This window comes from Pipistrellus kuhlii, unplaced genomic scaffold (assembly GCF_014108245.1).
Source record: "Pipistrellus kuhlii isolate mPipKuh1 unplaced genomic scaffold, mPipKuh1.p scaffold_m20_p_33, whole genome shotgun sequence".
NCBI lineage: Eukaryota > Metazoa > Chordata > Mammalia > Chiroptera > Vespertilionidae > Pipistrellus > Pipistrellus kuhlii.
This window is the reverse complement of record NW_023425533.1, coordinates 3,863,424-3,935,512: the sequence shown is the minus strand read 5'-3', so window position 1 is coordinate 3,935,512 and position 72,089 is coordinate 3,863,424. Positions and strand designations below refer to the sequence as shown.

Here is a 72,089-nt window from a genome sequence, read left to right as displayed (position 1 = left end):
ATTGAAGAGACTATCTTGACTCCATTGTATTTTCATTGTCAAATATTAATTGAGCATAGTGGTTTGAGTTAATATCTGGATTCTCTATTCTATTCCATTCATCTATATGTCTGTTCTTGTGCCAGTACCATGCTGTTTTGAGAATGGTGGCTTTGTAATACAGCTTGAAATCTGGTATTGAGATCCCTTCTACTTTATTCTTCTTTCTCAGGATTGCTGTGGCTATTCAGGGTCTTTTTTTATTCCAGATAAATTTTGGGAGAGTTCTATCTATGTCTGTGAAATATGCTGTTGGTATTTTAATGGGGAGTGCATTAAATCTACAGATTGCTTTGGGTAGTATGGACATCTTAATGATGTTGATTCTATCAATCCATGAACATGGTATGTTCTTCCATCTGTTTACATCTTCCTCTATCTCTTTTTTCAGTTTCCTATAGTTTTCCGAATATAAGTCTTTTACCTCCTTGGTTAAGTTCATTCCTAGATATCTTAATTGTTTTGGTGTGATGGTAAATGGGATTGCTTTTTTAGCCTCTCTTTCTGTAAGTTCACTATTGGTGTAAAGAAATGCCATAGCCAAAACTGGTTTGGCTCAGTAGATAGATCATCGACCTGCGAACTGTAAGGTCCCAGGTTCGATTCCGGTCAAGGGCATGTACCTTGGTTGCAGACATATCCCCAGTAGGGGGTGTGTAGGAGGCAGCTGATCGATGTTTCTAGCTCTCTATCCCTCTACCTTCCTCTCTGTAAAAAAAAAAAAATCAATAATATATATTTTTTTAAATAAAGAAAGAAATGCCATAGATTTCTTGCTGTTAATTTTGTATCCTGCTACATTGCCGAATTCATTTATTAAATCTATTAGGTTTTTTTTTGTTTTGTTTTGTTTTGATGGAGTCTTTTGGGGTTTTTATGTACAATATCATGTCATCTGCAAATAAGGACAGCTTTAATTCTTCTTTCCTAATTTGTATGACTTTTATTTCTTCTTCTTGTCTGATTGCAATGGCTAATACTTCCAGTACTATGTCAACTAGGAGTGGTGAGAGTGGGCATCCTGTTTTGTTCCTGTTCTTAGGGGAAATGGTTTTAGTTTTTGCCCATTGAGTATGATGTTAGCTATGGGTTTATCATATATAACTTTAATTATGTTGAGGTATGATCTTTCTATTCCCACCTTCTTGAGAGTTTTTATCAAGAAAGGGTGTTGGATTTTGTCCAATGTTTTTTCTGCATCAATTGATATGACTATGTGATTTTTATCTCTCAATTTGTTTATGTGATGGCTCATGATTATTGATTTGTGTATATTATACCATGCTTGCATTCCTGGGATAAATCCTACTTGGTCATAGTGTATTATCTTTCTGATGCAGTGCTGGATTCTATTTGCTAGAATTTTTTTGAGTATTTTGGCATCTATGTTCAAGAAGGATATTGGCCTGTAATTCTCTTTCATTATGTTTTTTTTAAATATAATAATTCTTTATTGTTCAGATTATTACAATTTTTTCTCCTTTTCCCCCAGTATAGCTCCCCTCCACCCAGTTCCCACTCCACTCTCTGCCCTTACTTCCCCGCCCCCCCCCCCGCCCGTCTGTCCTCATCCATAGGTATACAATTTTTGTTCATCCTTTTCCCGTATGCCCCACATCTCTTTCCCCCTGAGAATTATCAATCCACTCCAATTCTATGCCCCTGATTCTATTATATGCACCAGATTATTCTGTTCCTCAGATATTTAATTCACTGGATTTTTAGGTTCACTTGCTGGTAAATATGTATTTGTTGTTCATAATTTTTATCTTTACTTTTTTCTTCTTTCTCTTCTTAAGGAATACATTTCAGCATTTCATATAATACTGTTCTGGTGGTGATGAGTTCCTTTAGCTTATTCTTATCTGTAAAGCTCTTTATTTGCCCTTCAATTCTGAATGACAACTTTGCTGGGTAGAGTAATCTTTGTTGTAGGTTCTTGCTATTCATCACTTTGAATATTTCTTGCCACTCCCATCTGACCTGCATAGTTTCTGTTGAGAAATCAGCTGATAATCATAAGGGTGTTTCCTTGTAGGTAATTAACTGTTTTCTCTTGTTGCCTTTAAGATTCTCTCTTTGTCTTTTGCTTTTGGCATTTTAATTATGAAGTGTCTTGTTGTGGTCCTCTTTGGATTCCTCTTGTTTGGGGTTCTCTGTGATTCCTGGACTTGTAAGTCTATTTCTTTCACCAGGTGAGGGAAGTTTTCTGTCATTATTTCTTCAAATAGGTTTTCAGTATCTTGCTCTCTCTCTTCTTCTGGCACCTCCATAATTCTGATGTTGGTATGCTTGAAATTGTCCTAGAGGCTTCCTACACCATCTTCAACTTTTTGGATTCTTTTTGTTTTTTGCTTTTCCTGTTGATCTTTGCTTCTTTGTATTTCAAATCTTTGACTTGATTCTTGCATTCCTCTAGTCTGCTGTTGGGTCTCTGTATAATAATTTTTATTTCAGTCAGTGTATGTTTAATTTCTAGTTGGTCCTTTTTTCATATCCTCGAGGGTCTCATTAAATGTATCTGCCTTTTCTACGAAATTCTTGAAAAACCTTATAATCATGGTTTTGAACTCTATATTCAGTCTTTCGTTTCCCTCCATTTCTTTTGTTTGTGATCTGTTTCTTTGTCTCCTCATTTTTGCTGCTTCCCTGAGTTGGTAAGGTGGCTTTGTGTGCTAGTTGTCCTATATGGTTCAATGGATCAGCCTCCCAGTTACCTCAGGTGGATACTCTTAGTGCACCCCTTTGTGGACTGTGTGTACAGCCTTGTAGTTAAGTCTTGATTGTTATTGGTGTCACTGGGAGGAATTGACCTCCAGGCCAATTGGCTCTAAGGACGCCCTGTGTCTATAACAGAAGAATTGTTGAACTGCAGACACACTTATTATGCAGGACTTATTCCAGTGAGGCTTTTGTGCTTACTGAGTCTGCCTCTTGAATGTTTCCCTTATGAGAGTAGTTGAAATCTGATCTCGTCTCACACAGATCACTAGATACACTAGCTTCTGTATCTCCAATGGGGTCCAGGTAGCTACTGTCTGAAGCCACCCAGCAGGAGATACAGCAAGAACTACAGTTTTCTCCTTTTTGCTTGGGGTTTGAAGGTTTTGGAGCTGTCTGACTGGAGCTGTAGTTTACTTGCTTAAGCTGCAATAGGGAAGGCCATTTATATGCAAAAGCCGCTGCTCAGAGCTTGGGTGTGTTCATAGATTGTGCAGGGCGGGGTCTCAGGCCATCACTAGGCTAAGGTGTGGAAAACAGCGATGGCTGCAAGTCAGCCTTCTCCACCTTTCTGCGTTTCCAAGTCCCCATGTCCCCATGTCCCACATATTAAACAGTGATTGCTGGGCGCAGCTCTGCAAAGAAGTCACCCTTACTTTCTGACCTGATGGCTGACAGTCCAGCTTCTCCCCATAGGAGTTTGGGTCCTCCGCCTCTCCCCAGAAATTGGATTTCAGAGTATTTGGGAGCTTATCTCCCATTGGGTTGAAAAAAAGCAGTGTGCCCAGTCACCTGTCACCAGCTCGATTCACATAACTCTGTACCTCAGCTTTCCAGTGCTTGTGCTCTTCTCTCTTTCCTTCTAGTTGTAGAACTTCCACTCAGACAGCTTTCCAGTGGTTCTGACTGATAGACATTTTGTCTTTTAGTTGTAGTTTTGAAATTGTTGTGCAAGGCAGAAGTTTAGGTGTTTAACTTTGCCGCCATCTTGGTTTCTCATTGTGTTGTATTTATCTGGTTTTGGTTTTAGGGTTATGTTGGCTTCATAGAAGGAGTTTGGAAGTGTTCCTTTCTCTTGAATTATTTTGAATAGTCTGAGGAAGATAGGTTTTAGTTTTTCTTTGAATGTTTGGTAAAACTCCCCTGTGAATCCTTCTGGCCCTGGGCTTTCGTTTGCCAAAAACTCTTTGATGCCTGTTTCAAGTTCTTCCATATTTATCGGCCTATTGAGCTGATTATATTCTTCCTGACTGAGTTTTGGAAGAATATTTTTCTAGGAATATGTCCATTTCCTCCAGGTTGTCCAGTTTGTTGGAATAACATTATTCATAGTATTTTTTGTAAACAATCCTTTGTATTTCTGTGAGGTCTGTTGTTATTTCATCTATTTCATTTCTGATTTTGTTTATTTGGGTCCTCTCTTTGTTTCTTGGTGAGCCTGGCTAGAGGTTCATCAATGTTGTTCATCCTTTCAAAGAACCAGCTCTTGGTTTTGTTGATCTTTTGTATTTTTTCTTTAGTCTCTATGTCGTTTATCTCCACTCTGATCTTTATTATTTCCTTCCTTCAGCTTACACTGGGCTTTTCTTGTTGCTCTCTTTCTAATTCTTTGATTTGTAGGTTTAGGTAATTTATTACCATTGTTTCTTGTTTTTTTTTTTTTTTGGTTTTTTTTTTGCAGTATGCTTGTAGATCTATGAACTTACCTCTCAATACTGCTTTTGCTGTGTCCCATAGATTTTGGATTGTTGTGTTTTCATTGTCATTTATTGCCATGATTTTTTTAAATTTCTTTCTTGATCTCTCTGGTAACCCAGTCATTGTTTAATAGCATGCTATTTAATCTCCATGTTTTAATTTTTTTTGGATTGTTTTTATTGTAGTTGATTTTCAGTTTTAATCGACAGTGTTCTGAAAAGATACTTGGTATGATTTCTATCTTCTTGAATTTGAATAGACTTTGCCTATTTCCCAGCATATGGTCTATCTTTGAAAATGACCCTTGTGCACTTGAGAAGAATGTATATTCTGTGGCTTTGGGATGAATTGTTCTGAAGATGTCAATTAATTCCATCTGGTCTAATGAGTCATTTAGGATTGATGTTTCCTTGCTGATGTTTTGTTTAGAGGATTTGTACAATGGTGATAGTGGGGTATTAAAGTCTCCTACTATGAGTTTATTGCTATCAATATTTCCCTTGATATTCTCCAGGAGTTTTTTTTAATGTATTTTGGTGCTCCTTTATTGGGTGTGTATATGTTTACCAGAATTATTTCTTCTTGAAGGATTGCTCCCTTTAGCATTTTGAAATGGCCTTCCTTATCTCTTGTTATCTCTTCCTTATCTTTTGTTTTTCACTTTGAGATCTAATTTGTCAGATATAAGTATTGCTACCCCAGCTTTTTTTTTCATGTCCTTTCTCCTGGAAAAACTTTTTCCATACCTTCACTTTCTGAGGTGGGTTCATTGTAGACTGCAGATATCTGGGTCTTGTTTCCTTATATAATACATTACCCTGTGTCTTTTGATTGGGGCATTTAATAGATTTACATTTAAAGTTATTATTGATAGGTATTTATTTGTCACCATTCTTATTCTTTACCCCTGTGTTCCTTCTTCACTTCCTTTTTTTTTTTTTTTTTTTTTTTTTTTCCCCCAGCAGACCCTTTAGCATTTCTTGCATTGCTGGTTTGGTGGTGATAAATTCCCTTAGACCTTTTTTTGTCTGTGAAGCTCCTGATTTCACCTTCAATTTTGATTGATAGCCTTGCCGGGTACAGTATTCTTGGATTCAGACCCTTCCTTTGCATGACTTTGTATATTTCATTCCATTCCGTTTTGGCCTGTTGAGTTTCTATTGAGAAATCAGTTGCTAGTCTGATGGGGTTCCTTTGTAGAGATTCTTACTTTGGCATTGGTGTTTGCCTTTTAATTTTAATGTGTCTTGTTATAGATCTTTTGGGGTTCCTTTTGCTTGGGACTCTGCGGGCTTCTTGGAATTGTGTGGGTTTTTTCTTCCCTAAAGCAGGGAAGTTTTCTGTCATTATTTCTTCAAACAGGTTTTCTATTCCTTGCTCAGTTTTCTTTCCTTCTGGTAACCTCTATTATGTGTATGTTGTTTTGTTTTGTGTTGTCCCCAAGTTCCCTAAGTTCTCCTCCTGTTTTTTAATTTTTTTTTCTAGAAGCTGCTCTACTTGGGTATTTCCCCCCACATTGTCTTCTATCTCACTGATGTGATCCTCTGCTTCTTCTAGTCTACTCTTGATGCTTTCTATTGAGTTCTTTAAAGAAGTGATGTCATTTTTTATTTCTTCTTGGTTCTTCTTCATTTCCTGTTGGTTCTTACTCCTATTGTCAAATTTGTCTTCCATTCTTTTCAGTCACCTTATGACCATTTCCCTGAATTCTTTCTCTGACATGTTGATAGCCTCTATTTTATTTACTTCCTTTTCTGGTGATGCCTGTTTTTCTTTCATATGCAGGCTTTTTCTTTGTCTCCTCATGGTCTCTCTCCTCCAGATGTCTGGTTATGTAGTTATCTCAGTCCTTATCTGAGGCAAAACCTGACCTTTATGTGATGGAATGTAGACCTCCACTGAAACTGCATGTTTTTGCCAATTGGGGACTGTTGTTCTGGAGTTTTCAGCTGTTCAGTGGTTGCTGCAGTTGTAGCTTTTCAAGGTTCCGATAAGATCCACTTTCCCTGTCAAGATAGCGTGGTCTCCACATCAGAGTAGGTCACTCTGAGCCAATTATTTCACTTTGATATAACTTTGTGGGCAGCCTTGAACTTCCATTTTTTTAGTTGGCTCAGCTGAGAGTATTAGGTACCTGACCTTTCTAATCAGATAGCAGGAAGCTCTATTTCTTTATTTTTAAATTTAATTTTCCATCAAGCCTTATTTATTTTATAGTTTTTTATTTTAAATTTTGAAGCAAGAGGCAAATGTTTTCTAAGACTTTACTTCAGACTTTCTCTTAATTTTATTATTACATAATTCATATACCATATAATTTACCAATTTGAAGTATATTTAGTATACACTTTTTTTTAACATATTCACAGAATTATGCATCCATTACCCCAGATATTTTCTTCTTTTTTAAAAATATATTTTTATTGATTTTTTTTACAGAGAGGAAGGGAGGGGGATAGAGAGTTAGAAACATCTATCAGCCGCCTCCTGCACATCCCCTACTAGGGATATGCCTGCAACCAAGGTACATGCCCTTGACCAGAATCAAACGTGGGACCATTCAATCCAAAAGCCGACAATCTATCCATTAAGCAAAACTGGTCAGGGATACCTCAGATATTTTCATCACATAAACCCCCCCACACAAAAAGAAACTGTACCCATTAGCAGTTACTGCCTCCCCTGCCCACCCATCACTGGCAACCACTATTCTGCTTTCTGGTTCTATGTAGTTCCCTGTTCTTCACATTTTATTTAAATGTAACCATACAATGTGTGGTCTTTCATGATTACTAGCTTCTTTTACTTAGCATGATGTTTTCACGGCTCAATCCACATTTTAGCATGCATCAGTACTTTTCCTTTTTATGACCAAATAAAATTCCATTGTGTCGATGTACCACAATTTATTCATCCATTCATCAGTTGATGTTTAGTTGAATTATTTTTACTTTTTATATATAATGAAAATGCTTATGTGATCAGTCATGTACATGTTCTTGTGTGGGTGTGTTTTCATTTCTCTTGTGTAGATACCTAGGATGCAATTACTGAGTCATACATTAACCAAATGTTTAACACATTGAGTAAGTGTCAGAAAGCTTTCCAAAGAGGGTATACCACTTTACATTTCCATCAACATTGTTTGAGGCTTCCAGTTTCTCCACATCCTTACCAATACTTGATGTCTGTCTTTTTCATAGCCTTCCTAGTTGCTATGAAGTGGTATATCATTGTGTTGTTTTTTTCAATTAAATTTATTGGGGTAACATTGGTTAATATAATTATATAGATTTTAAGTATACAATTCTATAATACATAATATGTATATTGCATTGTGTGCCCATCACCCAAAGGCAAATCTACCTTCACCATTATATTTGTACTACATATCCCCCTTCCCTCTGGTAAACACCACATTGTTGTCTGTGTCTGTTTTTTTTGTTGTTGTTGTTCATTTGTTGCTTTCAGTTTTATATCCCACATATGAGTGAAATAATATGGTTCTTTGCAATTTCCTAATGACTAATGACATTGTGTTTTCACTTGTTAAATGGCCATTTGAATTCTGATCATTATTTTGCAGTCACTTCTCCCTCTGACCACAGCCTGGAAAGAATCTTTACTTTTAAGGATTCATGTCATTAGATTTCCTTTACCTGAATAATACAAAATAATCTCCCTATCTCAAAGTACTTAACCTTGGCTTTTGTCTCATGCTGGTGTTGGAGGAACCTCCCTGCTTCAGATTTACCAACAACATGAATCAAGAAAAGTTAGCCAAACTTTGTACTTGTATCTGGATGAGGGGCAAGGGTACCTCTCACAGAAATAAGAAGGTGGTACATAGAACAGCTATAGCTGATGGCAAAAAAAACTTCAAAGCTATTTTTTTAAAATCCTTTCTGTGCATAATAATGTAGCTGATATTGAAGAGTTAAACATAATTAAAGGTGGTGGAATCCACACTTACCTTTTTGCTAATATCTTTGCAATTACCGGTCAAGCAGAAGCCAAACAAATCACAGAAAAGCTTCCTGAAATATTGTCAGCTTGTAACCAACAACTTTACAAGTTTTAAGAAATTTACTGAACTTCAGCAGAGCATCAAAGCCAGTAGACATTGACTTCATAGAAAATTTTGATAAAGATCAAAGAATGAAGCTAACTAAAATCTTTTCTGGTTTTTGGAAGTTGGCATAGACTAGATTTAACAAATCCACTATGTGCTTCCTAAGTATTACAGACATAGAGAATATCAATATTAAATTTACTGGGGTAACATTGGTTAATAAAATTATATAGATTTTATATATTAATAACAAAGATTGCCCAGCATTTTTCAATATTTTGATTTTTCATTTTGCACTTCTTTCCAGGATCTATTTTTTTTCTGTCAAAAACTAAAATCATTTCCCCTAAGAATAGGAAAAACATAGGAATGCCTACTTTCACTACTCCTGTTCCACATAATGCTGGAAGTACTAGCCATAGTGATCAGACAAAAAGAAGAAATAAAAGGCATCCAAATTGGAAAAGAAGAAGTAAAACTGTCATTCTTCGCTGATGACATGATATTGTACATAGAAATCCTAATGACTCCATAAAAAAAACAAAACTACTGGATTTAATAAGTGAATTTGGCAATTTAGTAGAATACAAAATTAACACCCAGAAATATAAGGCATTTTTATATACCAATAATGAATTCACAGGAAGAGAAACTAAAAAAGAAAATGCCATTTATGATTGCAACAAAAAAATTAAGTTACTTAGGAATAAGCTTAACTAAGGAGGTACCTATACTCAAAAAACTACCTGATGTTGAAAAAAGAGATAGAAGAAGTCATAAATAAGTGTAAGAATATACTGTATTCATAGGCTGGTAGAACCAACATCATTAAAATGTCCATGCTAACCAAAGCAATCTGTAGATTCAATGCAATCCCCATTAAAATACCAATGTCATATTTCACAGACCTGGAACAAACTCTCCAAAAATGTATATGGGATTTTTTTAAAAAGGACCCTGAATAGCCATAGCAATCCTGAGAAAGAAGAACAAAGCCAGAGAGATCACAATACCACTTATCAAGCTATATTACAAAGCCACTGTTCTCAAAACTGCCTGGTCCTGGCATAGGAACAGACATATAGACCAATGGAAAAGAACAGAGAACCCAGAAATCAACCAAAATCATTAGGCTCAATTAATATTTGATAAAGGAGGCAAGAGCATAAAGTGAAGTTAAAACAGTCTTTAATAAATGGTGTTGGGAAAATTGGATAGACACATGCAAAAAATAAATAAATAAATAAAATTAGATCGCCAACTTATACTATACACTAAAATAAACTCAAAATGGGTAAAAAACTCAAACATAAGATGAGAAACTGTAAAAATCTTAGAAGAATCCATAGGCAGCAAAACATCAAACATATCTCATAGAAATATCTTCACTGATACTTCTCCTGTGACAATGGAGACTAAGGAGAAAATAAACAAATGGGATTACATCAAAATAAAAATAAAAAACCTCTCCAGAGCAAAATAAATCATCAACAAAACAAGAGAACCCACTGCATGGCAGAAGATATTTGCCAATGTTACATCCAATAATGGTTTGATCTCCAAAATTTATAAGGAACTTATACAACTTAACAAAATGAAGATAAACAATCCAATCCAAAAATGGGCAAAGAACCTAAATAGACACTTTTTAAAAGTGGACATACACAAGGCCAAGAGACGGATGAAAACAGTCAAAGTCACTAAGCATCTGAGAGATGCAAATCAAAACAACAATGAGGTACCCCATCTCACACTTGTGAGAATGGCTGTCATCAACAAATAAATAAGAGACAAGTGCTAGAAAGGATGTGAAGAAAAAAGAACCCTCATATACTGCTGGTGGGAATGCAGACTGGTGCATCCACTGTGGAAAACAGTATGGAGTTGCCTCAAAAAATTAAAAATGTAACTCCCATTTGACCCAATCATTCCACTTTTAGGAATATATCCCAAGAAATCAGAAACACCAATCAGAAAGAATATATGCACCCCTATGTTCATAGCAGCACAATTTGCGACAGCATGGATGGACTCAGAGAGCATTATGCTAAGTGAAATAGCATAATGGAGAAAGACAAATATCACATGATCTCACTCATTTGTGGAATATAATGAACAATATAAACTGATGAACAAAAATAGATTCATAGACAGAATAATCAAACAGACCATCAAACCTCAGAAGGAAGGTAGGGGAGGGGTGAGGGTAGGGGGGTAAAAGATCAACCAAAGGACTTGTATCCATGTCTATGACCATGGCCAGTGGACACAGAAGATAGGGGGATGGGGGCATGTGCTAGGGGGTGGGAACAGGTGGGAGATGTCAATTGGGGAGAAGGAAAGGAGTCACATGTAATACTTTCAACAATAATTAAAATATTGGAGAAAAAACTGTATAGAACAACGTTCCTCTGTCACACACCCATTACCTCTATTTTCTTCTTAACAGGAAAAAAAGCAAAATTTCAAAGGTAGACAAAAAACATGGAAGACAGTTAGTTATCCTATCTAATAAAGAGGGGATATGCTAATTGACCATTATGTCCTCACAAAGATGGTGGTGCCCACAGCCAATAAGGAGGGAATATGCTAATTGACTGTCACACCCTCAAAGATGATGGCACCCACAGCCACAAGATGGTGGTACCCAGATAATTTATTACCAGTTTTTCTTGTTTCTTTGAGGTAGGCCTTTAGTGCTATAATCTTCCCTCTCAGGACTCCTTTCATTGTGTCCCAGAGATTTTGGATTGTGTTTTCACTATCATTTGTTTCCTAAGATTTTTTTTTATTTCTTCTTTGCTCTCTTTGGTAGCTCATTCATTGTTTAATAGCATGCTATTTAACCTCCAAGTGTTTGATTTTTTAATTGTTTTTATTGTAGTTGGTTTCTTATTTTATGCCATTGTGATCTTAGAAGATGCTTGATATGATTTCTCTCTTCTTGAATATGAAGAGGCTTAGCCTGCGTCTTAATATGTGGTTTATCTTTGAAAATGTTCTGTGTGCTCTTGAGAATGTATATATTCCATAGCTTTGGGGTGAAATGTTCTGAAGATATCAATTAGTCCTATCTGATCTATTGCATCATTTAAGATTGCTGTTTCTTTTATTATTTTTTTTCTAGAAGATTTATCCAGTAATGTCAATAAGGTATTAAAGGCCCCTACTATGATTGTATTGCTGTCTATCTCTCGCTTGATATCTTCTAGAAGTGTTTTTTTTTTGTTTTGTTTTGTTGTTGTTTTTTATGTATTTGTGTGCTCCTGCATTGGATGCATATATGCTTACCACAGTTATATCCTCTTGTTGTATCAATCCCTTTAGTATTATGAAGTGGCCCTCCTTATCTCTATTACCTTCACTTTGAGGTCTATTTTGTCTGATATAAGTATTGCTACCCCAGCTTTTTTTTCATTTCCAATTGCTTGAAAAAAAAACTTTTCCACCCCTTCACTTTCCATCTTTGTGAGTTCTTTTTACTGAAGTGGGTCTCTTATAGAAAACATAATGTTTTCTTATCCATTCACCAACCCTATGTCTTTTGATTGGAGCATTTAATCTATTTACATTTAAGGTTATTATTGATAGGTATTTGTTTGTTGCCATTTTATTCTTTATGCCTGTGTTTCTTCTTTTCTTTCTATTTATTCTATTTACAACAGTCCTTTTAGTATTTCTTTCATTGCTGGCTTGGTGGTAATAAACTCCCTTAGCCTTTTTTCATCTGTGAAGCTCCTGATTTCCCCTTCAATTTTGAACGATAGTCTTGCTATATCAAGTATTCTTGTATTTAGTCCCTTGCTTTATATCACTTTGTATACTTTATTCCATTCCCTTCTGGCCTGGTGTGTTTCTGTTGAGGGTTAATTTGATAGTCTAATGGGGGAATCCCTTGTAGGTAACTTTCTGTCTCTTTCTTGCAGCTCTTACTGTTTTTTCTTTGTAATTAATGTTTGCCACTGTAATTATGATGTGTCTTGGTGTGGGTATTTTTGGTTCATCTACTTTGCGACTCTCTGTGCTTGTGTGACTTTTTTCTTCCCCATGTTAGGGAAGTTTTCTGTCATTATTTCTTCAAATAGGTTTCTATTTTTTACTCCTCTTCTTGACCTCTGGCACCCTTGTTATGCAGATGTTGCTTCATTTTATGTAGTCCAAAAGCTCCCTTAAACTTTCCTCCTGCTTTAAAATATTTTTTCCTAATTGCTTTTCAGATTAGGTGTTTTTCCTACCCTGTCTTTTAATTCACTGATTTAGTCCTCTGCTTCTTCTAGTCTACTGTTGAAATCTTCCATTATGTTTGTAATTTTACCTACTTCTGGATTTTCTCTTGATTTTCACACATGTTGGTGATTTCCTAATCCAGGGGGTTGAGCGTCTTTATAACCATTACTCTGAATTCTTTCTCTGACATATTGCTTGCCTCCATTTAATTTAGTTCCTTTTCCAGTGATTCCCCCCTTTCCTTTCCTTTGGGAGTTGTTTCTTTGTCTCCCCATTTTGCTGTCTGGGCACTCTATTTGGAGCCTGAGAGGTTGAAGACCTTATCTGTACAATGGTCCAGAAATTATTATCCCAGAGATTGGGTCTGCCTTGAGTTTCATGCCTTTGTTGTCTCAGCTCTGAGTTTTATCCCCTTCTCCCAAAGGTCTGGTCCCTCAGTTATCCACTTCAGATGCTCAGGGTGGTGGGGGCATGTGTACAGTTCCTCTGGTCTGTGACTCCCTTTGAGGATCCAGAGCCCTCTGGCATGCAATTCACTGTAAGGCTCTGGCACCTGCAGTAGGCTGGAGCCCTAGATCCTGCTGGCAGTGCGCTTGAAGCATGGACCTGTGGCCCATGATTGGGCACACTGGGTTGCTCTGGGTTGCCTCAGCTGCACTGTCCTGTAGCCTAGAGTCAGGTGCATGTCAGGTTGCTTGCATCACCCCAGCAGCACTGTCCCAGGCCAGGCCAAGTCAGCAATCCTATGGCCGAGAATGGGGTGTGCTGGGTTGCCTCAGCAGTAACTCCTCGGGCTTGGGGTGGAACAGGCGCTGAGTTGCTGTGGGTCACAAAGTCAGTGCTCCCTGTGGCCTGCACTGTATTGCTCAGGGTTTCCCTGGAAGCAAGTCCCAGGGCTTGGAATGAAGCAGGCTCCTGGTTGTTCTGGGTCACACATTAGTGTTCTCCTGTGATCCACAACCTATATTTTTAATCATGCTTTCACTGTGTCACATTCATTACATTTCAGAGTAGCCAGTTTTCCTTCTTTTGTTTTTATTTCTGCATATAAATGAACCTTGTTATAATTGTGATTTTAAGATTATGTTTTATGTATAGTCTCCAATAGTGGTCTGGTTTCATTCTTTTGCATCTGGCTGTCCAATTTTCCTAACACCATTTATTGAAGAGACTTTTCTTTCTCCATTGCATATTCATGGCTCCTTTGTTGTAAATTAGTTGCTTATTTATGAGTAGGTTTATTTCTGGGTTCTCGATTTTGTTCCATTGGTCTATGTGTCTGTTTTTTCTGTGAATACCACAACAGGGAGTGTGATACTTCTGGTTTTGTTATTTGTTGTTGTTTTTTAGGATTGCTTTGGCTCTTTGGGGTCTTTTGTGATTCCATATAAATTTGAGAATTTTTTTGTTCTATTTCTGTGAAAAAATGTCATTGGGGTTTTTATAGGGATTGCATTGAATCAATAGGTTGCTTTAGGTAATATGAACATTGTGACAATGTTAATTCTTCCAATCCATAAATACAAAATATATTTTCATTTCTTTGAGTCTTCTTCAGTTTCCTTTAACAATGTCTTATAGTTTTCAGTGACATATTTGTATGCTTTTTACTTGATTTTTAAGGTTTGACTCCAGCATCTAGTGTTGACACCACTACTAGTTCGAGCACCATTCTGTATACATAAATATAAAATTTTTCCACTTCTACTGCTACTTGGTTCTCATGCAAGTTACTTGTTGCAAAGAAAATATTATTGTTTTGCATCAAACCATGTAACTCAATTTTGTAATATAAGTATGGATCCCCTGCATCTTATAAATTATCATTGTACTTGGCCCTATCTGTAACTGCTAATATCAATAGTAGCTTTCTTAAAGAACTGAATTACTGTGAATTTCAAATTAGTTATGAATTTTATATTAACAAGATTATTACAGATTAAAGCGATCATTTTAAGCATATAATTCATTAACGTCATAATGTCTAGAAACAACTTCTTGAAGCTACTGTGAATAGGAAGAGTTGGGCGTATTGCCAAGTATGTCTAAAGGGAAGAAGCCTTATTATCCATGTGAGTAAGATAACGTAAGAAAATAAATGTTGGAGTCTTGCTACAGTGTATTCTATATAGACCAGGTTTATGATCTTTACTTTTTACCTATCAGAAGTGTAACCTGACAAAAAGACAAGCTGGGATTTAGGGATTTAATTGACACTGTGGTGTCTCATGGCCTCTCCCCTTGAAGGTAACATCTGGACTCTCTGAGTTGAAAAGTGAGACATTAGTGATCTTATAATCCCAAAATCTTTGCTACACATCTTCCCTTAATAGAATAATAGCAAATGTTGAGAATGTTGAACTCCATATATATGTTAGGCAATTCTTTTTTACAGGTCAATAAGCTGACTGTGCTTTTGAGGCATCTTCCCAGGGCCATGATGTTCATCATTAGTTTTTGTTATTGTAGTCATAGCTATAATATGTTCTCCCCAAAGTCTTATAGCAAGATTGTCCCCATTCCCAGGAATAAAACTTGCCAGAAATTGTTGATGCCTTGTCAAGCACGAGAAATAGTGGCATACCATCCCTATAATGGCCTCTTGTGAAACTGGTATAGGTAAACAGTTACCATTTGAGTTGTGTTTTCTACAAAGTAGACTTCCAATTTTGAGACATGACAGAGATTCTAGAAAGCTTTTGATATATCGGGTCTAGTAATAATTAATGTCGTTTTTAAACATTCGTTTAAAATCTTGCTTGGCGTTGACTTGTATTGACATAACCTTCGAACACGTGGTATCTACAGAACATGTGAAGTGCAATTAACAAGTTTTGCTTGAAAAAGTTTGTGTTTGGTTTGGTTTTTGTTGCAAAACTAGGGCTAAGAAGATGGCGGATGAAGAGCATATTCGGCACTGCATGCTTTACGAGTTCCAATTAGGAAGAAAAGCAAGTGAGGCTGCAAAAAACATCTGTAGTGCTCTTGGTCAAGATGCAGTTAGCGCCAGAAAATGCCAGCGTTGGTTTGAGAAATTTCGCGAGGGAAATTTTTCGTTAGATGACAAGAGTGGTCGAGGCCGTGTGTCCAATTTTGATCAAGAAGCTCTTCAAGCTCTTTTGGTGCAAAATCCTCAAATTACCCAACAAGAGCTTGCGACAACTTTAAATTGTTCACAAAAAACAATTTCCAATCAATTGCGTGCACTTGGCAAAGTCCAAAAGTTTGGAAAATGGGTTCCTCATGAGTTGACCGACAACAACCATAATCAAAGAGTCACAATTTGCAGTTCGCTCCTCTCGTCAAAACCGTTTGCCGTTTTTAGAGCAAATTGTTACTGGAGATGAACAAAGGGTGCTGTATGTTAATTTGAAAAGGCGGCCTCAATGGTTGGACAAAAATGAGGCTCCGCAGCCCACGCCAAAACCTGACTTGCATGCGAAAAAAGTGATGTTGTGTGTTTGGTGGAATTTTAAAGGAATTCTTCATTATGAACTTTTACCATCTAACCAAACCATTACAAGTGCAGTGTATAGTGCCCAATTGGAAAGGTTAGCCCAAGCTTTAAGAGAAAAAGAACCCGCGCTGATTAATGGGAAGGGCGTAATTCTTCACCACGATAACGCACGACCGCACACTGCAAGAATCACTGCTGAAAAACTGCGCCAGTTGGAATGGGAAGTTCTCCCTTAACCTGCATATTCTCCTGATATTGCCCCTTCCGATTACCATTTGTTTCGTTCTTTGCAAAACATTTTTCTTGGAAAAAAATTTAATAATGAAGAATGCCTCAAAAATGCATTGACCGAATTTTTTGCATCAAAATCACAAGAATTTTACAATAGAGGGATTAAAATGCTTCCTGAGCATTGGGCACAAGTAGTAGAAAACAACGGCAACTATATTGTTGATTAAATTTTGTTGTATTGTTTAAATAAATTCGATTTAAAAAAGTATTAGAAAACAACATTAATTATTACTAGACCTAATATGTAAGCAATATCCCTCTCGGCAATAATACATTTCTTGAACATGACCATATCTGAGGTTGGAAGTTAAAATTATTGCATGAATTCCATTTTCAATCAAAGATTTTTCCTGTTACCTTTAACAACAGGCTTTTTCTCCTTTCTGTCTTTGATGCCTTTACCTACAAAATGAAATCTCGACCACTGTACTTTTAAAACTTAATTTTAATGAAGTATAACTACATATAAAAATTAATTTAAGTGTATAATTCAGTGTTTTTAATATTTATTGATTGTGTAATTCTCACTGTAATCCAGTTTGAGAACATTTGTGTAACCCCAATAAGATTGCTAATCCTCAAACATCAACTAATTTATTTTCTCTATCCATAGATTTGCCTTTTCTGGACATTTCATGTAAATGGATTGATCACAGTTTTTTGAAGTTTAGCCAAAAGCTTGTAAAGGTCTCTTTAGATGAAAAAGACTATATAAATTTCTCACTTTTTTTAATTAAAAGTATAATAGGTAATATTATCTTCTTTGCAGTGCATGACCCAACAATTTTGGCTACAACATTTGGTGATATAATTTTGGGATTTGGATTAATATTATCTGGAACAGGTGGAGCAGCATCTAGTAAAACTTAGGAATTTTTTTTTATTAAATTATTATCTGTGTACATATTTTAAGATTGCCCCCCCCCATTCATACCCCCCTTCCCCAGAGTTTTGTGTCCATTGGTTGTACTTATATGCATGTATACAAGTCCTTTGGTTGATATCTTATCTCCCCCAGATCTCCCTACTCTCCCCGCTGTAATTTTACAGACTGCTTATTGCTTTACTGTCTTTATATCTAACTTTTGGTTTGTCAGTTTATAATGTTCTTTAATATCCATAAATGAGTGAGGCCAGGTAGTATTTCTCTTTCATTGACTGGCTTATTTCACTCAGCATGATGTTTTCTAATTCTATCCAGGTTGCTGCAAATGATGAAAATTCCTTCTTTTTATGGCAGCATAGTATTCCATTGTGTAGATGTACCACAGTTTTTTGATCCAATCATCTGATGATGGGCACCTAGGCTGTTTCCAGATTCTAGCTATTGTAGATTGTGCTGCTATGAACATAGGGGTGCATATATCCTTTCTGATTGGTGTTTCTCTAGTTTCTTGGGATATATTCCTAGGAGTGGGATTACTGGGTCAAATGGGAGTTCCATTTTCAGTTTTTTGAGGAAACCCCACACTGTTCTCCACAGTAGTTGCACCAGTCTGCATTCCCACCAGCAGTGCACCAGGGTTCCTTTTTCTCCACAACCTCGCCAACACTTGTCCTTTGTGGATTTGTTGATGTTGGCCATTCTGACAGGTGTGAGATGGTACCGCATTGTTGTTTTGATTTGCATCTCTCGGATAATTAGTGACTTTGAGCATGTTTTCATGTGCCTTTTGGCCTTCCTTCTGTCTTCTTTTGAAAATATTCTATTTAGGTCCATTTCCCATTTTTTAATTGGATCATTCATCTTCCCTTTATTTAGTTGTATAAGCTGTTTGTACATGTTGGAGGTTAAACCTTTATCAGTGGTAACATTTGCAAATATGTTCTCCCACACAGTGGGCTTTCTTGTTATTTTGTTGATGGTTTCTTTTGCTGTAAAAAAGCTTTTTATTTTGATGTAGTCCCATTTGTTTATTTTCTCTTTAGCTTCCATTGCCCTAGGGGCAGTATCAAAGAAGAAGTTCTTTTGGCATATGTCTGAGATTTTGTTGCCTGTGGATGCTTCTAGTATTTTTATGGTTTCCCGTCTGATGTTTAAGTCCTGTATCTATTTTGATTTTATTTTTGTGTATGGTGTAAGTTGGTGATCCAGTTTCATTCTTTTGCATGTATCTGTCCAATTTTCCCAACACCATTTATTGAAGAGACTGTTTTGACTCCATTGTCTATTCATGCCTCCTTTGTCAAATATTAATTGAGCATAGTGATTCGGGTTGATATCTGGGTTCTCAATTCTATTCCATTGATCTATATGTCTGTTCTTGTGCCAGTACCAGGCTGTTTTGAGAACAGTGGCTTTGTAATACAGTTTGAAGTCTGGTATTGAGATCCCTCCTACTTTACTCTTCTTTCTCAGGATTGCTGTGGCTATTCGGGGTCTTTTATTGTTCCAAATGTACTTTTGGAGAGTTCTTTCTAGGTCAGTGAAATATGCCGTTGGTATTTTAATGGGGAGTGCATTGAACCTATAGATTGCTTTAGGAAGTATGGACATTTTGATGATGTTGATTCTACCAATCCATGAACATGGTATGTTCTTCCATCTGTTAACATCTTCCTCTATCTCTTTTTTCAGTGTCGTGTAGTTTTCCGCATATAGGTCCTTTACTTCCTTAGTTGAGTTTATTCCTAGGTCTCTTAATTTTTTTGTTGCGATGGTAAATGTAATTGCTTTTTTAGACTCTGTTTCTATAAATTCGCTGTTGGTGTATGGAAATGCCATGGATTTCTTGACGTTAATTTTGTATCCTGCTACATTGCCAAATTCATTTATTAAGCCAATTAGTTTTTTAATGGAGTCTTTTGGGTTTTTTATATACAATACCATGTCGTCTTCAAATAAAGATAACTTTACTTCTTCTTTTCCAATTTGGATGCCTTTTATTTCCTCCTCTTGTCTAATTTCAATGGCTAGTACTTCCAGTACTATGTCAAAGAGGAGTGGTGAGAGTGGGCATCCCTGTCTTGTTCCTGTTCTTAGAGGGAATGGTTTTAGTTTTTGCCCATTGAGTATGATGTTGGCTGTGGGTTTATCATATATAGCTTTTATTATGTTGAGGTATGATCCTTGTACTCCCACCTTGTTGAGAGTTTTTATCAGGAAAGGGTGTTAGATTTTATCAAATGCTTTTTCTGCATCAATTGAAATGACTATATGATTTTTATCTTTCAATTTGTTTATGTGATGTATCACGTTTATTGATTTGCGGATATTGTACCAACCTTGCATTCCTGGAATAAATCCTACTTGGTCATGGTGTATGATCTTTGTGATGCTCTGCTGGAGCCGATTTGCTAGAATTTTGTTGAGGATTTTGGCATCTATATTCATGAGGGATATTGGCCTGTAATTTTGTTTCACTGAGTTGTCTTTATCTGGTTTTGGTATTAGGGTGATGCTGGCTTCATAGAAGGAGTTTGGAAGTATCCCTGCCTCTTGAATTTTTTGGAATAGTCTGAGGAGGATAGGTTTTAGTTCTTCCTTGAATGTTTGGTAAAACTCTCCTGTGAAGCCATCTGGCCCTGGGCTTTTGTTTGCTGGAAGCTTTTTGATGACTGTTTCAATTTCTTCCCAAGTCACTGCTCTATTGAGATTTTTAGATTCTTCCTGATTGAGTTTTGGAAGGTAATATTTTTCTAGGAATATGTCCATTTCCTCCAGGTTGTTCAGTTTGTTGGAATAGAGTTGTTTGTGGTATTTTCTAACAATCCTTTTTATTTTGGTGGGGTCTGTTGTTTTTTCACCTCTTTCGTTTCTGATTTTGTTTATTTGGGTCCTCTCTTTTTGTTTCTTTGTTAACCTGGCTAGAGGTTCATCTATTTTGTTTATTCTTTCAAAGAACCAGCTCTTGGTTTTGTTGATCTTATGTATTGTTTCTTTGGTCTCTATGTCGTTTATCTCCGCTCTGATTTTTGTTATTTCCTTCTTTCTGCTTACACTGGGCTTTTCTTGTTGCTCTTTTTCTAACTCTTTGAGTTGTAGAGTTAGATAATTTGTTACCATTTTTTTCTAGTTTTTTGCAATAAGCTTGTAGGGATATGAACTTCCCTCTCAAAACTGCTTTTGCTGTGTCCCATAGATTTTGGATAGTTGTGTTTTCATTGTCATTTCTTTCCAGGATGTTTTTAATTTCTTCCTTGATTTCTTTGGTAACCCAGTCCTTGTTTAATATTATAGCATGCTGTTTAGTCTCCATGTGTTTGATTTCTTTGGATTGTTTTCATTGTAGTTAATTTCCAGTTTTATGCCACTATGATCTGAGAAGATGCTTGATGTGATTTCTATCTTCTTGAATTTGAAGAGACTTTGCCTATGTCCCAAAATGTGGTCTATCTTTGAGAATGTCCCATGTTCACTTGAGAAGAATGTACATTCTGTGGCTTTGGGGTGGAATGTTCTGAAGATATCAATTAATTCCATCTGGTCTAGCGAATCATTTAGGATTGATATTTCTTTGCTGATTTTTTGTTTAGATGATTTGTCAAATGGTGACAGGGGGGTATTAAAGTCTCCTACTATGATTGTATTGCTATTAATCTCTCCCTTAATTTCCTCCAGCAGTTTTTTTATATATTGGGGTGCTCCCGTATTGGGTGCATATATATTTACCAGGGTTATTTCTTCTTGTTGGATTGTTCCCTTTAGTATTATGAAGTGGCCTTCATTATCTCTTGTTATGTCCTTCACTCTGAGATCTAATTTGTCAGATATAAGTATTGCTAGCCCAGCTTTTTTTTTTCATTTCCATTCGCCTGGAAAACCTTTTTCCATCCCTTCACCCTCAGTCTGTGTGCATCTTTTTTTCTGAGGTGGGTTTCTTGTAGACAACAGATATATGGGTCTTGTTTCCTTATCCAATCTGTTACCCTATGTCTTTTGATTTGAGCATTTAGTCCATTTACATTTAAAGTTATTATTGAAAGATACTTATTAGACGTCATTTTTATTCTATACCCTGTGTTCCTTCTTTGCTTTGTATTTCTTTAATTTTACAGTAGACCCTTTAGCATTTCTTGCATTGCTGGTTTGGTGGAGATAAATCCCTTAGTCTGTTTTTGTCTGTGAAGCTCCTGATTTCACCTTCACTTCTGATTGATAGCCTTGCTGGGTACAGTATTCTTGGATTCAGACCCTTCCTTTGCATGACTTTGTATATTTCATCCCATTCCCTTCTGGCCTGATAAGTTTCTGTGGAGAAATCAGTTGCTAGTCTGATGGGGTTTCCTTTATATGTAACTTTCTGTCTCTCTCTGGCTGCTTTTAAAATTCTTTTTTTGTCGTTGGTGTTTGCCAGCTTAATTATAATATGCCTAGGGGTCGGTTTTCGGGGGTTCATTCTGCTTGGGACTCTGTGAGCATCTTGGATTTGTGTGGGTTTTTTCTTCTCTATCTCCGGAAAGTTTTCTGTCATTATTTCTTGAAATACATTTTCCATGTCTTCCTCAATTCCGTTTCCTTCTGGAACCCCTATTATTCTAATATTCTTTTGTTTTGTATTGTCTCAAAGTCCCCTTAGACTTTCCTCCTGTTTTTTAATTTTTTTTTTTCCAGAAGCTGTTCTAATTGGGTATTTTTTTCCATCTTGTCTTCTAGCTCGCTGATGTGGTCCTTTGCTTCTTGCAATCTACTCTTGATGCTTTTTATTGAGTTCTTTACAGTAGCGATGTCATTTTTCATTTCTTCTTGGTTCTTCTTCATTTCCTCTTGGTTCTTACTCATATTGTCAAATTTGTCTTCCATTTTTTTTAGCCATCTTATGATCATTACTCTGAATTTTTGCTCTGTTAGGTTGCTTGCCTCTATCTCATTTACTTTCTTTTCTGGTGAAGCCTGCTTTTCTTTCATATGCATGCTGTTTTTTGGTCTCCCCATGATCTATGATGTCTGGTTGTGTAGTTCTCTCTCTCCTGCTTTGATTTAAAGGCACAAAATACAACACAACCAGGTACAACACACAAGGCACTGAATAGAAATGTGTTTGCGATATTAATAACCACCAATAAAGGTGACTAGAACCCAGCTAACAAAAACATACAATCAAACAAAAAGCATAGGCAAATCAATCTTATAAAAAAAGCATACAACTTCAGTATAGTTAACATTCAACATACAACTTCAAAGAGTTAGAGAGAAAGACTGTTTTTTTGTTTTGTTTTGTTTTATTTTGTTTGTAGGACAACTGCGAGGGAGGTGTGAATGGGCTTGGAGCAGGTAGTTGGAAATTAGATATATATTAGTAGGGTGAAATTTTAGGAGGGGTTAGACAGAAGGAATGGGGAAAATCTAGAGCAGGAAAGGGTTAAGATAAACGGGGTACCAAAGGAAAAGATCGGAAAGAGGGTGAAGGCATAAAGGTAGGGTTGAGATAGAATAAAGCGTTGGAGAAGGAAAGATAGATAAAGACTGTAGAACAGTAATCCTGAAATAAAAAAAATATATATATAATAAAATGAAATAAAAATGATAAAAATAAACAAAAGAAAATAAGATGAAAAAGGTAAATTAGTAGTAGTAATCATGTTGATTACGTATACAATGTAATAATTATAAAGATAAAATTAAGTGAGGAAAAAGAAAAAAAATAGTATCTTTGGTAAACCTTGCAAATAATGAAAACAAAAATAAGAAACAAAAATTTAACAATTAAAAAAATAATAATAAAATTTTAAAAATTTAAATAAAATTTGCAGTAATGAAGGTCATTCGCTTCCTCTGTTGTTATGATCCAGTCCTGATTTTTATGCAGGTTTTTCTTTGTTTTTATTATACTAGAGTCAATTTGTGAATTAGCCTCTGGGGGCAGTGTTTCTAGGTTGACTTCCCAGACTCTAGAGTAGGGGTGTCGAACTCAATCAGAGAAGGGGCCAAAATCTAAAATCCAGCCTAAATCGCGGGCCGAATGGTTTACTGAACAGTCATAAACTGTCATTGTGATGGAAACGCAGCAGAGTGCAGTGATGACAGCGTGGTGCGGGCCACATTGCAAGGCCTGGCGGGACGGATTTGGCCCTCGGGCCTTGTGTTTGACACATGTGCTCTAGAGCCTCTCCAGTTGTTTTTTTTTGTTGTTTTTTTTTTTGTTGTTGTTGTTTTTTTGTCCTCTCTGAAGCAGGAACTAAGGAGGGGGGAGGGGGAAGGTCCGAGCAACTGCAATCTCCCGCAACTCTCCAATATCCCTCCGAGCCAGATCCAAATGTGTTGCTCTTTAGATATCTCCCCTGTTAGGAGCCTGTCCACTTTCAGGGGGCTTGTAATCACCGCTCTTGTCCTCCAGCTTCAGCTGTGCACACAGGCTTTGTTTTTGCCTCGAGCGCTTTCCACCCTCTCCCCGCGAAATCTGACCTTTTCGCCGAGAAGTGGGGCACTCCCGGGAGGGCAGGTGTTCATGCCGCCTGGGATCCGTGTTCTGGGAGTCACAGCTGCTTGGTGGTCGCTGCGGCTGTTGATATTCAGGCCTCTGACAGGATCCTATCTTCCTCTCAAGATGGCGAGGTTTCCCCGTCCAAGCAGGTAGGTAGCTCCGGCAGGGACGTAGCCCGCGTGGGTGCTTCCCTGTGAAGGGTACCCCTGTCTGCGGCCCCCCAGCAGTTTCTTCTGGTGTTCGCTGTCTCCCAGCTTGCCGATAAACACTCACAGCTCAAGACCATCAGCTGCTCTCTCTTTCTGCTTCGGGAGAGGGCTCAGAATCCGCCCATCTATTCTTCCGCCATCTTACCTCCTCCAAAACTTAGGAATTTTTACTATTGATCATAGTGTTTAAATTGCACAATATATTATGATTGATTTTTTTCTCTAAAAGTTAATTTTTGACCTGCATAGAAGTTGGCTCCCTCCTAAAAAATAGTTTCTTTAATCCTATCGTAAATTTGTTTCTACCACTTAGGAGCTAATTAGGTTGTAGGTTGAAGAAAACTTGGTTACCCATTGCCTTATATCTATGGTGAACTAAGTGGTTGGGGGCAATTGCTACTTAAATCTACTATTTAGCCGAGACTGGTTTGGCTCAGTGGATAGAGTGTCGGCCTCCAGACTTAAAGGTCCCAGGTTCGATTCCAGTCAAGGGCGTGTACCGTGGTTGTGGGCACATCCTCAGTAGGAGGTGTGCAGGAGGCAGCTGATTGATGTCTCTCTCTCATCAATGTTTCTAACTCTCTATCCCTCTCCTTCTCTGTAAAAAATCAATAAAATATATTTTAAAAATAAATCTACCATTTAGCCGAAACCGGTTTGGCTCAATGGATAAAGCGTCGGCCTGCGGACTGACAGGTCCTGAGTTAAATTCCGGTCAAGGGCATGTATTTTGGTTGCGGGCACATCCCCAGTAGGGGGTGTGCAAGAGGCAGCTGATCAATGTTTCTCTCTCATCGATGTTTCTAACTCTCTATCCCTCTTTCTTCCTCTCTGTAAAAAATCAATAATATATATATATTTTAAATCTACCATTTAAATCAGACTCCATTTTAAGAAAGTCTTATTTGTTTTTACTTTAAAAGGTTTGCTTAGGGCTGAAATGACTCTTCAAACCTGGAATAAACTAAAAGTCAATGCCTTTTAATGTTAAAATAATTATTCCTAAACCAAGACGTACATGCTCTATTATAAATTCGCACAGCCAACACTTAACTGAGTTTGTACTATGTACTATACTAACTGGCCAAGCTATGAGAGTTGTGAAGGGTGTGTCTGAGGACTTTACAAATTACTGCATTTGCAGAAAATATAACACATAATTTCATTATAAAATGCTGAACAAAGAACTATTATTTCAGTCATGTTGAATCATTGAAATATGAATTGGCAGGTTTTTTGTGACTGTTCCAGTACCCACCTCCTACCTATTTAAGTCTAAAATTTCTGCCTGCAAACTGGTACCTTTGCTATTAGCTCATTCTTTATTGCCATTTCATTTAAATTTACCTTATGTATTTACCCATCTCCCCATCTGATATGTGTCAACTCTACATCAACAACCCTGAGTTGTTTCTTTCCCCTACTTACCTTTTTTTTCTGCCCAGGTGTGTTTACTTGCTCAGATACTTCACCACACAAATCAGCCTTGTAGTGCAGCTTTCAGGTGTCTGTGTCTGCAAATTTATAACCATTTTGGATGATTCTCTACCCTAGGTATAATCAGCACAATATATTATATATTGTTCCTTTGTCTTCTTTTTTTTATAACTTCCCTTGGTTTCCTTACCACTTTTTCTGCCTTACTGTTTTAGTTTATTCTTAACTAGTTGTACCCGGCCATGCATAGCTGTGGCTCAGTCTGGTTAAATGGAAAGGAAAGAAAAGAAAAAGCATACGTTTCTAATATGTTTAATTTCACAATGCTTGTGAGTATACAATATTTTTTTGTTGCTCCATTGTCTGTGCAGATATTGAGATTTTATTGAAGAATACAGTATATAATATTAGGTACATATACAAAATATGTGTTAATCGACTATGTTATTGGTTAGGCTTCAGGTCAGCAGTAGGCTATTAGTAGTTAAGTTTTGGGGAGTAAAATTTACACATGGATTTTCCCACCCGAAACTAATATAAAATAGTTTTCAATTATAGTTGAAAAATAACGAAGTTATTTATGGATTTTTAACTGCATGAGGTGTTGTTGCCCCTCACCCCCAAAGTTGTTCAAGGGTCAACTGTTCTTTCAAAATTTATTTTATGAATTCCTCTTTGACCCATATATTATTTAGAGTTGTGTTGTTTAATTTCCAAGTGTTTGGATATTTTTCTTGGTTGATTTCTAGTTTGATTCCATTATGATTGGAGTACATACTCTGTATGATTTCATTTCTTTCATATTTGTTCAGGTTTGTTTTATGAATGAGGATATGGTCTTTCTTAGTGAATATTTCTTGGGCATCTGAAAGTTATGTTTTCTGCTGTTGGGAGGAGTGAACTATAAATGATAATTAGTTGCTGTTGTATTTTTAGATCTGCATTTAAAATTTTTTTCTTCCTTTATCTTTTGTCTTCAGAAATTAAATATTGTGTATACTATTTTATTTGGAATTTGCTCAGTTTCTTGAGTGGTTTATATCTTTTGTCAAATTTGTGAAGTTTTAAACCTTTATTTTTCAGATAACATTTTCAATTCCATTCTCTGTTTTCCTCTCTAATATATCATCCTCTGATGTTATGAATGCTACCTCTTTTATTGCTGTCCTCCAGAGTCCTTGAGATTTATTTTCACTTTTTGTACCTATTTTCTCTTTACTGCTCTGTAAATTTTGTTGATCTAGCTTCAAGCTCACTGATTCTATTCTTTGTCATCTCCCTAGTGTAAAACAATTCATGTGAGCTTTTTCAGTTATTTTATTTTTTCGTTCTATAGTTTCCATTTGGTTACTTTTCATAACTTTTATTTCTTTGATGAGATTTTTCATTTGTTTACAGAGGATTTATAATTACTGTTAGAGCATTTTTTGATAGTTGCTCTAAAATTCTTTTCAGATAATTTCAACATCAGATACTTCTCAATGTTAGCATCGGTAGACTGTCTTTTCTCTTGTGAGTTGATATTTCTCTGGTTCTTGATATGACAGGTAACTTTCAATTCTATTCTGGATATTTTGTCTGTTATGTTGGGAGATCTGAGTCCCATTTAATTTTTTTTCATCAAGCAGTCCTTTTGTTGAGGTTTAGTGCAAGGGTTGGGTGCATTTGCATGTTCAGCTTCCCATCATACCCTGTTCATACCATCCCAGCAAAAGTGGAGCACTTGAATTCAGAGTGTCTCAGTGAAGATGAATGGTATAGAAGTTTAGCTCCACTTCTACCTTGCTAACTCCTTCCTCATGTAAGAGGGGCTTTGTGTGCCATACCACTTTATTGCCTCTAAATGGGAATATAAGCTTAGCTCCCAGCTCAGCCCCCAAGTGCCCAGAACAAGGGAAAGTAGATGACTAACTCATACTGCTTACTTGTTGCAGGGTACAGGCAGAATTTCAGTTTCTTACTGAGCCTTATCTATTGTACATAAGAGAAGGAAGGAAGCAGAATATTAACTACTCTGCCTCATATTGCTTTATTCACCCTCATTGATGCTGGGTTGGTATGGAAGCTTAGCTCTCTACTGGGCCTCACTGACACAGGCTCTGGGAGAAGAGGGACAGAGTGCTAACTAGCCCTACCTCATTAAGTCTTGGCTTTTCGAGTCGGTGGAGAGGTTAAGCTTTCCAGTGAGCCTTGCTGACACCAAGGGTGATAGGAATTGGAGTCCTTACTAGCCCATAATTTCATTATCTTTTTCTGTCTCAATGATGCCTGGTGGATAAAGAGGTTAGCTCCCCACTGGGTCCCACTGACACTCAAGACAAAGGTTGATGATTAACAGTACTTAATGCTGTCTCACTCTTATTAAGCCTTGGTTACTGCTGGGTGGGAATTTTGGTTCAGTTTGTCACTGTGCTGAGATGACAGTAGCCTGGTAGAATTGAACATTGCCTGCCTCTGCTGGGCATGGAATTGGTAATTATCTCTCCAACCCACCCTGCTGACACTTGCCCCAGTAGAGGAATCAGAACATTGTCTGGTTCCACTCATCAGAGGATTAGTGCATGCTCTCCCTTTTGGTAGCTTTAGCTCAGCCTTTTTTATATCATCTGGTAGGAGAATGGAAATATTGCTTGGTTCTCTGCCTAGTGAAGGATGGAAGCCTGGGTGCCTACTCAGATTTGAAGATACTGTTTAGAGCTGGAATGGATCACCTTGACGGAGTCCCATCTCTTTGACTACACCAATGTAAAATTGATGTATCATCATGTTGAGCTGAAGGGGGAGGACTTTAGCCATTCTTAATGAGATTTAGTAGATTTTTAGAATAAATATGTATTTACTGTATTTCCTTAGGGTAATTTCCATACTTTGAATAGTTGTTTTTAAAATAATCTTTACTGGTTTGATTTTTTGGGGGGAAGCAGGTCTGAGAAATTCCTCATGTACTATTTTCTTCACTAAGTCCTCTATGTCATCCATTTAAGATCATACTTTTTGAAAGTATGATCATACTGCATTCTTTTTTTTTTAGCTCAATCATAACTCCTATGATGATATATCATTAGCTAGACAACCTGATAAATAAATGGAACCTTGAATTAGAGGATCAAGAGAAGCACTTTCTTCACCATACCACCCAGGTCAATGCTTGGGACTGTACATTGATTGAGAGTGGTGGAAATGTTAGAAGATATTCTCATTAATCTAATACCTGCATTAGACAAGTATTTTCAGATGAACACAAGAGACTAGACCAATGTTTAGTGATTCATTTTCTATTTGAATATGTTATCAATTTACAAACATTTTTCTTACGTAATAAGTGCCCTGAATTAGGAACACTTTCATATTTGAAGCATATAAAGAAAATTAATACTGCTTTAAAATTATAATATAAATTTAAATACTTATATTATTATATTCTTATTTCCTTTATAGATTACTGTTTCACATGGAGAAATGGAAAAGTGAAATTGGATAAAAAAAAAAAAGGTAGAATCTTATATTCCCTAGGTTGACAAGTTAAAGATTTATCTCTTTAGTGTTTTTTTCTAATTGTAGTTGATTACAATGTACTTTGTCACTCCAAATTCCTTTCACCAGCCCATCTATTGACTAATTTTTTTTCCAGGCTAGAAAATGAATCAGATTTTGTCCTGTCGCAGCAGAAGGAAATAGAAGATCGGTCCCTTTAGAGGAGTCTTTGAAGGACCAGAGTAGTTCTGTTTATCAGAAATATGAAGACGGGGAGCATGCGAGGACGTAAGTAATTGAGTAAAGATAAGGAATGGGGCAAGGCTCAGCTACTTAAAAAGGGAAAAATAATTGAAAGGCCAGGAATAAAATTTGGTAGAAGAGGACAACTTCTTGTGCTTGCCATTTATCAGCTTATTTGACTATTTTGTTTGTTTACCTGTTTAGGATTCTTAAAAATAAATTCTGGCAATTTTGTTGTACAGCATTTTATAGACTTATTCATTTCAAGCTTAGTGCAAGCTCTCCCTTCTGGTAGCATGCCTGTGTCTTTTCCTTCCCTCTCCTCTTACTGCACAGGCATGCATCTCCTAAATGCTAAAGAACCCCCACAAGACTTGCAACCAGGGGAGCAATGGGCAGCAGCAGCTTGTGCTGGGCTAACCCCCTGAACCTATCTCCAAGACTCCATTTTCTCTGACTTTTCAGTGAGCCAAAGCCCTGCCTAGTCTCTCACCTGTTGTTTCTTCTATCCTAAGCCCTTCCTTGTTTCACTGTCAGAAACTTTAATAAACATATTCTCAAAATTTAAACATTTCCAGCTTAAATATGATCACTGTAAAGTTTTTATATTTGTGAACTTTGTTCTTAAATTATAAATATAAATTTTATGGCTGTGTTGTCATAGTATTGTAGAATATTTATAGTCTGATATTTATATTGACTTCCTTTTTTACTTTTTCATTGAATTTATTGGGATGATGTTGGTTAATAAAATTATATACAGGTGTATAATTCTATAATAAATCATCTGTATATTGTATTGTTTGTGCACTCCCTCCTTCCATTACCATTTATTCCCCCCTTTACCTCTTCTATCTTTCTCCGGTTATCTATATTGACTCTTAAAATCAATGTTCATGCAATTGCTTCATTGATAAAGTATTTGATATTTTAAAGGTAATTTGTTAATCTGGGGGCAAACTGCGTAGCTTTAAAAATTGAATGGTTTTGTCAATGTCTTGGTCTGAATATGTTTTACCAGTATTTGTCTTGGGCTGGATATATTTCATTTGTGTGAAATGCAAGCTATGCCTTCAATTGGTATATTGCCAATGTTCCCACAGTAACTTATCCCTCTGGAACTGAGAGAAAATTAAGCCAAATTATATAGTATTCTTAGAAGAATTTGTATGAATGTTCTACGTAAACTAGATTGAGATTAAATTGGACTTATTTGATCAATGGCTTATTAGTGAGATAATACTAAGCTTATTTTTAAGAGTTTTGAAATTAACATTTTTATATGTTCATTAAATGTTTAGCTAATCTGCATGGACCCTTAATCTGTTTTTGCATTTGTATTTCAGTTTTTGTGAATCCTAACATTCTGTCATTTTTTCTTTGAAACATATAGAATTGTATTTTTGACCAAGATATCCTAACTGCAGTTTGAAGAAATAATTGAAACATTAGTGTTTTTTTTCTAATTTTTAAAAAATATATTTTATTGATTTTTTACAGAGAGGAAAGGAGAGGGTTAGAGAGTTAGAAACATCGATGAGAGAGAATCATCGATCAGCTGCCTCTTGCACACCTCCTACTGGGGATGTGCCCGCAACCCAGGTACATGCCCTTAACCGGAATCGAACCCGGGACCTTTCAGTCCACAGGCTGATGCTCTATCCACTGAGCCAAACCAGTTTCGGCTAATTGTTTTTATGTAATTAGATTTATAATGTGGTAGAGTTTGTACTAGAATCTTCAACAATCTAGGCAACCAATTATCTATAAGTATTTGGGACAGAAAGACAGTACATACTTATCAATAAATCTAATTGGTTTATTAATTTTTATAAACATTAAGGTTGAAAAACCCTCTGGTCACTTTATTTATTTATTTTTTTAAATATATTTTATTGATTTTGTACAGAGAGGAAGGGGAGAGATAGAGAGTTAAAAACATCGATGAGAGAGAGAGTCATCGAACAGCTGCCTCTTGCACACCCCCTACTGGGGATATGCCCGCAACCAAGGTACATGCCCTTAACGGGAATCGAACCTGGGACCCTTCAGTCCCCAAGCCGACACTCTATCCATTAAGCCAAACCAGTCTCGGCCTGGTCACTTTTATTCACTTAAATATACGTTGACTAACTTGTGTGTGTGTGTGTGTGTGTGTGTGTGTGTGTGTGTGTAAATAGTTTGGATGGAAATCATAAAAATAGTCAACTATTGATAATTTGTTCTGAACTTAGCAAATTTATCTTCCTTTGATTATTGTGAGTATTATTTCTTGAAACATCTTTTGTTGGAAGATGGGACATATTTATATAAGATTTTACTTTGAAATTTTATGTATTCAAAGTCATTGAAATCATATCTGCACTTACTGAATACTACTAAACACCAAATAACTCTTAATATGTCACCCAAAAGAATTCCTTTGTTTCAGAGCTCCTTTGCCTCAGAACATTAGTAAGAGTGTGAATATGTGACTGTAAAAATGGCAAAGTGGGTAAAAGCCTTCACCTATGGAGTCTTTTTAGTATATGGTAATAATAAGGTCATGAATACTGCATCCATAAAAATGTGCCATTAGGCATAACTGAGACCCTCTGAGAAGGTAGGGAAATTGGGGCAAATCCAGTTGGCAGTATCATTGTTGTATGTTAGTAATGATACATCAGTGGAGAAAGCATTTGTTGCTTGTTAATCCCTTTACTTTACTTGCTTTTTTAGTTATAAATTAGCAGAAAATATGGATGCTCAGTTGAAACAAATGGTACAGGATCTCAAGAATGTTATTGAACATCCTATCTAATAACAGAGTAATATGCAAATTGACCATCACTCCAATACACAATATGGCTGCCCTATGTGGACACAAGATGGCTGCCACAAGATGGCAACCAGGGGAGGATAGTTGAGAGGGACCAGGTCTGCAAAGGAGGACAGTTTTGGGTGATCAGGTCAGCAGGGAAGGGCAGTTGGGAGGGACCAGCCCTACAAGGGAGGGCAATTGAGGGTAATCAAGCCTGGAGGGGAGGGCAGTTAGGGGCAATCAGGCCAGCAGTGGGGGGCAGTTAGGCATCAATCAGGCTGGCAGAGGAGTGGTTAGGGGGTGATCAGGCTGGTAGGCAGCACCGGGCCTCTAGTCTGAATGTATATTTGAAAAAACCTGCTGACACTACTGACCTAGTGTATTAACTGCTTTATGTACTTAGGCAACCAAGATTTAGTATGAAATTAGTATTCTATGGTTCCTTTAGCTTAGGGATGTCGAACTCAATCAGAGAAGGGGCCAAAATCTAAAATCCAGCCTAAATCTCGGGCCTAATGGTTTACTGAACAGTCATAAACTGTCATTGTGATGGAAACGCAGTGGAGTGCAGTGATGACAGCGCGGTGCGGGCCACATTGCAAGGCCTGGCGGGACGGATTTGGCCCACGGGCCTTGTGTTTGACACATGTGCTTTAGCTAGTCACCTTCTCCTGTCCTCTCTAGTTCTCCTTATCTGCCTCTAGAGTAGGGGTGTCGAACTCAATCAGAGAAGGGGCCAAAATCTAAAATCCAGCCTAAATCGCGGGCCGAATGGTTTACTGAACAGTCATAAACTGTCATTGTGATGGAAACGCAGCGGAGTGCAGTGATGACAGCGCGGTGCGGGCCACATTGCAAGGCCTGGCGGGACGGATTTGGCCCGCGGGACTTGTGTTTGACACATGTGCTCTAGAGATATGAAGCTTTTGGGTATACTTAATGGGACAGGAAATATTTAAGGGCAGATAAGGTTGAGAGTTCTTTGTGATTATCCCAATAGAGTAAAAATATGACTTACCTCCCTAAATTTTCAGGGTTTTCTTCCTGTCCTTCACATAACTAAAATCTGTCCCTGTACTTATTTTCCTGTTCACTTACTCATTAGCTAATTCATTCTTTCTTTTATATATTTATCTACATATTCATATAAATGTGAGAATAGATGTTTGAATCTGTTAAATCTATCCAAGTAATCTTATAATTAGGTTATACCTTAAAAGTTTGATAAGTAAACTACGTGAAACTTAAAATATATTTTTTCTATAAAAACTTTGTTAAATATGGTCATTAGGTTTCCACCAGTCTCTACTTAACTCATAATATAAATGCATTATAGCATGGGAAAATACAGTCAAAGCTCCAATTAAATAGTTGAGAAGTTTTGAATTAATTTGGCAATAAAAAGGATTATTTTTCCCCTTTATCTATACTCTACAATTTAGGGGTGTTGAACTCAATCAGAGAAGGGGCCAAAATCTAAAATCCAGCCTAAATCGCGGGCCGAATGGTTTACTGAACAGTCATAAACTGTCATTATGATGGAAACGCAGCAGAGTGCAGTGATGACAGCGCGGTGCGGGCCACATTGCAAGGCCTGGCGGGACAGATTTGGCCCGCGGGCCTTGTGTTTGACACATGTGCTCTACATAAAGAGCTTATTTCCTCTACCTTTCCGGCTTGTCTTAGCAGCTAAAAGGAGTCCTTTTTATTTGATGCCACCCCATGGCAGTAATGATAAGAGGAATCATCGACTGTGAGAGCTTCCACTGTACTTTCTATCAGTTTATTTTAATTAGGAGTGAAGCCAGGATTTGGGTAGGTGAGTATGAAAGACATATGTCTAGTAATTATTTCTTTAGTATGCTCTTTGTCCAATTACATACAGACACTTCTTTATCTACAAACATATTACTAGCTTTTTTAATTATGAAGAGATAGCATGTTGTATTGAAAAAGCACAAGAATTTCATTTAAGTCACTTAATCTCTTTGGGTCTTGGGTCCTTCTTTTGCAAAATGTCAAGAGTGGACAAAATAATCTTATAAAAATTATGCCATTCTTTACTTCAGTTGAATCTAAAGTTGAACAAAGGCAAAAATAAATTAGACTGATATTATCCATGCTACCATCTCCCTGAGTCCATCTAGATGATTAAGAGTTGACATAACATAGGTTTTCTTTTTAGTGAAATATTAGATCACTATTGTGATTCCAAAATTCAAAATTGTTCTGCTGTAATAGAGTTTTAATACACAGATAAGTATATGCAGATTTAGGCACAAAACAGAGCTGATATATAGTCTCTGTGTTAAATTAATGTGTTCAGAGTAAGTAAAAGGAAACTTCAATTCTATCCTTATCCTTTTTCTCTACTTAGCCTTGGATTAGTTTAGTTTAGTTTAGTTTAGTTTAGTTTAGTTTAGTTTAGTTTAGTTTAGTTTAGTTTAATAGTGGGGAGTAAATGGTTTGAGTCTTTTGTTTTTCCTAGCCATGGAGATTGAGGTGTTTATATAATTACTGCTTTATAACAGGATAAAAGAAGTGAAAGATCAGCAATAATTCATCTCTTTTCTCAGATAGCATAAATCTTTAGACAGTAAGCACAGAACACATTTGTTGAACAATAATATTTTGTAGATAATTTATTCTAACCAGCTCAACAAAGCTTCATTACTATGGGCCATACACCAGGGTAGAAAATAGCAACTTAAATCACAGTGATGAGATTTACCTCTTGATTTTGATTTTTCTTAGGGGGAGATTGGAGAGACTTCCTAATAGCTAAATTTTTTATTAAGCAAGTCCTTATTATGGTGTATGATATTCAGTCACATTCACTTATAAAAACTCATTGTTCCTACTACAAATTATATTTGTTTGTTATACTAGAATACTCTAAATTTGCTGTTGTCGATACATATACTAGTCTTTTAAGTGTGAAAACATTTTCATTTTCTCTTAATTTTAATATTATCCTGGACTTTGCTAGAAAATTCATCAAAAGTGTTCTAAAATTTTTTAAATGTTTAGTATTTTTATTGCAAAGTTAATACACATACTTTTTTAATATATTAAGCTTAGAAAATATGGAAATCTATAAAGAAAATTAAATCACCTGTATTACTAGTACTCTGCTAATATATTGGTTTATTTATTTTTCTTTTTTCCCATTTTGTACACTGTTTTAGTTATTTTTTATTTTTCTTTTTTTCCTTTATTGATTAAGGTATTGCAAATGTGTCCTTATTCCCCTATTGTCCCTCCATCCTTCAATCCTGCCCTCACCCTCACCCTCACTCCCTGTTATCTGCATCCATTGCTTATGCTTATATGCGTGCATACAAGTCCTTTGATTGTTCTCCCCCCCTTACCCTCACCCTCCCTTACCTACCCTCTGAGGTTTGAGCATCTGATCAATGCTTCTCTGTCTCTAGATCTGTTTTTGTTCATTGGTTTAAGTTGTTCATTATAATCCACAAATGAGTGACATCATGTGATATTTATCTTTCAAGTCTTTTTACATGCTGATAAAAAAATACTTCTGTTTTGAACAGCATTGGAAACATCTGCATTAATAAATGAGTAATATGCAAATTGACCATACCTTTGCAATGCCCACCAGCCAATCAGGAATGAATATGCAAAGTAACCCAACAAAGATGGCAGGTTAAGTTGCATACACAGGTGCCGAGTGGCTGGGGGCAGAGCTGGACAATTGTGTCATCACCATGGCCATGGTGACAAAGCACTAGCCACTCCGGGCCTCTGGGAAGGCATAAAGGTGGCTCTGGCCGGAGCGAAGGCAGTGCTGGCAGCTAGGGGAAGGAAGGCCCATGCATCGGGCCTCTAGTACTTATATAAAGTTTTGTATTCTCTTTTCATTTAATATTCTTTCATGGTGCTTTCTCAAAATTATAACCATTCTTTGAAAACATTTTATTTTATTTTATATTTGTTTCAGGTATACAGTATAGTGGCCAGCCAATTATATAATTTATGCAGTGATCCCCCTGATAATTCTAGTAACCATGTGGCATTATTCATAATTATTACAATATTATTGACTATATTCCCTATGCTGTACTTTATATTTCAGTGACTATTTTGTAACTTCTTATTTCTTCACCTTTTTATCCATACCCCTACCCTCTTTCTATCTGCCAAACCACAGTTTGTTTACTGTATCTATGAGTCTGTTTCTGTTTTTGGAAAACATGTATGTTTTATTTTGTGTGTGTGTTTTTTAAAAATTAATATTTTTTTATTGATTTCAGAGAGAAGAATGTAGTGGGAGAGAGAGATAGAACCATCAGTGATGAGAATCATCAATCAGCTCCCTCCTGCACACCTCCTAATGGGGACTAAGCCCTCAGACTGGGCATGCACCCTGAAGGGGAATTGAACTGTGATCTCCTGGTTCATGAATAGACGCTCAACCACTGAGCGTCATAGGCCAGGAGGAACACATGGTTTTAATGACTATAACATTTAATCAGAAGTAACTTTATCATAATATATTTAATCATTTTTTATTGATAAAGATACTGTTTCTAATTTTTGCCATTATAAAATTGCCCTGCAATTATCAGTTATGTTTAGATTTGATAATTTTCTCTGAATAGGTTCCTAGAAGTAGAACATACTGAGTTAAAAAATATGAATATTTTAGCCCATCTGGTGTGACTCAGTGGTCAAGCATCAGCCCAAGAACCAGGAGGTCACAGTTCAATTCCCAGTCAGGGCACATGCCCTAGTTGTGGGCTCAATCCCTGGTAGGTGGTATGCAAGAGGCGACCAACTGATGTTTCTCATCAATGTTGATGTTTCTATCTATCCCTCTCCCTTCATCTTGCTAAAATCAATAAAAATATATATTTTTAAAAAGTATGAATATTTTAAGATTATATATATTGTAAAATTTTGCATTTTGAAGGGTTGGATCAAATTATATTTCTATTGACTATATATGAATGTACCTATTTTCCCACACACACTTGACAATTGAATATTACCACTTATTTAAAATTGCTGATTTAGAAATCATGCCATTTGTGATAACGTATGCTAAATGAAATAAGTCAGATACTGTATGATCTTGCTTATATGTAGAATTTAAAAACAAAAACAAACCAAGCTAATATATACAGAGAACAGATTGGTTGTCAAGGATGAGGGGAAGGGCAAAATGGGTGAAGAGGTATACAAAAGGTACAAACTTCTAGTTATAAATTAATTAAATAATGGGGATGTAATATACAGCACAATGACTATATTAATAATACTATATTACATAGTTAAAATTGCTAAGATTGCAGAACTTAAAAGTCCTTATTATACAAAACATTTTTTGTACTATGTATGGTGACATGTTAACTAGACTTATTGTGATTATTTCACAATATATATAAATATAGAATTATGTTGTATACCTGAATCTCATATAATGTTATATCTCAGTTATATCTCATTAAAAATGTTGATACTGATGAATACAGGCAATATTTAAATTTTTCAATGAATTTCTTGTGTTCTGAAATGTCTCTTACTATTCTTTACTTATGTTTGTACTGTAATAGTCAGTTTTTTATGAATTCTAAGAATCAGATTTGTGACATTTGCAAAGCAATTAGATTAATATATAGATGTAATGAACATTAGAAATATGAAATAGCAAAAGAAGCTGTTAATGTTTAATACATTCACAATCTATTTTTTATCAGAAGAAATTAGGTCACTTTTTAATTTCAAATTTTTATTTATTTTTGTTTACCATATCAGAAATTACAATCTAAATATCTTGTATTTGATTTTAGCTCCAGCAGATTAGCGGAATTCTGAATGCAATTATGGACTCTCTAGAGTGGCTTAGCCAGAATTCAGGTGGGAGTTTATTTGTATACCAAGCTATTTGTATTGCAAATAGAAAATGTGATACAAGTTAGGTTTTGTGTACCATAAATACACTCAAATAACAATTCATTTATAAGAGTATTACTTAACTCATGGTATGTCTACATTAGTTCTAAAGAACTATAATTGCTTATTTTTATAAAATTAAACAGAATGATAAACTAGAAACTAATGAAAATAGGGGATATATAAAAATGTGGTAGAGGATATAGGGATAGAAGTAGGACTTCTCTGAGTATACGTTTTAATACAGTTTTGACAATTGGGCTATATAAAAGTTTAAATGCTCAAACTTTATAATTAAGCAAAAAATAATGGGAAGAAAAACAAATGTTAAAAATGAATACCAACTGAAACCAAACAGACCTGTATAACTAATTTATAACATTCAGTTCAGATAAATTTTGAACATAGTGTCCCTGATGGTGCATCCTCACTAGGATGTAATCTTTTTAAAAAAAAAACCAAAAAAAAAAACCATATTTTATTGATTTTTTTTTACAGAAAAGAAGGGAGAGGGAGAGAGAGTTAGAAATATCGATAAAGCTGCCTCCTGCACACCCTGTCCTGAGGATGTGGTACACATCCAAGGTACATGCCCTTGACTGGAATTGAACCTGGGACCATTGAGTCTGCAGGCTGATGCTTTATCCACTGAACAAAACCGGTTAGGGCATAGGATGTAATCTTAAAGATAAAAAGAACTGCAAAAAGATCTTAAATGTCTTTAATAGGTTTATTGTAGGTTTCAGAATTATAACACATTATAATATTAGTATTATTTTATATATTTTAGGATAAAGCAAATGCATAAAGTATATCAGTGATAATAGAAACCAAGATTTTTATTTTAAAATAAATTATATATAAAATATTTTCTTTCTTTTATATTTATATTTTAAATTTGTATTATAGTATGAATTCCTATTTTCTTGTTCTGTACATGGAAAGGGCCAAGAAGCAATGACAGATACCCCAGTAGTCATGAGAATATGCAGCACCTGGATCTTGGTTTCTAAATGCCATTCCCATTAAAAGGAATTAAGGCTACTTGGGGAAATATTTGATTTCAGGTCTCAGAAATATTTGATCCCAGAAAACAAACATTATTCAAAGACTAAAGAGGTTATATCAGGACACAAGACTGTGCTTATATAGGCTCCAACTGGCCAAATTAAAATGGTTCAAACATCAAAAAGAATAATGACATGAATGGATTCTATAACACTGGAGTGGGGGTTGGTGTCCATGAGTTCACAGTGACACTCCAAACACAGAGAGAGAAACAGGAGGTACAGGGAAAAGTCTTTATAGAAAACTTGTCTACCTTGACTAATTTATAAAAATTTTCAACTGTCAGTCATTTCTTGGCAGAAAAAAAAATATGCTAGCAGGAAATGGACTATCATAAATATATACTGTAAAAACAGTTTTATTGGTTTAATATAAAACAACATAATTTGCATGCCATAAATTTCACCATTTTTAATTGTACAATATAATGAGAACGTCACCATTTTCCAGCCCCAGCATAATTAATCTAGGCAAGGATCACTAATGAATACTAAAACCATTGAGTTTAGGACTGTTGGGGAACACAATATTTACATGGTATCAGAAGTATCTCTCCAGAGATTACTTTAAAAAGGAGGAAAAGTATAGCTATCTAGCAACTACCACTTTAATCAAGTGATGGAATTTAATATCAGCTATAGTGGGATAATTTAACACTTTGTGTCTCTTGGTAAGAAATACACAATACCACACATGTAGTATTCTTATTAAAAATGTTTAACCTGAATCTAATTCATAAGAAAATATTCAGACATTCTATGTGTGATATATCCTAGAAAGTATGCAGTGTTCTAGTAAAAAAATGTTTAATTGAATCAAATCACAAGAAAATGATAAGTTTATGTGTGAGACATTCTGAAAATAATTGACTTAGACTCTTCAAAAGGCAGTCATGGGAAAAAATTCAAAGCAAAAATATTAAGGAGATTGTTTTAGATGGAAAGAAACAAAATAATCAAGCTTATCATGTTAACTTTGATTAGCTACTGGATAAAAATCAAGAAAACATTATTTAGAATATGTGGGGAAACTAAATATGGAATACATATTAAATGATATTAAGGATTTAAAATTTTTTCCTACGGGTTTTATTGTGTTTATGTAGGAAATTTTTTTTATTCCTAGAACTGAATGCTACATTATTTAGAACAGTGTCATGTTTGTAGTTGTTTTTTCCCAGTTGTTCAGCTAAAACCATTGTGAATAGAAAAAGACTGAGCAATTTCTGGCAAAATAATAACAGTGGGCTAATCTAAATAAAGGGTATACAAGTTTGTTATTTTTAATGTTCTCTCAGATTTTCTATAGATTTAAAATAAAAGTTGGAGGAAATCATGTTTATAAACTTTTGTCTAAATGTACAATTTAATGAAACCTCAGTAATCGAGACAAATGGGGGCTAGCCATTTGGGATTACTATTTTTAAAGACATAGCATGAAAATAGCACAAATTTTCTTATTTCGCATTCTAGATCCTTTATTATCTACATCAATAAAAGTCTTTGATCACTAACTTCTTTTCCTTCATACTTATGTCATCATCCATCTTTCTTTTAAATATATATTTTATTGATTTTTTTACAGAGAGGAAGAGAGATAGTTATAAACATCGATGAGAGAGAATCATCGATCAGCTGCTTCTTGCACACCCCCTACTGAGGATGTGCCTGCAACCAAGGTACATGCCCTTGACCGGAATCGAACCCGGGGCCTTTCAGTCTGCAGGCTTACGCTCTATCCACTGAGCAAAACTGGTTTCGGCTTATCATCCATCTTGACTACCTCCTCTGCTGTATTAGAGGAAGAAATATTCTGTTCCTTTCTAAACTGTTTTTAGTTATCAGAGGGATTTTAAATTCTATATTACTTTGTATTAATTACTTAAATGTGAGAGATTTCTAAATCATCTGGATAGGAGTTCAAGTTAAGGCAATACATCTTTGTTGTTGTTCTTAATCCTCACCCGAGGATTTTTCCATTGATTTTTACAGAGAGTGGAAAGGGAAAGAGAGAAACAACAATGTAAGAGAGACACATCCATTGGTTGCCTCCCACATGAGTCCCCATCAGGGCCAGGCAGAGAATTGAGCCTGCCACTGAGGTACATGCCCTTTGACCGGAATCAAACCCGGGACCCTTCAGTCCACGGGCTAACACTCTATCCACTGAGCCAAACCAGCTAGGCCTAGGGCAAAGCATTACCTCCTAACAATTTTGTGACCTTAACTGGCTATCAGAGTTTACTCTGTGTGTGTGTGTGTGTGTGTGTGTGTGTGTGTGTGTGTGTGTGTGAGAGAGAGAGAGAGAGAGAGAGAGAGAGAGAGAGAGAGAGAGACAGAGAGAGAGAGAGAGAGAGAGAGATTATTTGGTTCAAATGTAGTTATTAAATTGTGTCTAGAGAAGGCAGTTTCAGGTTAATTATCATTGAAAACCACTTAGAGAAATTATAAGAACAGCTAATATATGAGAAACAGTGACTGGAAACACTCAGGAATAAGATTATACAAAGTTTGGCTCAATTGTCTTACTGTCCCATATTTTCCTACAATGAACAATGTGCATTTGGGGGGCAGTGCTAAAATGTAATTCGTGCTGTAAAGAAAGATTATAGTGATTTTTTCCCCTTGGCTGGATCCTCTTTGTCTTAATGAAATCTCAAGGCTCTCAAGCAGTGTTTTCTTAATAATAAAATATTGTTAGCTCTGCAAAGATCTTATTTTCTATAAATAAATAATAATAATAAAAAAAACTGTGTCCCAGAGAGTTTAAATGACTTTATTAAGAACACACAACTAATTAGAGGCAGAGCTAGGACGAGAAATTTCCTAATTACTAGAACAGCATTTTTTCTACTGGTATGTTCTTAAAAGAATTCTATTATGGGCATCACTAGATATAAAAATAAAATTTAGCTGAGACCGGTTTGGCTCAATGGATAGAGCGTCCCGGGTTCGATTCCAGTCAAGGGCATGTACCTTGGTTGCAGGCATATCTCCAGTAGGGGGTGTGCAAGAGGCAGCTGATCGATGATTCTCTCTCATTGATGTTTCTAACTCTCTATCTCTCTCCCTTCTTCTCTGTACAAAATCAATAAAATATATATTTTTTAAAAATTTAATCATATACCTGACAATAGAGGATGAGGGTATGATAATGGTAGTGCATTGGGTGGGATATGAGTTTTAGGTTCTCAGTCAATACAGGGTAAAAAAAAAGACAACAGAGAGTAATAATAAGGAGTTACTTTTATGCTAAAAATTCAATTGAGTTGGAGAAGCAGAGATATCTATAGAGTCAACTGAGACAGGTAGGCCATGCTGAAGAATGGAAAAAGGCCTGGTAATTCTTTTTATTTTTAAAAATATATTTTATTGATTTTTTACAGAGAGGAAGGGAGAGGGATAAAGAGTTAGAAACATGGATGAGAGAGAAACATCCATCAGCTGCCTCCTGCACACTCCCTACTGGGTATGTGCCCGCAACCAAGGAACATGCCCTAGACCTGAAACAAACCTTTGGCAGGCCGATGCTCTATCTACTGAGTCAAACAGGTTAGGGCCATGGTTGGCAAACTGCAGCTCGTGAGCCACATGTGGCTTTTTGGCCCCTTGAGTGTGGCTCTTCCACAAAATACCACTCCTGGGCGAGTCTATTTTGAAGAAGTAGAGTTAGAAGATGTTTAAGTTTAAAAAAATTTGCTCTCAAAAGAAATTTCAATCATTGTACTGTTGATATTTGGCTCTTTTGACTAATGAGTTTGCCGACCACTGGGTAGGGCAAGGCCTGGTAATTCTTGATATGGTGGGCTCCTTTTTGCTGTTCTTACACAGAGAACCATTCCCTTTTATATCAGGAAATGACATGAGCAAGTAATGGAGAGTGGCAGGGTTTAATTATGATATAATTATTATTATTTTTTTGGCAGTTGTTTATTTTGCTTTTTTTCTGGGCCTTGGATCATTTTTTTATTGTTTAAAGTATTACAAATAGTAATACATATGCCTCCTTTTTTCCCATTGACCTTTCCCCAGGCCTCCCCTATCCCCCACCTTGGCACATGCCTTCACCCCCACCCCACCCCCCAGTGTCTTGCGTCTATTGGTTATGCTTATATGCATGCATACAAATACTTCGGTTGATCTCTTACCTACCCCCAACACAACCCTCAACCAATCTTCCCGCTGTAATTTAACAGTCTGTTTGATATTTGTCTGCCTCTGTATCTATCTTTTTATTCATCAGGTTATTTATAAAACATAGCAACTGTTATGCCAATAGGATCATGCATTTAACAAAAAAAAAATCAACTTATGTTTAAAAGTGACTTGGAAATCATACATTATACTTTAAATGTTAAAATATTACACTGCCCAATCAACTTCTCAATATCCATGAGTAAGTTATAGAGAAGCAGGTCCCTTCCTTCCTCTAACCTATATAGAACTGACTGATGGGATTGATCTAGAAAGGGATCAGAGATGAGTATTAAATTAGGAAGTATTTGAACATGTGCCAGTATTGACCAATTTTCAAATTTGATATTTATCCATTGTTTAACATTGTGTATGCCCCTTTTTCTTCTGATTAGTATGGGCAATTGTAAATTAATAGTAATTCTAGTCAAATACCAGTTCCCTCTATTATCTTTCTCTTTCTCTTTTTAAAAATTGCATTATTTCCAGATTGGCTTGAAGGCAATGCTGCAGTCACATATCTGTCTTCTGAGTTGGCAGTCACTGAGACTGCAGCAATTCCAGCTATTCTAGGACCACTTATTATAGAGTTGGCAATTGATCTAAGCCAATTTTGTTACTCGTTTTAAAGATATGGAGCTACTTTTAAAGGGGAAGGAGGGAGGGAAAGATAAGCATTTTTTTGTTGTTGTTTTTTCATATACCAAACCATTTTTGTATCCATTAATATTTACCAAATAAAAAAGTGATGGGCGGTGGAAAATCTTATTCTTGCCATTATCTGAAAGTTCCTTTAGTATTTTTATGGCATTTTGCTTATTTTATGAAGTGTCTCAAAGCTTCACAACTAAAGTATATTTCATCCATGATCATTGTAGCCTTTAATGGTTAAAACCCCATAATTATTTAATAGCTGCTCACTATATTTCAACTGCTATTCATGGCAGAAAAGAATCCTTAGGAATCCAAAAGAATGCCATAAGGAATTTTGTGATATTTCCAAAATATGGTTTCATTAGTACTGGTCTATGAACACATTATTATTAATATTATTTTGACGTAGGACATTCTTAGTCATCCAGTGTGATCTAACTGACTCTTGGATAAAATGTCTTCAGGACCAGTTTAGAGGAGCACCTTTTTGTGCTATGTTGTAAGCATACTTAATTTTTACCCAATGTCAATGTTTGTTGTTTAAGGTAATGATTTTTCAGGATTGGGTATTTTTCATTTTCTTTTTAATCGAGGCATAGTTCACATATAATATTACATTAGCTTCAGGTATACAATACAATCATTGAATATTTGTATACATTGCAAAATGATCACCACAATAAGTCTGGTTGACATCTGTCACTTCACACAGCTACAGATTTTTTCTTGTGATGAGAACTTTTAAGATTTATTCTTTTGGCTATTTTTAACACACATTACAGTATTATTCTATATAATAAAAGGCTAATGTGCAAATCGACTGAACGAAGGAATGACTGGTCACTATGATGCACACTGACAACCAGGGGTCAGACTCTCAACACAGGAGCTGCCCTCTGGTGGTCAGTGTGCTCCCACAGAGGGAATGACATTCAACCAGAAGCCAGGTTCACAGCTGTCAAGAACAGCAGCAGTGGCAGGAGTCTCTCCTGCTTCTATGGCAGTGCTAAGGATGTCCAACTGCTGGCTTAGGAAGAAGGCCTAACCATCAGTTGGACATCCCCCTAGGGCTCCCAGACTGCTAGAGGGCGCAGGCCAGGCTAAAGGATGACACCTCACCCCCACCAAGTGCACAAATTTCATGCACTGGACCTCTAGTTAACTATAGCCCCCATGCTGTACTTTATTTAAATAGCTGTGGCCCAGATAAAACATGCTTTAAAATATGTTATTAATTACACTAGTCACCCAGTGCACAGATTCGTGCACATTGAAAGGAAATTAATTAGAAAGTGGCCAGAGGGATGGGACTGGGAGAGACAGGCTGGACACACCTGGAGCCCACCTCCTGTGATCCCTCCCTGGCCAGCTGTACCTGGGGTGGTGCTGTGGCTCAAAGGGCATCTGCAGAGTGAGCAGGGTCCCTCTGGCAGATGGGTCCCTCTGCCTGGCCTGCAGGGATCAGGCCAAAACTGGCTCTCCAACATCCCCCAAGGGGTCCCAGAGTGCAAGAGGCCACTCTGCAAAGTTGCTTTCATACAGGGTGTGGAACACAAATGCAGGTGTGGAATAAACCAGATTTTGGGCTGACAGTGCCCCAGCAACAACATAACCCACGCCCGAGGGTGGAATTACACAGCCCTGTGAGGAATTGGGCTACCTTCCCTCTAATTTCAGGATGCATTAGCCAAGAACTGCTGCTGCCAAGTCACTCCTGCATTGAGTATCCACTCCCTGGTGGTCAGTGCATGTCACAGCTACCAGTCAGATGGACACTTAGCATATTAGCCTTTTCTATATAGACTATAGGCCCAGTGAATGAAATTCATGCAGGGGTGGGGGGGGAGAGGATGTCCCTCAGCCCAGCCTGCACCCTCTCCAATCTGGGACCCCTCGAGGGATGTCCAACTGCAGTCAGACATCTCTCTCACAATCCAGGACTGCTGGCTCCCAACTGCTCATCTTCCTGATTGCCCCTAATCACGCCCCTGCCAGCCTGATTGATGCCTAACTGCTCCCCTGTCAGCCTATTTGCCCTAACTTCCCTCCCCTGAAGGCCTGCTCACCCCTAACTGCCCTCCACTGCAGGCCTTGTCCCCCGCAACTGCTCTCCCCTACAGGCCTGGGTCCCACTCAACTGCCCTCCCTGAAGGCTTGGTCACCCCCAACTTCCCTCCTCTGCCAGCTTGCTCCCTCCCAACTGCCCTCCCCTGCTGGCCTGATCACCCACAACTGCCCTCCCTTGCAGGCCTGGACCCTCCCAACTGCCCTCTCCTGCTGGGCATCTTGTGGTGGCCATCTTGTGCCCACATGGGGGCAGCCATCTTGTGTGTTGGAGTGATGATAAATCTGCATATTACTCTTTTATTAGATAGGATAGAGGCCTGGTACATGGGTGGGGGCCAGCTGGTTTGCCCCGAAGGGTGTCCCAGATCAGGGTGAGGGTTCTCTTGGGATGTGGGGAGGTCTGGGCAAAAGGTCTGTGGTGGTTTGCAGGCTGGCCATGCCCCTTGGCCACCCAAGCAGAAGCCCTGGTATCTGGGATTTATTTATCTTCTACAATTGAAACTTTGTAACCTGGAGCAGAGCCAAGCCTCCTGCTTGCTCCATGGTGGCAGCCATTTCTGTTGGAATTTATTTATTTTCTGTAAATGAAACTTTGTAGTCTTGAGTGGAGGTCTATGCCAGCAAGAGCAGGCGGAAAGCTTGGCTTCTTCCATTGCTGGAAAAAACCCAAGCCTCCCTCTTGCTCTCTGTAGCCATAGCCATCTTGGTTGGGTTTATTTGCATATTTTTTCCTGATTGGCCAGTGGGCATGGCTTGTGAGTGTAGCAGGGATGCAGTCAATTTGCATATCACTCTTTTATTAGATAGGATGCTTTCAGCCCTCTTATATCTGAAGAATATCTAATACTGAGATACCAAAAGATGGCTTTGAATTCCAATTGAAGTGCTTTCTTCCTCTTTCCTTTTCTAGAATAGAATCTGATTTACTGATTGAGGTGGTTTATTTTACCTCCCATTTTTGGTTTCTTATTTTATTTATTATTTAAATTTATCTTTATTGTTGAAAGTATTACATATGTCTCCCTTTTTCCCCATTGACACCTTCTAGCCTGCCCCCATCCACCATCAAAGGCCTTTACCACACCATTGCCTATGTCCATGGTTATGAATATATGCATATAAGTTCTTTGGTTGATCTCTTACCACTCACTCACCACCCCCACCTTCCCTCTGAGATTCTTCAGTCTATTCCATGCTTCTATGTCTCTGGATCTATTTTGTTCAACAATTCATTTTGTTCATTAGATTCCACTTAGGAGAGATCATGTGATACTTGCTTTTCTCTGACTGGCTTATTTTGCTTTGCATAATACTCTCCAGATCCTTCCATGCTGTCTCCTTCTTTTTCACTGCTGCATAGTATTCCATGGTGTAAATGTACCACAGCTCTTTTATCTACTCATCTACTGGTGGGCTGTGTCCATATCTTAGTTATTGTAAATTGTGCTGATATGAACATAGGGGTGCATACATTCTTTCTGATTGGTGTTTTCAGTCTCTTAGGATATATTTCTAGACGTGGGATCACTGGGTCAAATGGCAGTTCCAAATCTAATTTTTTTTTTTTAGGACATTCCATACTGTTTTCTGTAGTGGCTGCACCAGTCTGCCTTCCTACCAGTAGTGCACTAGGGTTCCCTTTTGTCCACATCATCGCCAATGCTTATCATTTCTTGATTTGTTGATGGTAGCCATTCTGACAAATGTGATCTGATACATCTCATTGTCATTTTAATTTGAATCTCTCTGATGATCAGTGACTTTGAGCATTTTTTCATGTATCTCTTGGCTATTTGTATGTTCACTTTGGAGAAGTATCTGTTTAGGTCTTTTGCCCATTTTTAATTGGATTGTTTAACTTCCTTTTGTTAAGTTGTATGAGTTCCCTATATATTTTGGAGATTAAACCTTTATCAGATATATCATTGGCAAATATGTTCTCCCATGCAGTGGGCTCCCTTTTTATTTTGTTGACGTTTTCTTTTTATATACAACACCCTTTTATTTTGATGTAGTCCTATTTGTTTATTTTCTCCTTAGTTTCTCTTTCCCTAGGAGATGTATCAGCAAACATATTGTTGCGAGAGATGCGTGAGATTTTGCTGCCTATGGTTTCTTCTAGGATTTTTATGGTTTCACGACTTCCAGTTAATTATTTTGCCATTTTGAGTTTATCTTTGTGTATGGTATAAGTCAGTGGTCTGTTTTAATTTTTTTGCATGTACCTGTCCAATTTTCCAAATAATATTTATTAAAGATATTATCTTTACTCCACTGTATGCTCTTGCCTCCTTTGTCAAATATTGATTGAGCATAATGCATTGGGTTGAATTCTGGGTTCTCTGTTCTGTTCCATTGATCTATATGTCAATCTTTGTGCCAGTACCAGGCTGTTCTGATTACAATGGCTTTGTAATATAACTTGATATCTGGTCTTGTGATTCCCCCAACCTCGTTTTTATTTCTCAAGATTGCTGTGGGTATTCAGGGTCTTTTTTGGTTCCACAAGAATTTTTGGAGTACTTGTTCTAGATCTGTGAATTATGCTGTTGGTATTTTAATAGGGATTGGATTGAATCTGTAGATTTCTTTGGGTAGTATAAACATTTCAATGATAAACATTTCTAGTAATCCATGAACACGGTGTAATCTTCCACTTGTTTATATCTTCCTCTATCTTTTCCCTCCCAACTTCCTATAGTTTTCCAAGTATAGGTTTTTTACCTCATTGGTTAAGTTTATTCCTAAATATCTTAATTTTTTTTATTGCAATGGTAAATGGGATTGCTTTTTAGATTTCTTTCTGAGAGTCCATTATTGGTGAATACCAATGATTTCTGTGTGTTAATTTTGTATCCTGCTACGTTGCCAAAATTATTAAATCTGGTAGATTTTTGGTGGAGTCTTATCATGTCATCTGTGAATAATGAGGGGTTTACCTCATCTTTCCAATTTGGATGTCTTTTATTTCTTCTTGTCTGATTGCTATGACTAGGACTTCCAGTATTATGTTGAATAAGAGTGGTGAAAGAGAACATCCCTATCTTGTTCCTGTTCTTAGGGGGAAAGATTTCACTGTTTTCCCATTGATGTTGCTTGTAGGTTTGTCATATATGTCATATTATTTTGAAGTGTGATTTTCTCTATTCCTACTTTGCTGAGTGTTTTTATCAAAAATGGGTGTTGGATTTTGTAGAATGCTTTTTTCTGCATCTATTGATATGATCATGTGATTTTTTTGTCTTTCAATTTGTTTCTGTGATGTATCACATTTACTTATTTGTTAATATTGTACCAGCCTTGCATCCCTGAAATAAATCCCACTTGATCATATTGTATGATATTTTTAATGTATTTCTGGATCTGATTTGCTAATAATTTGTTGAGGATTTTAGCATCTATGTTCATCAAGGATATTGGCCTATAATTCTCTTTCTTTGTAGTGTATTTGGTTTTGAAATCATTATAATGCTGGCCTCTTGGAAAGAGCTTGGAAGTTTTCCTTCCTCTTGGATTTCTTGGAATAGTTTGTGGAGGTTAGGTGTTAATTCTTCTTTGAGTATTTGGTAAAACTCCCCTGAAGCAGTCTGGATCAGAGCTTTTGTTTGCTGGGAATTTTTTAATTATTATTATGCTTCAATTTCATCAGTTATGATCAGCCTATTTAGGTTTTCTGATTCTTCCTGATTCAGTTTTGGAAGACTGTATTTTTCTAGGAATTTGTCCATTTCATCCACATTGTTTAACTTGTTGGCCTGTAGCTATTCATAATATTTTCTTACAATCTTTGGATTTCTGTGGTGTCAGTTGTTATTTGGCCTATTTCATTTCTGATTTTATTTATTTGTATCCTCTCTCTTTGTTACCTTTTTAATGCTTTTATTGATTTCAGACAGAGGGGTGGAAACAGAGATAGAAATATCATCAATGATGATAGAAAATCATTGATCATCCTCCTGCACACCCCTTACTGGGGATCAAGCCCACAACCTGGGCATATGCCCTGACTAGGAGTCCATAGGTCAAATCTAAACCACTGAGCCATGATGGCCAGGCCCTCCCCTTTTTTTGAAATACTTTGGGAAACCTTCATGACATTAGTTGATCGGTGAGGCCATCTCTTATGTTCTGGAGTATAATGTACCACTTCAGACACTCAAGTGGTGAATTTTCTTGATCTGACAGAGAAGAGACAATACACAAGGAGACCCTTTAAATGTCTCTTAGGCTCAACAGAGACAAGTACTCACTTGCTTCTCACAATTGCAGTTAATTGAAATGTGTCTTATGTCTTTCCATTGTTTAATGAGCTACCTGCTCAACTCTGATCCCCTTTACAAAATAGATTCATTGTCACACCATTGTTCCTTTATTCTGAATTTTTTTCTTGTAGGTTAGATTAGGATATTAAAATTAAAAATGACGAAGTCTTCAGCTCCTTTTAGGAAAGAGTGAATGATATTTAACATTCTTAGAGCTCCACTTCCCAAACCTCATTTTCTAATATATGTAAATCCAGATTTGAAACACACTGAATACATCTAAAAAATTAGAAGTTTTACTAATCCTACTTATGTGCATTTTGTGCCCAAATGCATTTATTCAAGCTGGAGGGCCTCTCAGATGAATTATGTGTAATGTGACTTAAATCACTTACAAAGAGCAGATTTATACTGTTTTTGAGATGTGCAGATATTTCTCCAAAGCATTTTTCCCCTATTGGTAACTAAAATCTAAAATGCTGTTTTTGGACTCAGTGTAAAATGGCCAAGTAGTATTTTACCAATGAAATCTCCCCATATAGGATTCAGATAGGCCTAACTTACTTTGAGCATTTCAGTGTTGGAAGGGACAACAAATAACATTATGCTCTGGTGCCCATTTTTAGCTCAGCATGATATTTTTTATTTAAAACTAGAGGCCCGGTGCACGAAATTCATACATGCAGCCCAGCCTGCATCCTCTCCAGTCTGGGATTCTTCGGTGGATGTCCAACTACCGGTTTAGGCCCAATCCTGGAAATCGGGCCTAAACTGGCAGTCGAACATCCCTCATAATATGGGACCACTGGCTCCTAACTGCTCACCTGCCTGCCAGTTTGATCACTCCTAACTGTTCTCCCCTGCTGGCCTGGTCTCCCCTAACTGCCCCCCTCTGCCAGCCTGGTCGCCCCTTACTGCCATGCCTGCCAGCCTGGTCACCACCAACTTCCCCCCTCTGCCAGCCTGGTGGCCCCTAACTTCCCCCACCCACCCAACTCAACTGGTCACCCATTACTGCCCCCTGCTGGCCTGGTAACCCCATCCACTGCCCCCCCTGAAAGCCTGCTGGTCTGGTTCCCCCCAACTGTCCCCCACCGACCTGGTTGCCCCAACTGGCCCTCTCCCCCCCTGCTGGCCTGGTCACCACATGCAGCCTGCAGTTCAGTCATTTGGTTGTTCCTCACTAACCCCCCTGCTGACTTGGTCACCCCATGCAACCTGCTGTTCAGTCGTTTGGTTGTCCCTTACCCCTCTGCTGGCTTTGTCGCCCCACGCAGCTTACTGTTCAGTCATCCACCTGGTTGTTTCGGTTGTGACAGCCCCTGGTTTTTTATATATTATGATTTTCATGGCATCAATAAATAGGTGTACTGTAAAAGAAAACATACTCTTAGATGGGACTTTAAAGATACTAGTCTTAGTTTTGGCTTTTAGTGATAATGGAGGAGAGAGTCAAGAAGTAAGAGGTGACTCCTATGCTTATGAGATCGAGATTTTGGGTATTTTCTTTAACCTCTGAAATTTGTAAAAAACTTGAACAATTTACAACTTACAACATACCCATAATTCAATACTAGTAAATACATTAGCTCTGTGCTACTATAATTCCCAGAGCCACCCACTCCATGACAATCACTTAAGAGTCTGCCACATAGAATCCTGGTACTTTAAGGCCACAGCCTGTTTATCCACATTTGAGATAGAGGCCTGTCAGTATTTATCATACAACTAGAGGCCCGATGCATGAAATTCATGTAAGAGTAGGCCTTCCTTCCCCAATATGCTGGCACTGGCTTTCTTTTGGCACCCAAGACCCAGGCTTCCCTCTGGCTGCCAGCAGGCAACTAGGACCTGGGCATTCCTTGCAGCTCTGGCTTCATCCAGAACGATGACCTGTCTAATTAGCATATTATGCTTTTATTATTATAGATATTGCATTGTATACTTACATGTCTATCTCCCTTACTGGAATTTGAGCTTGTTGATGATAGAGATTATATCTTAGTTATATATGTACCTTCAGAACTTAACAATGTTTGACATGAACTTGAGGACCAATATATTTTTTTAAAATGTGTCCTCTGCTATGTACACAGCACACTGTACTCAGTTTTTGATGGAAAAAGAGAGACTTAGCTAATAGAATGATATACGTGAATAGCATTTCATGTTATTTTATATTCTACATTTTCTTGGTTGCTAATTTCTTTATTATATGGATAAACTATAGTTTATTTAACTATTATCTCATTGTTAGTTATTGGTTAATTGTTAGGTATTCGCATTCAACTTTTTGCTATTTTAAATTGTGCTGCTGTGAGTGTAGATGTAGCTACGTTTTAGGGTAAAAATATGGTTATTGAGAAATAGGAAAAAATTGTATAAGTTCAAATCCTGAATTAGGAGTAACGTTCTTAAAACCTTTTGATATATAATTCTGTCAAGTACATTATACGAATTTATATTTTCAGCACAAATCCATTAGGGTATCTTTTTTTCCTGTACTCTTTACACTACTACAATTCTATAATCATTACTACCACCATTACTATATATTTTTTTAATTTTTTTATTAAATTATTATCTGTGTACATATTTTAACATTGCCCCCCCTCTCATACATACCCTCCCTCCCCAGAGTTATGTGTCCATTGGTTGTACTTATATGCATGTATACAAGTCCTTCGGTTGATCTCTTATCTCCCCCAGATCTCCCTCCCCTCCCCACTGTAATTTGACAGTCTGCTTGTTGCTTTACTGTCTTTATATCTGTCTTTTGGTTCATCAGTTTATAATGTTCTTTAATATCCATAAATGAGTGGGGTCATGTGGTATTTCTCTTTCATTGACTAGCTTATTTCACTCAGCATGATATTCTCCAATTCCATTCAGGTTGCTGCAAATGATGAAAATTCCTTCTTTTTTATGGCAGCATAGTATTCCATTGTGTAGATATACCATAGTTTTTTATTGATTCATCTGTTGATGGGCACCTAGGCTGTTTCCAAATCCTAGCTATTGTAGATTGTGCTGCTATGAACATAGGGGTGCATATATCCTTTCTGATTGGTGTTTCCAGTTTCTTGGGATATAATCCTAGGAGTGGTATTACTGGGTCAAATGGGAGTTCCATTTTTAGTTTTTTGAGGAAACTCCATACTGTTCTCCACAGTGGTTGCACCAGTCTTCATTCCCACCAGCAGTGCACCAGGGTTCCTTTTTCTCCGCAACCTCGCCAACACGTGTCTTTTGTTGATTTGTTGATGTTGGCCATTCTGACAGGTGTGAGATGGTACTGCATTGTTGTTTGGATTTGCATCTCTCGGATAATTAGTGACTTTGAGCATGCTTTCATGTGCCTTTTGGCCTTCCTTCTGTCTTTTTTGAAAATATTCTATTTAGGTCCATTGCCCATTTTTTAATTGGATCATTCATTTTCCTTTTATTTAGTTGTATAAGCTGTCTGTAGATGTTGGAGATTAAACCTTTATCAGTGATATCATTTGCAAATATGTTCTCCCATACAGTGGGCTTTCTTGTTGTTTTGTTGATGGTTTCTTTTGCTGTAAAAAAGCTTTTTATTTGGATGTAGTCCCATTTGTTTATTTTCTCTTTAGCTTCCATTGCCCTAGGGGCAGTATCAGTGAAGAAGTTCTTTTGGCATATGTCTGAGATTTTGCTGCCAGTGGATGCCTCTAGTATTTTTATGGTTTCCCATCTTATGTTTAAGTCCTGTATTCATTTTGAGTTTATTTTTGTGTATGGTGTAAGTTGGTGATCTAATTTCATTCTTTTGCATGTCTCTGTCCAATTTTCCCAACACCATTTATTGAAGAGACTGTCTTGACTCCCTTGTATATTTGTGCCTCCTTTGTCAAATATTAATTGAACATAGTGATTTGGGTTGATATCTGGGTTCTCAATTCTATTCTATTGATCTATATGTCTGTTCTTGTGCCAGTACCAGGCTGTTTTGAGGACAGTGGCTTTGTAATACAGCTTGAAATCTGGTATTGAGATCCCTCCTACTTTATTCTTCTTTCTCAGGATTGCTGTGGCTATTCGGGGTCTTTTATTGTTCCAAATGAACTTTTGGAGAGTTCTTTCTAGGTCTGTGAAATATGCCATTGGTATTTTAGTGGGGAGTACATTGAACCTATAAATTGCTTTGGGAAGTATGGACATTTTGATGATGTTGATTCTACCAATCCATGAACATGGTATGTTCTTCCATCTGTTTACATCTTCCTCTATCTGTTTTTTCAGTGTCCTGTAGTTTTCCACATATAGGTCCTTTACTTCCTTAGTTAAGATTATTCCTAGGTATCTTAATTTTTTTGGTGCAATGGTAGATGGAATTGCTTTTTTAGTCTCTGTTTCTGTAAGTTCACTGTTGGTGTATAAAAATGCCATACATTTCTTGGCATTAATTTTGTATCCTGCTACATTGCCAAATTCATTTATTAAGTCAATTAGTATTTTAATGGAGTCTTTTGTTTTTTTTATGTACAATATTATGTCATCTGCAAATAAGGGCAGCTTTACTTCTTCTTTTCCAATTTGGATGCCTTTTATTTCCTCATCTTGTCTAATTGCAATGGCTAGTACTTCCAGTACGATGTCAAACAGGAGTGGTGAGAGTGGGCATCTCTGTCTTGTTCCTGTTTTTAGAGGGAATGGCTTTAGTTTTTGCCTATTGAGTGTGATGTTGGCTGTGAGATTATCATATATAGCTTTTATTATGTTGAGGTATGATCCTTGTATTCCTACCTTGTTGAGAGTTTTTATCAGGAAAGAGTGTTGGATTTTATCAAATGCTTTTTCTGTATCAATTGATATGACTATATTATTTTTATCTTTCAATTTGTTTATGTGATGTATCACGTTTATTGATTTGCAGATATTGTACCATCCTTGCATTCCTGTAATAAATTCTACTTGGTCATGCATGGTGTATGATCTTTGTGATGTTCTGCTGGAGTCGATTTGCTAGAATTTTGTTGAGGATTTTGGCATCTATAATATGTCCATGAGAGATATTGGCCTGTAATTCTCTTTCATTGAGTTGTCTTTTTCTGGTTTTGGTATTAGGGTGATGCTGGCTTCATAGAAGGAGTTTGGAAGTATCCCTGCCTCTTGAATTTTTTGGAATAGTCTGAGGAGGATAGGTTTTAGTTCTTCCTTGAATGTTTGGTAAAACTCTCCTGTGAAGCCATCTGGCCCTGGGCTTTTGTTTGCTGGAAGCTTTTTGATGACTGTTTCAATTTCTTCTCAAGTTACTGATCTATTGAGATTTTTAGATTCTTCCTGATTGAGTTTTGAAGGTTGTATTTTTCTAGGAATATGTCCATTTCCTCCAGGTTGTTCAGTTTGTTGGAATAGAGTTGTTCGTAGTATTTTGTAACAATCCTTTGTATTTCGGCGGGGTCTGTTGTTATTTCACCTCTTTTGTTTCTGATTTTGTTTATTTGAGTCCTCTCTCTTTGTTTCTTGATTAGCCTGGCTAGAGGTTCATCAATCTTGTTTATACTTTTAAAGAACCAGCTCTTGGTTTTGTTGATCTTAAGTATTGTTTCTTTGGTCTGTATGTCGTTTATCTCCGCTCTGATTTTTGTTCTTTCCTTCCTTCTGCTTACACTGAGCTTTTCTTGTTGCTCTTTTTCTAACTCTTTGAGTTGTAGAGTTAGATAATTTGTTACTATTTTTTCTTGTTTTTTGCAGTAGGCTTGTAGGGATATGAACTTCCCTCTCAAGACTGCTTTTGCTGTGTCCCATTGATTTTAGATTGTTGTGTTTTCATTGTCATTTGTTGCCAGGATGTTTTGAATTTCTTCTTTGTTTTCTCTGGTAACCCAGTCCTTGTTTAATGGCATGCTGTTTAGTCTCCATGTGTTTGATTTCTTTGGATTATTTTTATTGTAGTTAATTTCCAGTTTTATGCCATTATGGGCTGAGAAGATACTTGATATGATTTCTATCAACTTGAATTTGAAGAGACTTTGCCTATGTCCCAAAATGTGGTCTATCTTTGAGAATGTCCCATGTGCAGTTGAGAAGAATGTATATTCTGCGTCTTTGGGGTGGAATGTTCTGAAGATGTCGATTAATTCCATCTGGTCTAGTGAGTCATTTAGGATTGATATTTCTTTGCTGATTTTTTGTTTAGGTGATTTGTCCAAAGGTGACAGTGGGGTATTCAAATCTCCTACTATGATTGTATTGCTATTAATCTCTCCTTTAATGTCCTCCAGCAGTTGTTTTTTTTTTTATGTGTAATATTTGGGTGCTCCCATATTGGGTGCAAATATGTTTACAAGGGTATTTCTTCTTTTTGGATTGCTCCCTTTAGTATTATGAAGTGGCTTCATTATCTCTTGTTATGTCCTTCACTTTGAGGTCTATTTTGTCAGATATAAGTATTGCTACCCCAGTGTTTTTTTCATTTCCATTCGCCTGGAAAACCTTTTTCCATCCCTTCACCCTCAGTATGTGTGTGTCTTTTTCTGAGGTGGGTTTCTTGTAGACAACAGATATATGGGTCTTGTTTTCTTATCCAATATGTTACCCTATGTCTTTTGATTGGAACATTTAGTCCATTTACATTTAAAGTTATTATTGATAGGTACTCATTTGATGCCATTTTTATTCTATAGCCCAGTGTTCCTTCTTCGCTTCCCATTTCTTTATTTATACAGTAGACCCGTTAGCATTTCTTGTATTGCTGGTTTGATGGAGATAAATTCCTTCAGTCTTTTTTTGTCTGTGAAGCTCCTGATTTCCCCTTCAGTTTTGATTGATAGTCTTGCTGGGTACAGTATTCTTGGATTCAGACCCTTCCTTTGAATGACTTTGTATATTTCATCCCATTCCCTTCTGGCCTGATAAGTTTCTGTTGAGAAATCAGTTGTTATTCTGATGGGGGTTCCTTTGTATGTAACTTTCTGTCTCTCTCTGGCTGCTTTTAAGATTCTTACTTTGTTGTTGGTGTTTGCCAATTTAATTATAATGTGCCTTGGCATCGGTCTTCTGGGATTCATTTTGCTTGGGACTCTTCAAGCATCTTGGATTTGTGTGGGTTTTATCTTCACTATCTCAGGAAAGTTTTCTGTCATTATTTCTTGTAATACTTTTTCCATGTCTACCTCAATTTCCGTTCCTTCCGGAACCCCTGTTATTCTAGTATTGTTTAGTTTTGTATTGTCCCAAAGCTCCAGTATGCTCTCCTCCTGCTTTTTAATTTTTTTTTTCTAGAAGCTGCTCTAATTTGGTATTTTTTTCCATCTTGTCTTCTAGCTCACTGATGCGGTCCTCTGCTTCTTCTAGTCTATTCTTGATGCTTTCTATTGAGTTCTTCATGTTTGTGATGTCATTTTTCATTTCTTCTTGGTTCATCTTCATTTCCTCTTAGTTCTTCTTCAATTCCTCATGGTTCTTCTTCATTTCTTCTTGGTTATTGTCAAATTTCTCTTCCATTCTTTTTAGGCATCTTATGATCATTACTCTGAATTCTTGCTCTGGTAGGTTTCTTGCCTCTAACTCGTTTACTTCCTTTTCTGGTGATTCCTGCTTTTCTTTCATGTATGAGCTATTTCTTTGTCTGCCCATGGTCTCTCTTTTTAGGATGTCGGGTTATGTGGTTATCTTTCTCCTGCATTGATTTAAAAGCACAAAATACAACACTACTAGGTACAACGCAAAAAGCACTGAACAAGAATGTATTTGCAATATTAATAACCTCTACTAAAGGTGACCACTAGTGAAAGGCAAATTAGGGGATAGGAGAGAAAGAAGAAAAGGGGGGAAAAAAGGAAAAAAATGAGTGATAAATAATTAGATAGAAAAAGAAGAAAAAAATAATGTCGAAATGAAGTTGGGACACAGGGAGAAGAAAAAGAAAGAAAGAGAGAGAGGGAGGAAGCAGACCAAGAGAGAAAGGGGAAACAAACTATATTTATATATGTGTAGAAAATTCCCATAGAACAACCACCAATTCCAGCAAATGCCAGCAATAATTCTTGGATATTAATACAAACTACAATATCCACTATTATTAAGCAAGGCTATGATAAACAGAAGTAAAAAACAAAGGAATTTAAAAAATACTTAGCAACAAAACAACACAAGAATAAACCTAACAATTTTACTAAAAATCATAAAAATTCACTGTGATCAATATTCATGCAAACAACAACAAAAGGACAGAGAGAACAGTGGTTTTTGGTGTGTTTTTTTGTTTTGTTTTGTTTTTTTTAACTAGTTAATATAGTGAAGAGAGTGGTCTTTATACACTTGGAGCAGGGGATTGGAAATTAGGTCTATAAGTATGGTGAGAGTTTTAGCAGGGGGTATACAGAAAGAATAGGGAAAAACTAAAGCCGGAAAGGGATAAGATAAACAGGAGACAAAAGGCGTAAAGGTTAGTAAGAGAGTGATGTCGTACAGGTCCAGTTGAGATAGCGTTGAACGATGCTATAGAAGAGATTAAAATAGAATGAAGACTAATCCCAACGTAAAATAAAGAGAAAGTAAAATTGTTCTGAAGAAAAAAAAAAGAGAAGAAGATAAAGGAAACAAAAAATGCAAAATAGCAATAGTAATAATTATTATTGAAATTGAAAAATATAATAATTGGAAAGGTAAAATCAAGTAAGGAAAAAAGGAAAATAATTGTTTCTTAAGTAAAAGATGTAAAAAATGAAAATAAAATAAAGAATAGAAAAATTAGCATAAAAATGTCCAGTAGTGGTCATTCACTTCCTCTGTTATTCTATTTGGCACGCCTGATTCTCAGTACAGACAGTATGACAGTTCCCAGCATTCCACTGTACCTAAGTTTTGTAAGCTAGTCCTTAATTTTAAATAGGCTATTTCTTAGTTATTTGTGTCCATTTATTTTTTATTAATTAAAAGTAATAAAACTTTTTTTTTTAAAAGGAAAGCAAAAAAAGGGGGGGGGTCAGTTTGTAATTCAGCCTCTAGGTGGCAGTGTTTCTGGTTTGACTTCCCAGTCTTTTTGGTTGCTCTAGCCTTCTTTCTCTGTGGCTCTATGTTTTGTCCTGGTAGGCTGCCAGGGTGCTGGCTCCCAAACTGTCTTTTTTCGCTCTGATCCCCTGTTTCCAGGAAGGCAATTTCCCCCTGCAGTCTCCCTGGATATGCCAAACTGGGCAGTCCTTCCCTAGTACTCAGAAGCAAGGGTGCGAAGGGGATCAGGCACAGGATGTGTCTGCGCCAAGGTGTCCAGATGTTCAGCTTTAGGAGGGATGGTCCCGATTCTTAACAATTTGTCCCGCGTCCCTTGGTATTTTTAAAAAAGACCCAATTTTGGGGAAGATCATGCCAAACCCAGCGCTGGGTCTTGCAGCTCGCAATTCTCTCTGCAGCCGCTGTCTCTTTTGGCGCAGCTCCAGGCGCAGGGCCACGTGGGGCTAGGGTCACTCATGGCATGGGGCCCGCTGGTGGCACGGGACTGCGCGGGGCTAGGGTCGCTCCTGGTGCAGGGCTGCTGGGACATGGGGCCTTTGGGGGACGAGGTGCTGGGGCGCAGAGCCGCGGGGGCGCACCTTGGGTACAGTCGCTGCCTGCGCCCCGGTGACCCAGAACCCTCATGTTTTCCCCGCAAACTCTGACCTTTCCATGAGTGATTGAAGAATTCCCTTGAATCCACGTGTTTGCACCGATTGGGGCGTCATAGCTGTTCGGTGGTCTCGTCTGCTGTGGGTTTTCCAGGCCTCAGAGAAGGTCCTCCTTTCTTGGTAAGATGGCGTAGCCTTCCCCCTGAGCCCAAAGCTCTGGGTGAGGTCGCTGCCAGGGCAGTGCTGGCTGCTTGGTCAGGAAATCCTGTCCAGATGACCCTTATCTTTTTTTTTTTTTTTTTTTTTTTTTTTTTTTTGAGTTCTGCTACCCCTTAGCTTGCCAATCTATACTCCCTTAGCGACTTTTAGAAGCTGATTCTATCTTTTCTGGGACTAGGCTCAGAACAAATCCATCTGATCAGTCGCCATCTTGTCTCCTCGAATAATTTCCCACCATTACTATCTTTATCATTCCCTGCATTCCTCTGGTTAGTAATAAACTTGGGTGTGTTTTGTGTTTTTTTTTAAAGTTTATAAACAATTCATATTTCATTTTCTGAGTTACCTATTTGTATCTTTTGGCCAGTTTTGTCAAGATATTTTTTTCTTTTACAGATCTAATCATTTCTTTTCCCTAGAAGGAGAATAAGATGTGTGTGTACTACATTGTTTCTTTGATAATGAATTTAATATCATCTAATAATATATGTATAACTAAAAATAATTATGCTAGAACAATATGTTTTCTGTTTTTCTTTTTAAAATATTTTTTGTATTGCTTTCAGAGGAAGGGAAAGGGAGAAAGAGATAGAAACATCAATGATGAGCCAAAGCTGGTTTGGCTCAGTGGTAGAGTGTCGGTCTGTGGACTAAAGGTTCCCAGGTTCGATTCCGGTCAAGGGCATGTATATTGGTTGCGGACACATCCCCGGTAGGGGGTGTGCAGGAGGCAGCTGGTTGATGTTTCTCTCTCATGGACGTTTCTAGCTCTCTATCTCTCTCCCTTCTTCTCTGTAAAAAATCAATAAAATATATTAAAAAAGAAAAAAAAGAAACATCAATGATGAGAGAGAATCATTGATCAGCTGCCTTCTGCACACCCCACACTGGTAATTGAACCCACAACCCAGCTATGAACCCCGACCAAGAATCAAACTATGACCTCCTGTTTCATAGGTCAACACTCAAACATTGAGCCATGCAATCTGGGCGCTATGTTTTTTATTTCACGACCAAAGATATTTTTATAACTTTTGAAAATCTTTTAATCTTTACCTGAAGTACTTGCAAGTAGGCTAAGGTAAAGAAAAGATTGGGGCTGGCTAGAAGCAGTGTTACCTGAGTGTTGTTTTTTCAGGGAGGGAAGTAATTTTTAAGAACTACAAGTTGAGAGAAAAGTAGATTTACAGTTGTTTGTATAGAAAATCATACAGTAAATCAAAAAATGGGCAATGAACCTAAATAAATATTTTTTGAAAGAAGACATAAGGAAGGCCAAGAGACATATGAAAACATGCTCAAAGTCACTAGTCATCCAAGAGATGCAAATCAAAATGACAATGAGATATCATCTCACACCTGTCAGAAAGGCGATCATGAACAAATCAACAAATGACAAGCACTGATGAGGATGTGGAGAAAAAGGAACCCTCATGCAATGCTGGTGGGAATTCAGACTGGTACAGCCACTGTGGAGAACAGTATGGAGTTTCCTAAAAAACTAAAAATGGAACTCCCTTTTGAACCAGTGATCCCACTTCTAAGAATATATCCCAAGAAACTAGAAACACAGTCAGAAAGGATATATGCAGCCCGATGTTCATAGCAGTACAATTCACCATAGCTAAGATTTGGAAACCGCTTAAGTGCCCATCAGCAGATGAGTGGATTAAAAAACTGGTACATCTACACATTGGAATACTATGCTGCAGTAAAAAAGAAGGAATTCTTACCCTTTGCAGCAGCATGGATGGACCTGGAGAGCCTTATGCTAAGTGAAATAAGCCAGTCAGAGAAAGATAAATATCATATGATTTCACTCATTTGTGGAATATAATGAACAACATAAACTGATGAATAAAAACAGATCCAGAGACAGAGAAACATCAATCAGACCATCAAACCTCAGAGGGAATGTAGTGGAGAGGAGAGGTAACGGGGAAAGATCAACCAATGGACTTGTATGCGTGCATAAAAGTTTAACCAATGGACACAGACAAAAGGGGGATCATGGCATGAGTAGGGGGAGTGTTGGGGAATAATAGGGGTTAAGGACACAAATGCAATACTTTAATCAATAAAGAAATTTTTTAAAAGAAAGAAGAAAAATCATACAGTAATTCTATCTAATAAAAGAGTAATATGCAAATTAACTATCACCCCGCTACACTCACAGGCCATGCCCACCAGCCAATCAGGAGAGAATATACAAATAAACCCAACCAAGATGGCTACCAGCCACAGAGAGCAGGAGGGAGTCTTGGGTTTTTCCAGCAATGGAGGAAGCCAAGCTTTCCGCCTGGCCTTGCTGGCCTAGGCCTCCACTCAAGTCTACAAAGTTTCAATGATAGAAGATACATAAATCCAATCAGAAATGGTGGCAGCCATGGAGCTGGAAAGAGCTGGTTTTAGGTTTAGGCTAAGGTTGCCCCTGGCAATGGAGAAAGCCAAGCTTTGCACACACCCTGGCTGGTCCAGGCCTCTGCTTAAGGCTACAAAGTTTCAATTATAGAAAATACATAAATTCCAACAGAAATGGCTGCCACCACAGAGAAAGCAGGAGGCTTGGCTCCGCTCCAGGCTACAAAGTTTCAATTGTAGAAGATAAATAGACCCCAGATCCCAGAGCCTCTGCTTGGGTCACCAGGGGATGTGGCTGACCTGAAAACCACAAGCCCCTTGCCCAGGCCACCACACACCCCAAGGGAACCCCCACCCTGATCCAGGACATCTTTCAGAGCAAACCAGCCGTCCCCCACCCATGTACCAGACCTCTATCCTATCTAATAATATCCTATCTAAGAAAATAGTAATATGCAGATTGACCATCACTCCAACACTCAAGATGGCTGCCCCCATGTGCTCAAAGATGGCTGCCCCCATGTGGACACAAGATATTGGGTCGGCAAGTAAGTAATTGCGGGTTTCACACATATATGGCTTCAGTTGAATTTTTAGGTTTGCAGACGTAGTACAAATGTAAAACACATTTTGTTATTTGATAGTTGGCTATTCAGCTGTTAATCAGTAAAAAAAAGTTTTTTGATCTGTTTTGTAGTTTTCGTTTGGCGTTCGTTGAAAAATGGAAAATCAAAAGGAACATTTTCGTCATATTTTGATTTTTTATTTCCACAAAGGGAAAAACGCATCGCAAGCTCATAAAAAGTTATGTGCTGTTTATGGTGACGAAGCCTTAAAAGAACGGCAGTGTCAAAATTGGTTTGCCAAATTTCGTTCTGGTGATTTTTCACTCAAAGATGAAAAACGCTCTGGTCGTCCAGTTGAAGTTGATGATGCCCTAATCAAAGCAATAATCAATTCGGACTGTCACAGTACAACACGTGAGATTGCAGAGAAGCTTCATGTATCACATACATGCATTGAAAATCACTTAAAACAACTTGGCTATGTTCAAAAACTCGATACATGGGTTCCTCACGAACTGAAAGAATCACAGTTAACGCAACGCAATAGCAGCTGCGATTTGCTAAAGAAACGTAATGAAAATGATCCATTTTTAAAACGACTGATAACTGGCGATGAAAAATGGGTTGTTTACAACAAAATCAAGCGGAAAAGATCGTGGAGCAGGCCAGGTGAACCAACTCAAACAACATCAAAAGCTGATATTCATCAAAAGAAGGTTTTGTTATCAGTTTGGTGGGATTACAAAGGAATTGTCTACTTTGAACTCTTACCACCCAACCGAACGATCAATTATGATGTCTACATTGAACAACTAATGAAATTAAACAATGCAGTTGAAGAAAAGCGGCCCAAATTGACAAATCGAAAAGGTGTTGTATTCCATCATGACAATGCAAGGCCACACACATCTTTGGTCACTCGGCAAAAATTAATGGAGCTTGGTTGGGATGTTTTGCCACATCCACCATATAGTCCTGACCTTGCACCATCTGATTACTTTTTGTTTCGATCTTTACAAAACTCCTTGAATGGTAAAAATTTCAATAATGATGATGATGTCAAATCGTACCTGATTCAGTTTTTTGCTAATAAAAACCAGAAGTTTTTTGAATGTGGGATTATGATGCTGCCTGAAAGATGGCAAAAGGTCATTGATCAAAATGGGCAATACATTACAGAATAAAGTTATTTAGTTCCATGAAAAAATTGTCTTTGATTTTCTTTAAAAAATTCGCAATTACTTACTTGCCGACCCAATAGCTACCACAAGATGGGTAGCAGGGTAGGAAAGTTGGGAGGGACCAGGCCTGCAGGGAAGGGCAGTTGGGTAGGACCCAGCCCTGCAGGGAAGTGCAGTTGGTGGGGGGGTGGGGGGACACAGGCCTACAGCGGAGGGCAGTTAGGGGCAAACAGGCTGGCAAGAGAGCAGTTAGGCATCAATCAGGCTGGCAGGGGAGTAGTTAGGGGGTGATCAGGCTAGCAGGCAGAAGTGATTAGGGGCAATCAGGAAGGCAGGCAAATGAGCAGTTGGGAACCTGGATTGGGTTGAGGGATAACCCCTCACCCACATGAATGAATTTCATGCACTGGGTCTCTAGTTGATAGGTAACAATACAAGAATAAGCTCTGTTTTGCATACTCACAACTGTAAACCTACATTTACTCCACCCTGCATTTTAAAAACACAAATATGCCATCTGAACCAATAGCCATTTAATTCAAGCTATAGAGCTATGCAAACATCACACAATCCAGTTTAGAACATTTCCATTACCTCAGAAAGTTCGCTCTTACTTGCTTGTGGTTAATTGATATTTATACACATAACCCCAGACAACCACTAATCGACTTTCTGTCATTATAGATTTGCCTTTTCTGGAGATATTATATGAATTGAATCATATGATATATGGCCTTTTGTGTCTGGCTCAGTGTTTTCAAGATTCTTCTATGTTGTAACATGTTTTAGTATTTTATATCTTCTTACTGCCATGAGGCATTCCAGTGTATGGACTGGACTACATTTTGTTTATCCATTCATTAGTTGATTGACAAGTGTTTTATTTTCCCATATAGTTTTAGCTCTTACTTTTAGATCAATAATCCACCCTCTTGATTTTTTGCATAGTTAGAGGTAAGGGTTCAACTTCATTTGTATATAGACATCCAGTTTTCTCCACATCATTTGTTGGAAAAGTCTGCTTTCTTCCATTAAATTGACTTCACATCTTTGTCAAAAAATAAAATGACAATAAATTCAAGGTTTTTATTTCTGGATTTTTATTCTGTATAATTGATCTCTCTGTCTATCCTATGTCAATACCACACTGTCTCAATTACTGTAACTTACTAGTAAATTTTAAAATTGGGTAGTGCAATTCCTGCAATTTATTCTTCTTTTTTCAAGATTGTTTGGCTATTGTGGGTCTTTTACCTTTCCATGTAAATTTTAAAGCTTGGCTCTTTCTACAAAAAATAGCCTGCTGGAATTTTCACAGAGATGACATTGAATTTATAAATCAATTTGTGGAGAACTGCCATCTCAACACTACTGAGTCTTTCTATCCATGAACATGGAAATCTCTCTATTTAGTTGGTCTTTAGTTTCTTTTAGCAATATCTTGTAGTTTTAAGTATGGAGCTCATCCTTCATTTGGTACATTTATTACTAAGTGTTTAATTTGTTGATGGTATTGGGGATGGAATTATTTTCTTAATTTCATTTTTATATTGTTCAGTACAATTACGTTTTTTTTTTTTCTGGGGCTATATTTATTTATTTATTTATTTATTTATTTATTTATTTTTAATAAATCTTTATTGTTTATATCATTACAAATGTTCCTCATTTTTTTCCCCTCCATTGCTCCCCTCCACCAGATTCCCATTCCACCCTCTGCTCTTTCCCCATCCTCCATTGTTCTCATCCATAGGTGCACAATTTATGTTCAGTCTCTTCCCGCAACCTCCACTACCCTTTCCCCCAAGAATCATCAGTCTGCTCCCCTTCCATATCTCTGATTCTATTATATTCACCAGTTAATATTGTTCATGATGTTTTTTACTTCCATTGGTTTTTAGATTCACTTGTTGATAGATATGTATTTGTTCATAATTTTTATTTTTATTTTCTTCCTCTTCCTAAAGAACCCCCTTCAGCAATTCATATAATTCTGGTTTGGCGGTGATGAACTGCTTTAGCTTAAATTTATTTGTGAAGCTCTTTATCTGGCCTTCTATTCTGAGTGATAGCTTTTCTGGGTAGAGTATTTTTAGCTGCAGGTTATTGTTATTCATCACCTTGAATATTTCTTGCCATTCCTGTCTGGCCTGCATGGTTTCTGTTGAGAAATCAGCTGACAATCATATGGGTGCTCTTTTATAGGTAACTACCTGCTTTTCTCTTGCTGCTTTTAAGATTCTCTCTTTGTCTTTTGCTCTTTGAATTTTAATTATGATGTGTCTTGGTGTGGTCCTCTTTGGATTCCTTTTGTTTGGTGTTCTGTGCACTTCCTGGACTTGTAAGTCTATTTCTTTCACCAGGTGGGACAAGTTTTCTCACTATTTCTTTCAAAATGTTTTCGGTATTTTGCTTTCGGTCATCTTCTGGGACGCCCATAATTCTGATGTTGGTTCGCTTGAAGTTGTCCCAGAGGTTTCTTACACTATCTTCAACTTTCTGTATTCTCTTGTCTTCTTGCTTCTGCGGAGGAGTGTCCACTGGCTCTTTGTGTTCCAAATCTTTGACTTGATTCTTGCAATCTTCCATTCTGTTTTTAGGACTCTGTATAATATTTTTTATTTCAGAGAATGTATTCTTTATTTCTAGCTGATCCTTTATTATTTCTAGTTGATACCTTTTCATATCTTCATAGGTCTTGTTTATTTTATTGGCCTTTTCTAGGAGATTCTTGAAAAACCTTATAAGCGTGGTTTTGAACTTTATATACAGTCGCTTTTTGTCCTCCATTTCTTTCGTTTGTGATCTGTTTCCTTGTCTCGGCATTTTCGCTGCTTCCCTGAGTTGGTAGGGTGGGAGGATCAGCTATATCTATGCCAGGAGACAGCCTTATTTGTCTAGACTTGGAAAAACTGCAAGAGCCTCTGTGCTCAGCTTGGATGGGGCAGAGTTTCAGGGTGGAGCCTACAACATTGGCTTCCTGTTAGTCCCGCCCTATGAGGTTCCTAAGTCTCAGTGTTCCTCAGTGTCCTTTGGTACTCACTGCAAGCACCGCTGAGAGAAAGGTGCCCTTGAGTTTTGCCCACTACCAGACAGTCTAGTTTATCCCCCAACGAGCCCTCAACTGGGGTTCAGTGCATTTGGAAGTGGGGTTAAGAGCAGTCTGGAGCTTATGTCTCCTTCCCACTAGGGCAATCCAGTGGCTCAATGAACAGTCTATCCTCTGTGTGAAATATGTGTGATTCGGGGGCTCCGCCTTTCGTTACTCCCCTGAGCTTCCGCCTTACAGCCCAGATTCTGTCTATATGAGCCTGAGCCCGAGGGTCTCGTCCAGAACTGGGGTTCAGTGCAGTTGGAACTGGGGCTCAGCACAGTCCAGAGCTTTTGTCTCCTTCCTGCTAGGGCAATCTAACAGCTCAGTCAACAGTCTGTCCTCTGCACTCAATGTGCGCAACTTCAGGGCTCCGCCTTTTGCTGCTCCCCTGAGCTTCCACCTTACATCCCAGATTCCTTCTGTTTGAGCTTGGGACCCCACGGTCTTGCCCAGAACTGGGGTTCAGTGCAGTCAGAATTGGGGTTCAGCACAGTTGGGAGCTTTTATCTCCTTCCTGTTAGGGAATACCAGCCAGGCACTCAGCCGCCCCTCCTCTCTGGCTCGGTCCTTTCTCCATGCATGCACCATGTCTTTGTACCTTAAGCTTGTACAGCTCCTCTGATTTTCCTTCTGGTTTTCTCTTTCCTTCTAGTTGTAGAATTTTCAGTCAGTCAACTTTCCTGTAGTTCTGGATAATGTCCATTTTGTATTTTAGTAGTATCTTTTTGAAATTGTTGTGTGAGGCTGCAGTTAGATGTTTACCTATGCTGCCGTCTTGGTTTCTCCACAATTATGTTTTAACTAGATGCCTGGTGCATAAAATTCATGCACAGGAGGGGAGCGTCCCTCAGTTTGGCCTGCACTCTCTCTAATCTGGGACCCCTCGGGGGATATCTGACTACCCACAGGGATTGGGCCTAAACCAGCAGTTGGACATTCCTCTCGCAATCCAGGACCACTGGCTCCTAACTGCTCACCTGCCTGCCTGCCTGATCTCCCCTAACCACTCTACAAACCTGTATGATTACCTCTAACCACCCTCCCCTGCCAGCCTGATTGCCCCTAACTGCCCTCCCTTGCCAGCCTGATTGCCCCTAACTGCCTCTGCCTTGGCCCCCACCACCATGGCTTTGTCTGGAAGGAAAACCATATGACCAGAAGATGTCCAGACAACCAGAAGATGTCCTGTCAACCCGGTCTAATTAGCATGTTACCCTTTATTAGTATAATAATAATGTCAAAACAATGATAATGTCAAAATTTGTATGGTATATTTCCCCTCCAAATTTTAATTAATTACTAGCATTCAACTTATAGTAATGATATATAATTTAGTAGGCCTGCAGGAACCAATCATTGAAACCTATCACTGGACAAGCACTCGAGGTAGTTAACTGCCTAAATGCAGTTTTGCCCTTAAAGAATGAAATTCCTAAAAAATTTAAAGTATGTTAATACAGAAATAGTCATGGGAATTCAATTTGAAGACATGACGAAATGTTTATAGTAAAGCTAACTTAATAATGCTGATTTATGTTTCTTGATATTTTATTGATTCTTAAAATTTTTATAAAATGTACTGCTTTGCATTTAATAATTTAATAATTTCTTTCGGCCTCAAGTTAATGGTTTGTTATAGTGTTTATTTACATTACTATCACATTGAAAAATGTTATATAGGGAGAAAATTTTCACTCTGCAATTAGTTATTACTAAAAAAAGGCAATGTATTTTGCCAGGCTCAATGTACATTGTTTTTCTAGCCAACCATTATTTAAATAAGTTGTTCATAAAGTGTGATCTTACAGTGCCTATAAGATAGGATGAATTATTATACTTTAAAAACTGAATAATGTTTGGGCCTTTCTTATTGGCTGAATAAACTTAAAGTATATTGATTCAAATATTTAGTTTTTTCCTTAAAGTTTTTCTTAAATCTTTGGCACCAGTTATTGCTTATCAATTAATGAGCATTAATGAATACTAAAACAAATGGTCAAGTTTATCTGTGTATATTAAAAGAAAAATTCTGATTGTTATGCTTACTTCAAAAGCTTGAAGTTGCTGTTTTACATGGTAAAATTAATGGTATTTGTGTTTCTTTGCCCCTAAGAAAATCTAACGACCACAAAGTTAAAGAAATCATTAGAAGGGAATAGAAATGTGAATATATACAGTGTATTAATTTGCTTATAGGCCACCAAAGACCTACAAAAATCTAAACTCTCAATTTAATGACCATCCGTATGGCACTTTTATGCTATAATGTGTAAAAAAGCAGTTAACACATTTCTTCAAGAAAACATAAATGTCAAGTAGATTGTTATATGCTGGAAAGCTAGGGAGAGCAAATCAAGAACAGTCTTATCTACTGTTTTTATAGTTTCCAAACAGAAAGACAAATACCTTTCTGTAACTTTATAATACTTAGAGCTGTAAAACACACACACACACACACACACACACACACACACACACAAAAAAAAAAAAAAAAAAAAAAAAACAACCACACACACAACATGTAAGGTTCTATAAATCATATGTTGAAGAGATGATGTAAGTTATGTTCCTGGTCTATTTTTTGGTCTCAGATTAATGATGCATCATGACGTTTACCCCCTTTAGGCATGCTGCAAAGGAAGGCAGAAGAGGTAACACAGGTTTTCCAGGATCATCTTCACAAGGAGCAAGAACACAATGCCAGGATGGCTTTTAGTTAAATGATCATGTCTTCAGCGTGTTATTTTTGGTTTATAAATTATCTACAAATTTTGATGACATTAAATGTAGTAGTAGTACATTATATACAATAGGTATATAATGTTTGGTTGCAATAAAGTATGTATGTGTTTAGGGTGTTTTTTTTCTATTTAAAGATTGTGCTGTTGAGAATTGTACTGTAGTTTGGCTTTTAGTATTAGCAAATCAAAGCTATATTAACCTTTTTGTCTAGGAAGCAGCCTGTTAGATGTTGACTCTGTTTTGTAATTAAGTAATATATCCAGTATCACAGTATAGTGCTGTTTATATAAAATTTTAGTTTGCATAAATTAGATATATGTATGCTGCTTCTTGATTTAGGCAAGTTATAGCACCTAATCTGTTATTCCCACTCCTCCATTATTTTTGTGTATATTAAAAACTATATGTCAAGATTTTCAAATTATCATTTAGAAGCAGGTTTCCCTTGTAGAAAAACAAATTTTCCTGCCATTTACCAAAAGTAAACTCTTGGAGGAAGAAAAAAAAAACTGTATCACAGACAATTACTTGCCAAAAAATAAATGCCAGCAAGTCTTCAGGTACCTGTTGTGAAGTAGTAGTATATACTATAAAGTCTCTCTCCTCAAAGAAAGTTTCTATCTAGCTTGAGATGTAATTAATACCTATCTGTATAGAAATAATATAGACAATACAAGGGAGTGTGGAGTGAGTCACAGAAAGTGTGCTATAGAAAAATCTGAGATGGGAGGAAGAGTTAAAGTGGATTTGGGACTTGAATTAGGTTATTTTTGAAATGCCAAGGTTCAGGCAATTTGCTTATTTTTTATGTACAGTTATGCTGGTGTTTGACTTGGTTTTAGCATATGATTCATAGTTATTCATTTCTATATTTGTTCATTTGTTTTTCAAGAAAAAAAACTTGTTCTTAGCTTGAGAATAATCTGATCTCTTGTGTTTCATGTTTGACCTAAGTCACAAATAATGGTGATATCCTAAAAAATAAAAGTATAACACTAAAATAAACTACTTGAAAGTTTTTTAGTGGCTAGTACTTAGTTTTCTAGAATTACTGAGCTGAATTTCTGTTGTACTGAATGTACATGACCATCCTGAGGGGTACATATTAAGGGAAAAATATTTTTCAAATGAGTAGTAGTAATTTTCATCACCTATGAGTAAACTAAATATCAGAACGTACCCAAACTTTTTTCTACCCAAACTTTTCAAATTAGCAGCTTCTTATTAGGTAAGTTTTTGTTCCCACTCAAAAATATAAAATATGAAAATAATCTAGACACTAATTTTGTGAATGATTTCTGTGGGTAAAGCGCTTTAGAATATAATCTTGTTATTTTATTTTTGAGTCTAGTATTATTAAATGGTATTATACCCTAGATGGAGTCATTTTAGTATTGTTTTTGGAGAGCCAACTCCAGTAAGATAGACTTTTCATAAATTAAGTTCCACATTCAGTATTGGAATAAATACTGGATTTTGTCTTGATGCTTCTAAATCAACTAGACAATTTCATTTGGACATTATATTTTCTCTATAACATGAAAAAGTTGGACTATGTGAAGTTTTTCCCAACTGAAATAAATGACTTTTCATTTCTTCAAAGTTTTGTGATTTTTAAAATGTCTTTTCATGACCAGTAAGTGCTTATTATAAAGTTCCTTAGTAGGAGACAAAATGGCGGAAGAATAGATAGGCAGATTCTGAGACTTGCCCCGAAGCAGAAAGAGATAGCAGCTGACGGTCTTGTGCTGTAAGTGTTTATTAGCAAGCCAAGAGACAGCTGAACACCAGAAGAAACTTCTGGGGGGCCGCTGAACAGGGTGCCCCTCACAGGGAAGCACCCACACGGGGCGAGGTCCCTTCCCGGAACTACCTACCGGCTTGGACAGGGAAATCTCGCCATCTTGTAGGGAAATTGAATCATGTCAGAGGCCTGAATATCCACAGCCACAGCAACCACCAAGCAGCTGTGACCCCCAGAACACTGATCCCAGGGGTTGCGAACACTAGGACCCACAGGAGTGCCCCACCGCATGGCAAAAAGGTCAAACTTCGCAGGGAGAGGGTGAGTGAGTGCTTGCGGAGAAGACCAAAGCCTGCGGGCAAAGGGCTCATGGAAACTGGAAAACAGGGGCAGTGATTACAAGTAGAAGCCCCGGCTG

General features: G+C 37.1%; 1 long non-coding RNA gene across 1 annotated transcript; it reads left to right on the top strand.

Moving 5' to 3' along the window:
• Positions 1–28,957: 28,957 nt before the first annotated feature.
• Positions 28,958–71,502, top strand: LOC118731872. The gene is made up of 3 exons (XR_004991989.2): positions 28,958–29,277; positions 37,846–37,912; positions 69,811–71,502. It is a non-coding gene; the product is annotated as an uncharacterized LOC118731872 (long non-coding RNA).
• The last annotated feature ends 587 nt before the right edge of the window (positions 71,503–72,089 follow it).